The 72,089-nt window shown below is 42.4% G+C and overlaps 1 protein-coding gene and 1 pseudogene across 1 annotated transcript; one reads left to right on the top strand and one right to left on the bottom strand.

Annotated features, from left to right (window-relative positions):
* Nucleotides 1–3,651: 3,651 nt before the first annotated feature.
* Nucleotides 3,652–55,737, bottom strand: OCLN (occludin). The gene is made up of 8 exons (XM_032849015.1): nucleotides 55,633–55,737; nucleotides 49,805–50,480; nucleotides 47,398–47,559; nucleotides 17,886–18,031; nucleotides 10,285–10,500; nucleotides 7,878–8,049; nucleotides 6,502–6,543; nucleotides 3,652–4,319 (listed from the first exon to the last, which is right to left on the bottom strand). Exons 1-8 carry the CDS (start codon nucleotides 55,680–55,682, stop codon nucleotides 4,218–4,220), a joined length of 1,566 nt encoding a protein of 521 aa, XP_032704906.1. The 5' UTR covers nucleotides 55,683–55,737; the 3' UTR covers nucleotides 3,652–4,217.
* Nucleotides 23,183–23,297, top strand: LOC116863981 (annotated as a pseudogene).
* Nucleotides 55,738–72,089: the final 16,352 nt, after the last annotated feature.

Raw genomic sequence — 72,089 nt, forward strand, 5'->3', positions numbered from 1 at the left:
ATGTTCTACCAACTGAGCTAGCCAGCAACCCTAGGGAAGGCTTTTCTTTTAAATGGGAGGAAAAAAAAAAAAAAAAAAAAGAGTCCCCAGCAACGTGCATTTGTGGAGAGGAGGCTGGATCATTCAAATTCACAACTGTGAAGTTTACTCTCCTCTGTATATATTTTAGTCAAGGATCTTAACTAGAAGTTGTACCAAGACAAAACAAAGCGTGTATAAATCCATGGTAATCCCCTGACATAACTAGGGCTGACACAATATTCTAATTGTGTACAAATTGGGAGAAGAAATGGATCTAATCTAGCCTAATGTTTCAACTAGTAAAACTAAAGGATAGCTATGAAGAATGGAACAGTCTGTTCTTTGCCCATGGGTAGCTAGACAGAGCCACCAGGGTTAATAAATTTATGAAGAGCTCAGCCAGTGTTATTATGCCGAAATTCAGACTGGGAGAGGTAGACTTGCCTATTCCAATACCTTTAGATGAAACCTCACACACTGGAGAGACTCATTAAAAACCTCCACAACTTTTTTTTTTTTTTTTAAGATTTCATTTATTCATTTGACAGACAGAAATCACAAGTAGGCAGAGAGGCAGGCAGAGAGGCAGGCAGAGAGGGGAGAGGCAGACTCCCTGCTGAGCAGAGAGCCCGATGCAGGGCTCAATCCAGGATCCCAGGATCACAACCCGAACCGAAGGCAGAGGCTATAACCCACTGAGCCACCCAGGCGCCCCAACTGCTTTTAACAGTATAGACTAATCCTTATTTTGACACGTAAAGGATTTGTTCATCATCCCTGAAGTCACAGTGCCAAGCCTAATGCCGTTATCTATCTAAAAGTCAAAAGAATTGATACCCTAAGGCTGCACCCAGCACAGACCAATAAGGATTGGGATGATTATACACTCTTACACACGATTTGCTTTTTAAAAGCTTGTTTCGAGTCTCACCTTGCAGCTTTGGAAACTAGGTGTAACTGGCCATATTTATTATATTGTGATAAGGACTGTTGTTCTAAGTCCTACATTACCTTCATAACAACTATGGGAATAGGTACATATAGTTCTCACACAAATAAGCAAACTGAGGGACAGGAAAGCTAGGTAATTTGTCCAAGGTCACACAGCAAGTACTGCTGCAGGGCAAAGAAAGAATAGGACAACACAAGCAGGGAGGAGCGAGCAGGTCCTGTGGCAGCCACTAGACATCTTGGGGGGATGCCTATACTGGGTTGCAGTCCCCCCCATAAAATCACAGTTCTGTTTCCATGCTTTTCTCTAATTGCAAAGTGATATTATTTTAACTTAACAGTGCTTTCTAAAAACTGCCCAAGTTACTTGGGCATTTTTCTTTATGAAAACTGTTCCCATTAAAAGACATGTGAACAATATGAAACACAGGAGGAGGGATGACACAGCCCTCCACCTAAGTCATTTGTCCTTTCACAGAAGAGAAGTTACACCGTTAGTGGAGAACCACAGGCTGCCAGGAGACTGGATCTGAATCCTGACTCCTCCAGCTGAGCCTTCAGAAATGTGCAGATGAGGTATTTCCTGTCACAGTGATGAAGCAGGGAAGACAGTTCTGGGTGAGGAAGTCTTAAACAACCTCAACTCAAGAAGATCCCCAGAGCCATGACTGGAGAACTCCTTCTTCTTCTGCTCGTACAGAACGAGCAGACAGACAGACACACACACACACACACCACCATTCTGGTCATTATAGATACTTTCAGTATTTCAGATGAAGCATTCTGTATCAATTAAAAGTACTTAAAACGCTCTCAAAATATATTTTATTAACACCAGACAGAGCAATCCCATCTTACCCAACCCGTGAATTTAGTGACAGTCAGCCCAGAATGGGAGTACAGAACCCAATACGCCAACAGACCAAGATTCCAATCCTATTTAATCACTTGCCACTGTGTGACGGGGACCAGTCAACCTACCACATCATCAGTTTTCTTACATGTTAAATGAAGATGAGAAATGATTACATGTCAATGGAATGTTGTAAGGATTCAATGATAATTGTATATATGTGTGTGTATACAGTTTAACTTTTACTATAAATACCAGTAGCCTTCAATTTATTTCCAAAACTACAAGGCATATATGAAAAAACTAACACTCGTTCTTTCTGGAAGATGGATATACATATGTGTATAGTTTTCTATATTTCTTTAAATTTTTCAAAATACAGAGAAATTAAAATATTGATCTTATCTACTTTTAATACAGAATCACGTACATAAAGGAATCCGTGTGTGCAGCTATCAGCAGGATCACAGGCTTTCCCAACAGAACTTCTGGAACAACTGTTTATAGTAGAAGGCAGACTGCAGAAGTAAGCATCTCAGGTCAGAGCTGTACAAGACCTCCGACGTCTAATCTAAACCTTTAATTTTCCAAACTAGAATTTGGCCTAAGTGGTTCTTAAAGTTACATCCAGCTGGTTAATCCCAAGTGGTATTTAAGTACCACATTTGAGAAATGGTTTTCTTGTTATTTTATTTCTAAATCCAATTTTCTGACACAATTTTACAATGGAAATTCATGCTATTTGATTTTGTTCATTCAGCTGTACACTTTTGTTTTGTCAGAACCCCAGCAACCTTCCCATCTTCATAATCTAAGTACACTGACTTCCAAGAACAAAGAAATTTCAATTTTAGCATACATAAAACTGAGTTAAGTTGCTCAAGAGAGTCTTTACCATCTGGTGTAAAACCAAAAGGTATGAAAACTATAAACCATTACCTTTTGTAGTAAGTATGTAGGGCACATGGAAAATTAAGAATTTCTTCAATTTGAAGAAATGAATCAATGTTATAATAGAAAAATTATTTTAAGATGTATCTTCGGAAAATGATTCAGACTTGTATATAAAGAATTACATACTTAAATGTCTGAATTGTATACTAATGATTAAAGTTTATTCTTCAAAAATTTTCACAAAAACAGTTCTAAACTGAGGGGATAATCATAACCAAATGGGTTCGCTATATGCCCACTACTATCAGCTAATTTTACTTCACCAATAAAATTTTAAATTTAAAAAACAAGTGGTGAACCGAGGGTACCATCTGAAGTAATTTCATGTTTTGTGGGATTGCATTCTATTTCCAGAAAAATCATCCTTCTGATAGCCAAGACTGGGAAAGTGAGCAACCAGCACAGCACCCAAAATAGTTTAAAACATGAACAGATAAAACTGCGTATGATTTTCCGAAACTTAATAGCACTAATGATGTCAAACAAGTGTATGAAAGAGAGACAACACCAGGTTTAATACCTTAGAAAGTATGTACAGAACCTGAACATTGTTCAATTCAAGTCACAACTGAATCAGCAACGTCATCAGATACTCTGATATAATGAAAAAGCCTAGTTGGTTTAAAAAACAAAACAAAACAACAAACAACAATGCATGTAAACCATAAAAGATTACAAAGTATTTTAGAATACACAACAGAATTCTAACCAGGAGCTTTAAATTTTGATTCTTAAAAGGTGAATCTATATACAATCTTTAAGTTTCCATAATTTGTTATTTTTACATAATCTTTATTATCTGGATAACATAAAATAATAAAAGCTCTTTTAACACCATTGATACGCAGAAAAAAATCCATAGGGAGGTTGTAGTTAGCTAACATAGTTAGTTAACATACGAAAGGCCAGGGACTTTTATTCATGGACTCAAGTCACAAAACAGACTTAACCAACACTGCAAGCCAGGAAACCAGCACTTTTACTTCAGACACTTCTGCAGGGACAGAATTTCCTTACCTGAGAAGGAATGGTTATAAATAACAGTTCTGAAGGCAGAACTTCAGGAGGAATGGACGAGATAGCCTATGGGAACTAATGAGCGCACTTACGTATTAAGAGAAGACTGTGCAAGTTCGCAGCACAGGTCACCGTGGGACCTTCCTTCAAGGTTTAAAATCCTCAACCTGTAGTCAGTCAGTCCTTAATACAGCAGCCGAAGTTTAAAGCCTAGAATCCTTAAATGGAGTGTTCAGCCCAGTTGATTACCAAAAGCTAGTTATAAAATGCTTTAATACTGATGATATTAAAGCTACCCGAACTTTGTAATGATCAAAAAGACTTGGTCTCCTGGGTTAGAATCCAAAGTCATTTTGCCTTCTGACAACATTGCAGAGATGTCAAATACTTCTTAATCTCTCAATTGTATGCCATTTGTCTTCTATGTTTTCTGTCTGTCATAATCTCCCACCATCTTCTTGATGTGTGACAATTTGCTCTTCAGCTGCTTGCAATAATTCCTCTTATTTTTGTAATCTGCAGACTAAAAAAGAAAAAAATAAATAAACCAGGTAAATTTAACAGAATAAAAACAAGTTGTGTTAGCTGCTAGGAAGGCAGAGGTGAAGCAAAATAATCATGGAATATTAGTCAAAATTGTTGGGAGTGAGGAATGGAGTAAGACATACAGGCTTATGGCAGTTTCTCTGATCATACAGGAGGTTGATTCTTTTTGCTCAATTGTACCTTTTAACCTGAGTTTTACAAAGCATATGCTAATTTCTAGTGATTTGTAAAGTGACCCCAAAAATTAACTGGACTTTTTGCTAACACATCATCTAAAAAAATCATTAAACAAGGGTGCTTGGCTGGTTCAACTGGTAGAGCATGTGATTCTTGTTCTTGGGGTTGTGGGGTCAAGCACCACACTGAGTGTAGAGAGAACTTAAAAACAATTTTTTTAAAAGATTTTATTTATTTGAGAGAGAGCAAGTGTGTGCTCACACGCACACCAGGAGGGGGAGGAGCAGAGGGAGAAACAGGTTCCCAGCAGAGCAGGGAGCCCAATGTAGGGCTCGATCCCAGGACCTAGAGATCATAACCTAAGCCGAAGGCAGACGCTTAACCATCTGAGCCACCCAGGCACCCCAAAAATAAATTTTTTTTTTAAAGATTTATTTGACAGAGAGAGGGAGAAAGAAAGTGGGCACACAAATGGGGAGCTATAGGCAGAGGGAGAGGGAGAAGCAGGCTTCCTGCTGAGCAGGGAGCCCAATGTGGGGCTCCATCCCAGGACCCTGGGATCACCACCTGAGCTGAAGGCAGATGCTTTATCGGCTGAGCCACCCAGGGACTCCCAAAAAGATTTATCTGACACACAGAGAAAGAGAACGCAAGTGAGCATGAATGGGGGGAGGGGCAGAGGGAGAGGGAAAAGGAGACTCCCTGCTTAGCAGACAGCCCAATGCCAGACTCAATGCCAGGACTCTGGGAATATGACCTGAACTGAGGGCAGACAACTTAATCAACTGAGCCCCCAGGAGCCTCCCAAAAAACAGAACCTTTAAAAAACAATTGGTCAAACAAAAACTGGTGATATTGGTTGACTTGGGAAAGGAGAAATAGGTAAATGGGGAGTAAGACAGGGAATTTTACTAAATACTCTTTCCTTTCCTTTTTTTAAAATTAAAAAAAAATTTTTAAAGTAATCTCTACAACCAACATGGGGCTTGAACTCAAAACCCCAAGAACAAAGATGCCCCACTATATACTCTTTTAAATTCTTGCATTTAAATTAAAATGTTTTGTGATTTTTTTAAAAATTTAATATAATATCTATTAAAAACAAAGTTTTAAACCAAGACAGACCGATAAAGCCAAGTGTTGAAAAGGATATGGAGCAAAAGGAATCTACACAGCTCGCTGGGAATATACTGGCAAACCAGGAAAGCTGTTGACACCATTACCCAAGGTCAGACAGATACTTGCCCAATGACCCTGAAATTTCACTCCCAAGCGCACATCTAACAAATGTGTTCACATGTGCACAGACACTTACAAAAATGTTTCAAGCTGCATTAATTATAAAAGCCATAAGCTGGGAACAACCCAAGCCCAACCAAGGCCCATACCAGACTCCACGCTCAGCACAGAGCCTGCTTTTCCCTATGAACCTTCAGTGCTTGTGCTTTCACTCGCTCTCAAATAAATAAATAAATAAATAAAATCTTTTAAAAAAGAAATCACATCTAAAATATACATACTACATGATTCCATGTACATTAAGTCCAAAATAGGCTAAACTCCTCTATGTTGGTAGAAGATAGGATGGTAGTTATCTGTGGGGAGAAGAAAAACTGGAGGAGAGCACAAGAGGGGTTTGCCAGGGAAATGTATACACTGGGAAATGTATTTCTTCATCTGGGTGCCAGCTACAAAGGTATATGGTCGCTTGGTGAAAATTTACCACGTTGTACACTCATGATGTGTGGTTTCGGTATATATATATAGTTAAGTTTTTAAAAAAGCTTATCAGAATTGGTTGTAGCTGCAAACAACTGAAGTTAAGTTCTACCTTCTGTTACAGTTTTCAGCTTGTGGTTTTAGGGCCTTTTGTCATAATCAGTGCTTGTGTGGTAAGGTGTTCATAGTCATTTCAAAAGGTTAAATAAAAGACATAATAGAAAAATTCTTCCTCGAAGGATCTTACAATCTGGGATACTTACTCCCTTAACTTGCTTCAGTCTATTGTACTCATCAGCAGCAGCCTATTAATGAGAAACACAACAGAGGATGGTTAGCGGGGCATTTTCTCTTTCAAAAATAACATTCCTGATGTTCTATTTTAGAGCTAAAACTGACACCAATGCCAAAATGACAGGCAATTAAAATAATGAAGACTTTAGTTCTGACAACTATTATAGTCAGCAAGAGGGCCTTAAGGCAGCCAGTAAAGAGAAATGTATGACTTATTCCTCACGTTTCATTTTCATAGACAGGTTAACTATTTTGTTTAGCTGCCTCTCATCTTTCCCCATGTTGGTCCATGTGCCACAGTGACACCAGAGAGATCTTCACTAAAGCATAGCTTTCATCTGGTTATAGCCCATTATGAAACTGGTCTGAGCTCCCTAGTAACTAACTTAAATATATATGTTTTATGTATATATGTAAGTGTACAGACATATATCCACACTAATATATATATTTGTGATGTATATATTATAGATATAAGTTAATATATTATATACTATACATATATAAAATATTTTGAGCAATAAACTAGTATTGGATTATAACGCAAAGCATAAAACAGATATCCATTTAAACTAGTATTGGATTATAACGCAAAGCATAAAACATATCCATTTATGTCAGTACTAATATAAATGATTAAAATAAATAAATGCGAGGAAGTGACCAATTTCTTATGCACAAGAATTCCAAATAATTTGTGTAGGTGCACTGTCTTTAAAGAGCTAGCATAATTTCCCATTCCTGAAGGGTGATGTAGGCATAGTGACTTCCTTGTAAAGAGTACAGTATAGAAAGGGGGATTAAAAAGGAAAGAGTAACTTTCACAGACAAACATTATCTCAGCCAAGGGGGAAAAAACCACCACCACCATAAACTACTGCTGAGTAAAATAATTAAGAAGGATGTAATAAAACACAAGATAACTTCATATCAAAGATGGTGTGTGTCTAGGTGCACTTGTGCATGAAGGGGCTATTTTAACAACCAATATTTTGGTGACAATCAACTGACAGAACTTAAGGCAGTTTATTTTTCTGTACCCAATTCTGTTTGGTTAATATTTTATATAAAGAATGAACTGTGTTTATAAATAGAAAAATATAGCTTTTTTTTTTAATAGAAAGGGATACATGTACATAGCCTAATTTTTGTACTCTGTAACTACATTAGTATACTCTTCATGTTGGAAAGACTTTCATCCAAGACAGGATTTCAGTTGTTTTTCAAGGGAATCAATTTGAGAACTGCTAGCAAAATCTGAGTCTGCATTAGTAGAAAGGATACTCTATCTTCATAGTTTATAATAACATCATCTATAATATGTAATTATCAGGTCTGAATTTACCATGTACTCTTCACTTTCTTCTCTATAGTCATCCAATTCTTTATCCAGACGAGAGAGTTCTTTATTGACCTCATCAAGTTCTGCTTGTAAGCTCTTATATTCCTGCAGGCCAGCGTCAAAATTTCTCTTGTACTGTTGTCTTTGTTGATCTGAAGTAATAGGTGGATATTCCCTAAAAATTGAGAAAATGACTACGACTCTAGCAGACATAAACTCCAATATTTCTTCATCAAAGATAATGAAGCTGGTGGGATATGGAAAATTACAATCTCCTGCTTTCGGTTTTGTTGCTTATAGAAAGAGAAAGGTGGGATGCAAATTAGTTCTCTTAAGAAGATTATACTTCAGGGGCACCTGGGTGGCTCAGTAAAATGAGGATCAGACTCTTGATTTCAGCTTAGGTCATAAAACCAATCCTCTTCGGGCTCCATGCTCAGCATGGCGGCTGCTTAAGATTCTCGCCCACTCCCTCTGTCCCTTCCGCCTGCTTGCACTCTCTCCCTCTCTCAAAAAAGAAAAAATAGAATGATTATACTTTATATATCACTGCTTATGCTTTTAAAAATACTATGCTTGAAAAAATATATATACTATGCTTGGGGGGAGTGCAGTGCCTGGGTCTCCCAGTGAGTTGAGTGGCTGACTCTTGGTTTTTGCTCAGGTCATGACTTTAGGGTCCTGGGATCAAGCCTAGTGTTGGCTCCACTTCAGGGGGGAAGCCTGCTTGAGATTACTTCTCTCCCTCTCCCCCAGTTTGTGCATGGTCTCTAAAATAAATACATCTTTTAAAAATAAAATACTGTGCTTATATAATTTTTAGAAATAAAATTAAAGGGGCAACTGGGTGGCTCAGTGGGTTAAAGCCTCTGCCTTCGGCTCAGGTCATGATCCCCGGGTCCTGGGATCGAGCCCCGCATGGGGCTCTGCTCTGCGGGGAGCCTGCTTCCCCCTTTCTCTTTCTCTGCCTAATTGTGATCTCTGTCAAATAAATAAATAAAATCTTAAAAAAAAGTTTTCACTTAAATCTTCCATGGTTCTAGTTAAAAATATATTTTATAGCTAGATGGCTGAACTTGGCCAAGAACTTCTATTTTCGAAGATTTATTCATCTGACAGAGAGCGAGCGAGCATGCAGGGGAGGGGAAGAGAAAGAGAATCTCAAGTAAATTCCCCACTGGAATTGTGGCTCAATCTCATCACCTGAGCCAAAACCGAGGTTAACCTACTGAGCTACCCGGGCGTCCCTGGCCAAGAACTCTTGTGGAGAAAGGGGAATGAGGAATGAGAATCACCAGTGAGATTTCATACTCTACTATACCACTCATCCCTCCTTCCACACTGAGAAGCAATGTTTTGATGCACCACGATTCACACTGCAGATGTTTCTGATTTGTACCCCACTTCTCAGAATACCTGAGCATCAAAGGGCCACACACCACCCACAAGTGGAGTTGGTAATGATGCACTGTAACTCAACCACCAGCACACACAGGAACTTAACCACACCTCCTCCAGAACACGCACTGTTCACTGTTTACGTAACTGCCAAAGTCCTCCGGATTAAACTTTTTTTTTTTTTTTTTTGACAGAGATCACAAGTAGGCAGAGAGGCAGGCAGAAAGGGAGGGGAAAACAGGGTCCCCGCTGAGCAGAGAGCCCGATGTGGGGCTCGATCCCAGGACCCTGAGATCATGACCCGAGCCGAAGGCAGAGGCCCAACCCACTGAGCCACCCAGAGGATTAAACTTTTAAAAGAATCTCTTGTCTCATCATGAAATCTTAACTTTAAAGTGAATGCCAGGGGCACCTGGGTGGCTCAGTGGGTTAAGCCCTCTGCCTTCGGCTTTGGTCATGATCTCAGGGTCCTGGGATTGAGCCCCACATTGGGCTCTCTGCTCCAAGGGGAGCCTGCTTTCTCCTCTCTCTCCGCCTGCCTCTCTGCCTGCTTGTAATCTCTGTCAAATAAATAAATAAAATCTTTAAAAAAAAAAATCGATATACCTTAAAAAAAAAAAAAAAAAAAGAAAGTGAATGCCAAAACAAAGCCATAGCATTGGTCTGGGAATTTTATGATCAGTAACCGCAGTTCCTGTATACTAGTGTTTTCTTTGTTTGGAAGAACCTTCTTGGGTGATAACTGGTGCCCGAGCACTGGTGGGGTTCATCAGTCACCTCGTGAAAGATGCTCAACGTGTTTTTAGGACACAGTCACAGCCAAACAGACCCCTCCCCAACCACCTTTGTTATCAAAGAGTACTAGGGGGGAAAAAAGCCTCCAGTCCTGGCTGTTCAAGGATGAAATTGCACCACCCAAGCCCAGCTGAGCCCGCAAGCACTCCCCCAGCCAGCTGGCCCAGGCTAACATCAGAACTGGCATAGGCGGTTCCCGCATGAGGCCATCCACTACCTGATCCAGTCCTCCTCCAGCTCGTCGCAGGACTCTCCGCCAGTCGTGTAGTCTGTTTCATAGTGGTCCTGCTCCGGCCGCTTGGACCTGCCTGCTCTTCCTTTCGTGGGGGCCCTTCTGGAAGGCGTCTCGAAGTTGCTGCTGCTGCTGTAGCGAGGCTGCCTGAAGTCATCCACGGGCGAGGTCACCGGCAGCTCCTGCACCACTTCCGGCACCCTAACGAAACAGCACCAGTGTTCAGGGATGGCGGGGTCCACTACAGCCCGTGGCCAGCAAGAGCACCGTAACCACAGAGAGCCACAATAGTATGCACTAAGAGACATCCACACCTACGTGCGTTCGCGCAAGCAATTCACGTACTCCGCATGACGGAGATCCCCAGGCTCCTGCGTTCAGGTTAGCACCAGCTCAGACAGACCCTCTGGAACACACCAGAGGCTTTCAGGTTCCAATGTAAGGGGAGGCCCTCTGGAAATCCTTCTGAGTAAGATGGACCCAAGATTGCACTTTAGAAAGCCCAGGCTGCTGTGGGAGAGGTGTTTCCTGGACCTGTGCCAGGGACTTACTCCACAAAAGGTGGTCAAGAAAATAACACTCAGGATTCTTTTCCACAGGTTCTTCCAGGTTCATGGAATTCAGAGAGTTGAAGAGAAATGCACGTACCTGTCTACCTTTGGAAGATGACTCTCAGAGGTAAGCATTTTTTATTTAAAGATTTTATTTATTTATTTGACAGAGAGAGATAGGCAGAGAGGCAGACAGAGAGGGAAGCGGGCTCCCTGCTGATCAGAGCGCCCGATGAGGGGCTGGATCCCAGGACCCTGGGATCATGACCTGAGCCAAAGGCAGAGGCTTTAACCCACTGAGCAACCCAGGGACCCCAGAGGTAAGCATTTTTAATATTAATTCTAAACTCCTATACAGCAGTTTTCTTGTCAAGATACAATCTAGAAAAACTAAAGTACTAAAAATTTAAACTGCTATGTTCATCTTATAGCCATGTAGACTGAATGGCATGGAAGCATTACAATTATTAGACTTATTTTCCTAATGCAATTATTTAATATTGCATTAGATTTTTAATTGCAAATGTTTCTGTGCCAAGCATGAAAACGAGGCCAAACACAGAAGTAAGTAGCAAGAGCTATGGCAATGGTTAAGTACGTGTGAGTGACAGCGATGCCGAGTTTAACTCTCCCTGGCAGCAGAGCTGCAGAAGGGCAAGAGCGCTGAAAGGAAGACAAAAGACACGCCAGAGACTTTCCAGCCTCAGCCTTGATATTCAAACCAACTATTAAAAACGTCTTAAGATTTTTGTTTTCTCACTGCTTTCAATTTACAGAAGCTCTCATCTTGAGCTTTGTCTGTGAGGTGTAATCTATTTTCTAGGGGATCCAGAACTGCTTGCCACTAACTGTTGTCAAAGTTTTCAGATTTCTATCACACTTACTAATGTCTTGTAGAAGGCTAAAGCGTTGGAATGTGTATGCAGTTGCGGTGGTTAAGTGGGATTTATGCCTACTTTTTAATGTATTCAGGTTACAGTGGCTTTGTATGCTTTGTTATTGCTACATCTAAAGAAGGGAAAATGTGACTTTCTCCATGAGTCAATGAGTAACAAGTTCCTAGACACTCTGCCAAAATTGCCACTATTATGCTTCTTGCTCTGGGAACGCAGTAGGTGTATTTGAGGGAGTAGTGACTAGAGGAGGAGGAAGCCAAACAGCAAAAGAAATTAGAAAAGAACAAAACCCAAAACATTAAAACAGGCCTCCTCCCATAATTACATTAGATATTGATCTTATAAATCTTTGTTGGGCTCCTCTGCCCCTTCCCCTTGCTTGTACTCTCTCTCCCCCTCTCTCAAATAAATAAATACAATCTTTTAAAATAAATAAATAAATAAATAAATAGCTCTTTACTTTGAAGTTTTCCACCTACCACTCTCCTACATACTTTCAACACCAGAGGGTAACATACTTGATACAGCATAAAACCTAAATGCAAAATGCTTACAAGTATATATACATTTAAGAGCTAGGGAATATGGGGGCACCCGGGTGGCTCAGTGGGTTAAGTCTCTGCCTTCGGCTCAGGTCATGATCTCAGGGTCCTGGGATCAAGCCCCACATCGGGCTCTCTGCTCAGCTTCCCTCCCACCCCCGCCTGCCTCTCTGCCTACTTGTGATCTCTGTCTCTCAAATAAATAAATAAAATCTTTATTTTTAAAAAAAGAGGGAATATGTGTACTGTCAATAATCTCTGAACCTACCTTTAGATACAAATTCCATTAGGTCATAATCTGCACGACCCTGAAGAGGCAACCAGCTGTATGCTTTCCCTGCTCTCCAAACTCGGACTCCAGGACCAGAAGTTCACCCTTGTGTATTCTATCTCTTCTATGCATATGTTTTCTTTACACATCCTCCCTCACTTGCCTTTGGTTCTCCCACCTCGCCCTGATTCTCAGTGTAGCTACTGTGTGTGGTCTTCTGTCCCTAGTAGATCGCCACATCCATGAGAACAAGGACTTGGAACTCTCAAGGTACCTAGCCAACTACTGGGTACATAGCAGGTGTTCAAGAGAATTCCTGAACTTGGGGCGCCTGGGTGGCTCAGTGCGTTAAAGCCTCTGCCTTCAGCTCAGGTCATGATCCCAGGGTCCTGGGATGGAGCCCCGCATGAGGCTCTGCTCTGCGGGGAGCCTGCTTCCTCCAATCTCTCTACCTGCCTCTCTGCCTACTTGTGATCTCTGTCTGTCAATAAATAAATAAATAATCTTAAAAAAAAAAAAAAAAAGACAGAATTCCTGAACTGAAAACACATTCAGAAGAATCCTCTTTTCTGATGATACCCAGTACCCACGAGGGAAGAGAAACAAGACATGATCAACATCAGTCAGCATACTGTCCATTATGTACATGGTATTTTATTTGATTTTTAATCTTTTTTTTTCCAAAGAATTTATTTATTTATTTGAGAGACAGAGGGGACAGGGAGGAGAGGCAGAGGAAGAAGCAGGCTGCCTGCAGAGCAGAGAGCTGGAAGTGGGACTCGATCCCTGTCTCTGAGATCTTGACCTGAGCCAAAGTCAGATCCTTAAAGACTGAGCCACCCAAGTGCCTCTATGTATTTTAGAACTGTCACCATTACTGGGGGAAATATCTAAACCTTGTCAATCAGAGAACCCCATCTCCCTAGCCTTGGGAATGACAATGACTCAAAAAGGGCCAATCAGGAATCTTTCAATATATTTTGTATGTCAGCTTTGGGAAAAAACATTCTAATTTCTAAATCCTGTGCTGGAAGATCAACGTAGCCTGGAAAATGTGGATGACTGTGCTGTTTTAATAGAAGCTGTACCGACAATAAAGCCCACACAGCAACAGGAGTCCTCATATCTTCCTTCTGAGTTCCTGGCTCACACCCTTCCTGAACGGAGCCCATTCCTTGGTCTAATGTGGACCAGTGAATTCCTACAACTCATATACAGTCCTAACAGATTATCCTAATGGCTTCTTTACTGCACCATACAAGGGTTCATTGGCACTCTCGGGTGTCAGCCCACCTTGAAAGCTCTGGGACATGCCAACATTCAACTTCCTTGACTTACAAAGATGAATTCACCCTGGATTTGGACAGGATAGCAGGAGAGGTACCTAGTGGGGGGGGTGGGTAGCTCCTAAATCTAACTAGAAAAGGTAGAGAAGCAACCATTTTCAGTTAAATTCTGCTATCTCCTAACCCAGTGTGAATTCTAATTGCCTTGAAATTCTAAGATATAGGACATGATGAGTACAAGGCACCAGACACAACCATATTTACCGTATGATTCCACTTTATAAGAACTTCAATAATAAACTCAACTAAGAGGTAGTTACAGGCATCAAAATTGTGGTGGGGGGATGGAGATATCAATGAAGAATGGGCACACGAGGACCTTTTGGAGTGCTTGGTATGTCTCTCTGTTGGTGTGGTGGTGGTTACTTCAGCATTCACACATGCAAAAAATCATCAAACTGTATGTGTTCAAGATTAGTACTCTTTACTGAATGTGTGTTATGCCCTGGGGAAAAAAATTCTAACTGTGGAGGTACCTCATCCTTACCATGGAGCTCAGACACAATGTTCTTGCTCTAATTCCTCGTCTATGGACTACAAAAGCAAGGAGAGGCCCTCGTGGGCTACTAAGCACCTTTATGAAAGCCTGAGGACAGACAAACCCATGACATAATGTGCATCCCCTATCCCATACAAGTGGATGTGCTCTGAATCTTCCAGAGCATGCAGAAATCTGCCATGGGCAACACCCGGCCATTTCTATTATTCCCCAGAGGCTGCAAGTTCCTTCCAACATTAGCGGATACAAAACAGGACATAATGTCCCATCACATTCCTTAGCACCATCCCCATCCTCCCCTTCTTCTAGATTTTGAAACTAAGCATCACATTTGCATTTCCCAGACCTTCAAAAAAGTTCTACGGTGTAGGCTGGGAATATAAATTAGTACACCCCCTGAGAACTACAATTCGAGTGTACCTATCAAAATGAAATAGGAAATTTCTTCCAGCTCAGCACTTCTGCTTTTAGTTATTTCTCTTCCAGATGCATTCGCATATGTGAAAAGTGATTCATGTACAAGTTTATATCCTGCAGCGATTTGTAATAAAACGCTGGGGGAAAAGTGTGCATCAATATAGGATTAACAAATTATAGTATATCCATCTGGTAGAATATTATGCCGCTATAAAGCAGATCAGTAGACTCTTTGTACGCTGATATGCACAATCTCCAAGACATATTGCTAATAATGTATTTAATATGTTAGTATTTTTAAAAAACATTTTATTTTTATTTATTTGAGATGGAGGGAGAAGAGCAAGGGACCACAAATGGGGGGCAGAGGGAGCAGAAGCAGGCTCCCCACTGAGCAGGGAGCCTGACATGGGGCTTGATTCCAGGACCTCGAGACCATGACCTGAGCCAAAGGTATACACTTAACCGACTAGGCCACCCAGGTACCCCCCCCCCCCCAATATGCCAGGTATTTTCTAAAGAAAGGTCTAACTAATGTACATTTTAGCCAACATATTTATTTAAAAATAATTTCTGGAATTATAAGATAAATTAAGAGAAATCAAGAGTTACATAAGAGGGGCGCCTGGGTGGCTCAGTGGGTTAAAGCCTCTGTCTTCAGCTCAGTTCGTGATTCCAGGGTCCTGGCTAGGATCGAGCCCTACATCGGGCTCTCTGCTCGGCGGGGAGTCTGCTTCCTCCTCTCTCTCTGCCTGCCTCTCTGACTACTTGTGATCTCTGTCTGTCAAATAAATAAATAAAATCTTAAAAAAAAAAAAAGAGTTATATAAGAAAAATTGGTGGGGTGCCTGGGTGGCTCAGTTGGTTAAGCATGTGACTCTTGATCTCAGCTCAGGTTTTGATCTCAGGGTTGTGAGCTCAAGCTCTGCACCTGAGTTCAAGCCCAGTGTGGAGCCTACTTAAAAAAAAGGAAAGTGGTAACACTAGCTGCCTCTGGGAACAGGAACTAGGTAGTGGGGGACAAAAGCTAAACCTATGTCCCTTTTCCATTTTATATTTATAAATGTACTGGCTTATTCAAGAATAAGTTTTGGTTTTTTTTTTAAGATTTTATTTATGTATTTAACAGACAGAGATCACAAATAGGCAGAGAGGCAGGCAGAGAGAGAGGAAGAAGCAGGCTCCCTGTTGAGCAGGGAGCCCAATGTGGGGCTCGATCCCAGGACCCTGGGATCATGACCTGAACCGAAGTCAGAGGCTTTAACCCACTGAGCCAACCAGGTGCCCCAAGAATAAGTAAGATTTTTAAATTGTTGCAAATGAATTTGTGAAAATATCTTGGTTTTCATGAAAAGAGACAGCATGTGGAATACTATGTAACCATTCAGGCTTTATAATTAATTTAGAGGCCCAGCTGGTCACAAGATGCATTATAAATATTTATTATCTATGCACAGAAGTCATACAAATCATAGTTTTAAACTTTTACAAGGATTGTGTCTCTACTTTGTACACCTTTGCCCCTGACTGCCTCAAGCACTATGGCTTTTTCTCAAAATCCGAACAGAAGGAGAACAAAGAAAATGCTCTTCCTCCAAATCATTCACAACTGAAACCAATGGCATAGTCAATTCTAAAGACCCAAACAAAATATGTATTGAGGGTAAGGCAAACTCCTGTTTCCAAGTTCCATTCCAGAGTAATAATAAACCCTATTGTCTCAAACTGACTCCACAATTAACTTAGCTGCAGGTGCCCAAAGTACTGTGGATTCGGGGGGATTTCTACCTAAAGTGGACCACTAGATGGGAGGGATGGGGGTAGGCGCGGGAGGTGGAGATACAACTTTGAAGCAACACCAAGTTTTCCAGCAGATACACCTTTAACTTAAAACAATCCAAATAGTTAAAGGGAAGGTTTATTTTTTAGTCTACAAAGGAATCTGAAGTTCTAGAATTGTATATAGAAAAGGGGGTGGCTGCCTGAATCAGTCACTGGAATACGTGACTCTTAATCTCAAGGCTATGAGTTTCAGCCCCACTGTGGGTGGAGGTGACCTAAAAATAAAATATTCAGGGGCACCTGGGTGGCTCGGTGGGTTGGGCCTCTGCCTTCCGCTTGGATCGTGATCTCAGGGTCCTGGGATTGAGCCCCGAGTCAGGCTCTCTGCTCAGCAGGGAGCCTGCTTCCCCATCTCTCTCCCCCTCTGCCTGCCTCTCTGCTTACTTATGATCTCTCTGTCAAATAAATAAATAAAACCTTAAAAAAATAATAAAATAAAATCTTCCCCAAAAAAAGATGAATAATTTTTCATCCTCAAGCAAAAATTATATCCAGTCTACAACAGTATTTCAAAATACCCTTACCTCTCTAGTCATTAGGTTGAATTAGAATTAGGCTTTAGGGTAAATTAAAACCACAATAGGGATACCATTTCAGCAACCATAATGGCACCTACTCTAAGCCAGAAGCTCAGTGTGAGATTATTTACACTACTTGTAAAACTACACCTACAGGCTTTATCAGTTTCACATCCCCCCAGCAACATGAAGGATCTAGCACAGCCAGTGAGATCTCAGAATTCCTGAATTCAAACAAAGTCTGCTCGTTAAATAAAGATGGACGTGCCTGGGGTGGATCAACCTGCAACCTTCCCCTTCCATTCATGAGACCTCTCAGGCAAGGAGAGACAGAACCGCACACAGCTCTGCTTTCTATCAGTACCATCTTCCACTTTAACCTCAACTTCAAAACCAGCAACAGGGAAGAAACCACTTTTTTCGAGCAAAAAAACCCCAATTTATCCTTTCACTCTTAAACCAGAAAGAGAAAAGAAGCTTAGAAGGAGGAGAAGATCCCATCAGCTGACAGTCCCACCCTTCTCATCTGCCAACCCTCCATCAACAGTGCAAAAGATCAGTCTCCAGCCTTTGGGAAACTGTTAAATTTATTTATTTATTTTAAAGCATTTATTTTAAATGGTACAATAGGGACTGATTTATCAACGTATCCAATTACTCATTTTTAAGACTCATTCTGTCTGAGGGAGGAAGATGCTACTTACGGTGTTGATTTGTAGGAAGACTCTGGATAGGGCCTCTTGTCATTCACTTTACCATTAGAAGAGTAGGCCATGGGACTGTCCACTCTCTCCACATAGTCAGAAGGGGGAGGAGGCATGTCCTGTGTGCCTACAGAAACGTTTTTAACCTAAAGAAAAAGCCCCAGGAGACACAGTTATTACTGACCCTGTAATTTAAAGGGGAAAGAAATGAAGAAAAATATCACATATAAAATTACCTAATACTTACTGGGCTCATTAAATACTGTTAACCCACCTTGTTATTGTTAGTGTTAACAATCAAATCCGTATTCCTACCAATACATAAATGATGCCATTGTTAATTTAACAAGTCCAGAATTACAAAGAAGAAAAAAAAAATCCCAATTACCTGACCCTCATCCTGATGTGACCAGGCAGAAAGATTATCCATTGCTCCACCCCATATACAAGAACTAATCTCATTTTACATAGGCTGGGTCTGGGTTAGGGCAAGAATTTTCATTTCATTTCTTTTCCTTTCCTTTCTTTTTTTTTTTTTTTTTTAAGATCTAATTTATTTGATAGAGAGCACAGAGAACACAAGCGGGGGAGTGGCAGAGGGAAAGGGAGAAGAAGACTCCCCACTGAGAGGGAGGCCGACACCGGGCTCAATCCCAGGACCCCGGGATCATGACATGAGCCGAAGGCAGACGCTTAACCAACTGAGCCACCCAGGCGCCCCAAGAATTTTCATCTCTAAGAAGTTCTAAGGTAATGCTTATGCTGCTGCCTGGGCACCACAGTTAGAAAACAACTAATTAGGACAAAAGACACTGGTTCTTCTTAACCTATCCACACTAAATATGGAATGTTGAAGCCACAGAAGAAATTAAGAAGCGCAAACTGATTTCTGCTATAGTTCTTTAATGAGAGATTTATCTTTTTTTTTAAGATTTTATTTATTTATTTGACAGAGATCACAAGATCACAAGTAGGCAGAAAGAGGGGGAAACGGGCTCCCTGCTGAGCAGAGAGCCCGATGTGGGGCTCGATCTCAGGACTCTGAGACCACGACATGACCTGAAGGCAGAGGCTTAACCCACTGAGCCACCCAGGCGCACCTATTCTCCTTTAACATACATTTTCAATGGCTGTTCTTAATACACGACCTCAGTATTAGGAAAAACAAACAATCTGATTAAAAATGGGCAGAGGACCTGATAGACATTTCCCCAAAGAAGACGAACAGATGGCCAACAGACACATGAAACCATAAAAAAACTGACGGAAAAAAATTGAAGATGACACACACAAATGGAAAGATACTCCATGCTCTCGGATTGTAAGAACCAGTATTGTTCTTAAGTCCATACTACCCAAAGCAATCTACAGATGTAATGCAGTCCCTATTAAAATACCAACAGCATTGTTCACAGAACTAGAATAATATCTGAAATTTGTATGAAGGCACAAAGACTCCAAAAAGCCAAAGCAATCTTGGGAAAGAACAACAAAACTGAAGGTATCACAACCCTGGACTGCAAGATATACTAAAAAGCTGAAGTATTCAAGACAGCATGGTACTGGGACAAAAATTAGACACACAGATCAACAGAACAGAATGGAGAGCGCAGAAACAGACCACACTCATATGGTCAAACTAGACAAAGGAGTCAAGAACACAGAACCTGGAGAAAACAGTCTCTCCAACAGATGGGGCTGCACAACTGGACGGCAGTATGCCAAGGCTGAAACTGGATCACTGTCCTACACCAAATACACAAACTCAAAACGGCCTAAAGACCTAACTGGGAGGCCTGAAAACCATACAACAATTAGAAGAAAACACAGGCAGTAATCTTTTTGGCATCAGCTATAAGAAACATTTTTCTAGGTCTCCTGAGACAAGGCAAACAAAAGCAAAAATAAACTACCGGGACTACCCCAAAATAAAACTTTCCCACAGCAAAGTTAACAATCAACAAAACAAAGAGGCAACACACTGAATGAGAGAAGGTATTTGCGAATGATACATCCAATAAGGGATTAATATCTAAAATACATGAACTCAGCATCCAGAAAAACCAAATAATCTGATTAAAAATGGGCAGAGGACCTGACACATTTCTCCCAAGACGACACACAAATGGCCAAGACACACATGAAAAGATGCTCAACATCACCAATCATCAGGGAAATGCAAATCAAAACCATTATGAGGTATCACCTTACACCCGCCAGAAAGGCGAAAATCAAAAAGAAATAATAATAAGACAAAATAATGATGATAACAACAATAACAACAACAACAACAAAAAGACAAGACTCTGGTAAAGATGTGGAGAAAAAGGAACCCTCAGGCACTACTGGACGGAATGCAAACTGGTGCAGCCACTGTGGAAAACAGTATGGAGGCTCCTCAAAAAATTAAAAATAGGCCATAAGATCCAGTCATTCCACTACTGGCCATTTGCCCAAAGAAAACAAAAACACTAATTCAAAAAGATATATGCATCCCTCCCTGTGTTTACTGCAGCATTATTTACAATAGCCAAGATGTGGAAACAACCAAAGTGTCCAATGACAGCTGACTGGGCAAAGACGATGTGATGTATATGGAATAATGTTACTCAGCCACAAAAAAGAACGAGATCTGGTCATATGCAACAACATGAATGGACCTAGAAGCTATGTTAGTCATATAAGTCAAGCTAAGTCAAGTAAGTCAGATAAAGAAAAACAAATACCACATGATTTCACTCATATATGGAATTTAAGAAATAAAACAAATGAATAAATACAGAAAAAAGGAGACAAAAACCAGATCTTTTTTTTTTTTTTTTTTTTTAAGATTTTTATTTATTTAACACAGACAGCGATCACAAGTAGGCAGAGAGGCAGGTGAATAGAGAGGGGGAAGCAGGTTCCCTGCTAAGCAGAGAGCCCAATACGGGGCTCGATCTCAGGACCCTGAGATCATGACCTGAGCCGAAGGCAGAGGCTTAACCCTCTGAGCCACCCAGGCGCCCCAAAAAACAGATCTTTAATACAAGGAACAAACCTGTGGTTGCTGGAGGGGACGTGGGTGGGGGGGATAGGTAAAATAAAGGGGATTAAAAGGTGCAAACTTGGGGTGCCTGAGTGGCTCAGTGAGTTAAGCCTCTGCCTTCGGCTCAGGTAGTGATCTCAGGGTCCTGGAATCGAGCCCCATGTCAGGCTCTCTGCTCAGCAGGGAGTCTGCTTCCGCCTCTCTCTCTCTGCCTCCCTCTCTGCCTACTTGTGATCTCTATCAAATAAATAAATAAACTCTTAAAAAAAAAGGTGCAAACTTCCAGTTACAAAACAAGTCACAAAGATGAAAAGTTCAGCATAGAAAATACAGTCAGTAAGATTGTAATAAGGTTGTCTGGTGACAAGTGGTGACTATACTTATCATATGAGCAATGAGGAATATAGACAGTTGTGGAATCATTACGTCGTACACCTGAAACTGATATAACATTGTATGTTAATTTTACTACAACTAAAAAAAATTAGTGGCATGGTCAATGGGGAAACGACCTACATCATAAAGTTCTGTTTACAGTCCAATGAGATGAGAAGACACCATATTTAGCACAGTACTTTGATGAGCATAGTAAAAACTCAGAAGATGCTGGGTTCTGAAATTAAAGCCAGCTGATGTAAACAAAGAACTTCTGTAAGTATTTAAATGTGAAAGCAGACTATTTTGCTATTAAGTCCTTACAATTAGGTTCAGCACCAATACAGCGTATTTCCCTACAACACACACAGTTTACGCCTTGTTTCCCATTAAGCATAGCATTGAAACAGGACCTGCTCCTTTAAATCATTGCAGTAACACATACCAAGATACCTCTTTACCCACCACTTGAAGTACATAAGGTATCCTTTTTTTTTTTTTTTAAGATCTTATTTATTTATTTGACAGAGAGAGATCACAAGTAGGCAGAGAGGCAGGCAGAGAGAGAGGGAAGCAGGCTCCCCGCAGAGCAGAGAGCCCAATGCGGGGCTCGATCCCAGGACCCTGAGATCATGACCTGAGCCTAAGGCAGAGGCTTAAACCCACTGAGCCACCCAGGCGCCCCCATAAGGTATTCTTGATTAGAGTCCCTCAAGCCAGAAATAGGATCACTTCCTTCTGAAAGTGGGAGTTTGGGAGCAACTGGGAAACCAGTGGGTGGCTTGCAAGGGAGTGTGCTTAGATGTCACCGCATGGGGACACAGACAGGTGGGAACCATTCTCCGCTCCCAATGGATTCCCTAGAACTTGACACCACTGCCAAGCTTCACAGGCAAGCACTCCCCAAGTCAAAGGTCTATTCTTATCTTGGACACTTCATCAGAATTTCCAAAGACTTCCTTTACTTAAAGACCCATTTAACACTTTTCCATGTTTTTCCTCTTCACAACTTGAGCAAGGCTGCAAAGCTCTACTGTTCTGGCAAACCTGAAATCGAAACCTTACCAAAAAGGCACCTGGGTGTCCTTGCAAACTTCTTAGTGCCTGGAACGGTAAGCCCTTCCCCTGTCTTTGCCAGATAATCCTTAATTGGGCTTCAAGTCTTGGCTCACTACCAAGTAGTGGCCATGCCCATAAGCCCCAGAGGCCTTCCACACATGTCTTTGCTGAGAGATGAGGCACCCACCTGCACTTGGTCTCGCTCAGCACCTGTGCACACAAGCCTCCCACAGGAGAGCACTTAGGCATGGCCTTACAGTCGTTCCCAACCAGAATAATGGCTTGCTCCCATCATTGTTCTAACTTCAGGGGGCAGCGGACTATTCTTAAGACCACGACTTTCTGCCCGCTTACAATATGCCAAACAATGAAACACAGATCATTCAGTAGGCACAAGCGTACAGGTAAATACTAACATTCCCTTTTCAGAAATGAGGAAGCTATGACTCAGGGAGCTAGACACCTTTTCCAAGCACCTACACCAAGGAAAAGGTTAATGTGGGATTGAACTATACGGCTCCCTCAAAAGCCTCTGCTACAATCCGCCACCCCTCCCTAGGCTGCCTCCTACCTTTCCCTGGGTCTCCAGAGCCCAGCATGGTACCAGGCACAAATCAAGAGCCCAGAACTGGCTGCAGAAAGGTGATCTCATTTATTACTGCTGAACTTCTATGCTGTACATATCCAAACATCTTATCAAATGAGCTGCTCTGAGCTGACCTTCAGCTCTTCGAGTCAGCAGAACCAGACCAGCTTGGCCCCTCACTTCACCCTCCAGCACAGGGCTCCAGTTTTTAAACCTTTTTTATGCATATACACAGAAAATCCCAAGGCAGTGCTTTGCTTTGGCAGAACGTATACTAAAGTTAGAACAATGCAGGGAAGATTAATTATTAACATGGTCCCGGTGCAAGTATGATATGCAAATTTATAATGCATTGCAGATTTAAAAAAAAAAATTCTCCAGCTAGACTCAAAGATAAATAAGTAGCAGGCTTTGTCCTGAAAAGGAGCTTAACAATCTCTAGGCAAAGGCAAAATATGTTTGTAAAACAAGGAGTAAGGTATTTTTTTTTCTTCCTACCCTTCATTTTTCCAGAAAGCTGAATTATTCCTTTTCTCATAGTACCAATGCAAACTTGCTGCATTCAAAGAATAGCAGCCCCAGTGGGCACTTACACAGGAGTCCTCAGCCTGTGTTTCCTGGTGTGAGCAGAGGCATTTCTTTTTTTTTTTTTTAAGATTTCATTTATTTATTTGACAGAGAGAGACACAGCAATAGAGGGAACACAAACAGGGAGAGGAGAGGGAGAAGCAGGCTTCCTGCTGAGCAGGGAGCCCCATGCGGGGCTCCACCCCAGGACTCATGACTTGAGCCAAAGGCAGACACCTAACGCACCCCACAAAGGGATTTCTGAGCGGCACTGGTATTACTGATTGGGTCCTCAGCCAGTCCACAAAACTTGATGACGAAGCTTAAATTCTTGACAATAAGCAAATAAAACCCACCATTCTAATAACTGTTGTAAATTTTTAAAGCTTTAGAACCTGAGAAAAACGAGGCTTAATACTCAATAAAAAAAAGTGAATGACTTTCCTAAAGTATCCTGAGAAAAGCTCTAAGGGATTAGGTTCAGAAGAAAGCAGACTGAAAATATGAAGTAAAAAAAGATAGGTCTTTTAAGCATAAGTACTGAGGGGAAAGGAAAGTTTGAGAGCCGGTGGGTACTGCTCTGAAGCCCGGTGGAGCCTCGGGGCCAGCCTGGAGGCCTGATTCCATACTTCCACCCCAGAGCCTTTCAGCGGGGAGGAGACCCAAGTAAAGCAGGGGGAGTAGGGGTGGACAGATGCTGCAGAAATCCACACAGCAGGCCCAACTGGCTTCCCTTAAATGGCTTCTGTTTGAGGAGGTGCTGGTCCTAGTAGCAGCCCATCCCACATTCAGACATCGTGAAAGGGAAAAACAAGACAGCAGAAGGAAGCAGACGCCTGGGTGGCAAGTTGGTTAAGTATCTGCCTTTAGTTCAGGTCATGGTCCCACATTCTGGAACCAAGCCCCATGTGGAGCCCCACACAGGAGCCTGCTTCTCCCTCTCCCTGCTGCTCCTCCTGCTTGTGCTCTCTCTCTGACGAATAAGTAAATGAAATCTTTGAAAAAGAGAAGAAAAAGGAGGGACAGACATACACAGTGGCTGTGGAGAAAACATACATCTAACCAACTAAAGAGTGACTCAGACTCACTCTTGAGACTAACTTCAAAAAGGACAAGTACTCACATAGACCACGTTTAAAGAATACAAATAGGGACACCTGGGTGGCTCAGTTGGTTAAGCGGCTGCCTTCGGCTCAGGTCGTGATCCCAGCGTCCTGGGATGAGTCCCACATCGGGCTCCCTGCTCAGCAGGGAGCCTGCTTCTCCCTCTGCCTCTGCCTGCTACTCTGTCTGCCTGTGCTCACTCTCTCTGACAAATAAATAAATAAAATCTTAAAAAAAATACAAATAATTAATTTAGGGTGATACATAGGAAAGTTCCACTAAGATTCCTACTCCCATTAAGAAAGAACTAAAGTGCTTCTGAAATGTCAAAATAAAATACATTCAAATAAAGTAATTTCAAAAGATTTTCACAAGAGGTAATTACAACGAGGACAAATTTTTATTCAAAATTTAATTATACCTGGGGCGCCTGGGTAGCTTAATCAGTTAAGTGCCTGCCTTGGGCTCAGGTCATGATCCTGGGTTCCTGGGCTAGAGCCCCACGTTGGACTCCATACTCAGCGGAGAGCCTGCTTCTCCCTCTGCCTCTTTGCCCCTCCCCCTGCTCGTACTCTCTCAAATAAATAAATAAAATCCTTTTTAAAAAAATCCTCCATTTTAATTATACTTATTAGAAGTGTTCTGATTACGCACTTGTGAAAAAAATCCTGGTAACAAATAAAATCTAACGCTCCTTGGAGAGTTAATAAAAACATCCTAAGTCCCTGTGGGGTGCCAAAAGGCAAACAAAAGGGGGGGCTCCAGCGCAGCTGTCCCCCCAGCAACTATCATCACGGCCCCTCCTCCCCTGGATCCGAGCATCTCCACCATCATGGGTGCCTGCGCTCTGGGCTTCGGTGCAGCCGCCCCACCCCGACTTTCTTCAAGTCAGAGATGGCACAAAAAGGTCAAGAAAGGTTTAGGTCACTTTGAAAGGAAACCCTCCCTCTCCCAAAACCAAATGTGGGAAAACACTGCTCTCCACACAAATCAAGGTCATCTGCAATTAGCATAACTCAAAAAGAACAATGACAGCCAACCCCCACTCTCCTCTTGGCCCCGTCTTCATTCCCAGTCCACACAACACAAGCTCCACCCTAATCCAAGTGGTGGGGGCAATGTGACACAAGTCACTGACCTCTAAGAACGGAAGGGAAAGTTCACCTGTTTGAGTATCGGTCACATGCCTACAAAACCGGCGTTGTTTGTTCCTCACCATTGCCAGGAGAGATAGGACTATCTCTATTTTCAGATGAGGAAATTGAGTCTTTGTGAATAAATTAATCAGCCCAAGGTCACTTGGTAGAGGGAGGATTGGAACCCTGGTCTGCCTGACTCCAAAAACAAACTCTTTCTGGCACAACTAACAGCCACCTCAGTCACTTAAGGATGGGTGCTGACTATTCCCAAAACAACAGGAACCATTCTCAGCGCCTTACTTCCTCACCACACCCTAACCGGTATGACGTGAATCCACTCTGAAGAATTTTACTTGCTTATCAGACGAATGTTGTTAGAGATGATTTTGAAACAAAATTACTGTGGATTAAACGGACTTGAAAATTAAAATGAATACGTGCTTCGTCACCAGGGGTCTCTGTTGAGATCAGAGTGTAGGAACACCACCCTCCAAAGGGAAACAGAAAGGCTTTTCCTGCTTGGTAAGTTAAGTGGAGAAACATAGCAGACATCAGAGGGAAGAGCACCATAATCTCAAAGTACCATCTCCAGTGTTTACCACCTGAGGTCCACCTTCTCTGGCACTACAGCAAGTGGCCCAACTCGTTTTTCCTGTTTTTGGTTGTTTTACACTCATAGATGCTCGGTCAACAAAGCCTCAAAATTGCCTCTAGAAAGCACCCTCAAGAAGTTCCTCTGCCCTCAGCGGGTTGAACAGAGATGCTCTCCAAGGAACTAATCCGACAAATGACGAGATGGTGGACGAGGCTTGAGCAAATCTGATTAATTTATCTTAATCAGATGCCACTGAGGATTTAGCTATCACAAGGTCCCCTGCCCAAACTGACGTTGCCCACAGGGAATTATTAATGTATACCAGCAAAGGTGAATTCTGCCGCTCCCTAAGTTTCAATGAGGTATTTGAACTTGGGGGCTGGGGAGCAGTGTAGAAACCTCATACTCAGTCTGTGATCTCATTCAAGGTCCCCTTGTCCTGCAAACGGAAATCGTGCTGCAGACTCATGTACCCTGTGTCAGCACACCCCAACAGGTGTGCCATGAGGCAGAGAACACCTCAGTCCTCAGAGCTAGAGCCCATGGTCAGTCACCATCTAGGGATCCACATCCCCTTTAAGTTTACTGCTCTGTACAACAATACCATTTTCTAAGTATGCCATGGCATGGAAAAGGCCTCAGCTTCTCTCAAAAGCTCTCTGGGGTTGCGGTGTTAGAGCTGCAGCTTGCTTTTACAGAACAGCGGTTCTCAAAGCGTGGTTCCCATTCCCGGAACATCTACAGTACCTGAGAACTTGCTAGAACCACACACTCTCATGTGCCATTCCTGAGGATGAGAAACCACGGGGGTGGGCCAGCAAGCCCTTTTAACTCCGCCCTCCACATGATCCTGATGTTTGTTATGATTTGAAAACCGCTGAGGGACCAGAGACTTTTCCTACACATCACAGACAAGTGACCCACTTAGACCATGACAACTACAGTTAACATTCATTGCAGTGCCAGAAACGTAGGAATCTTTGCTTTCAGAGAGCCACAGAGACACCCACTAGCTCAAGCATTTTCGACCTCCCACCTCACCATTCATCACAACTCCCTCAACTGGCTCTCCATGATGTTCTGGCCTCCCCAAGATGGAGCCCTAAGTCTGCAGACGAATAGGGCGCTCCTACTTTTGTTCTATTCTGTCCCCTCTGAGGCCACAGATAACATCAAAATCTTTCCTGGGGTGAGAACCTAGGATCCCGAGAGTCAGCACCCCTTCTTGGCCCTGGTTGAAAATTAAAATGCTGTTCCAGTTTCTGCAGATGTCTAATGTTGATCACCAGTGCCCCCCCCCCCCCCATCCCTATCACCTGCCCAAACACACCAGCCTCCCCACTCCCATGTGCGGGGATAGAACAGGCAGAGCCTGCCTACAACCGTCAAGAGAGCATTTGGTATTTTCTCTCTCGTGGCAAGCTTACAAATCAGGGGAAGATTAAGTTAAAATGAACCAACATTACAGTTCCATACAAATTTTAGGATTATTTGTTCCAGCACTTTGAAGAATGCTGGTGGAATTTTGATAGGGATGGCACTGATAGTATAGATTGCTCTGGGCCATATAGACATTTTAACAATGTTTATTCTTCCGCTCCATGACACCATACACAAAGATAAACTGGAAATGGATGAAAGACCTCAAGGTGAGGCAAGAATCTATCAAAATCCTAGAGGAGACCATAGGCAGTAACTTCTTCAACATCGGCCACAGCAACTTCTTTCAAGCCATGTCTCCAAAGGCAAAGGAAACAAAAGTGAAAATGAATTTTAGGACTTCATCAAGATAAAAAGCTTCTGTACAGCAAAGGAAACAGTCAACAAAACAAAGAGGCAACCCACAGAATGGGAGATGTTCACAAATGACATTACAGACAAAGGGCTGATATCCAAGATCTAGAAAGAACTCCTCAAACTCAACACCCAAAAAACAGATGATCGTGTCAAAAAATGGGCAGAAGACATGAACAGACACTTCTCAAAAGAAAACATACAGAAAGCCAAAGGTGATGGCATCACAATTCCAGACTTCAAGCTCTATTACAAAGCTATCATCATCAAGACAGTATGATACTGGCACAAAAACAGACACACAGATCAATGGAATAGAAGAGAGCCCAGAAATAGACCCTCAACTCTATGGTCAACTAATCTTCGACAAAGCAGAAAGAATGTCCAATGGAAAAAAGACAGTCTCTTCAACAAATGGTGTTGGGAAAATTGGATAGCCACAAGCAGAAAAATGAAATTGGATCATTTCCTTACACGACACATGAAAATAGACTCCAAATGGATGAAGGACCTCAATGTGAGAAAGGAATCCATCAAAATTCTTGAGGAGAACACAGGCAGCAACCTCTTCGACCTCAGCCACAGCAACTTCTTCCAAGGAACATCGCCAAAGGCAAGGACACAAGGGCAAAAATGAACTATTGGGACATCATCAAGATCAAAAGCTTTTGCACAGCAAAGGAAACAGTTAACAAAATCAAAAGACAGCAGACAAAATGGGAGAAGATATTTGGAAACAACATATCAGATAAAGGGTTAGTATCCAAAATCTATAAAGAACTTATCAAACTCAACACCCAAAGAACAAATAATCCAATCAAGAAATGGGCAGAGGACATGAACAGACATTTCTACAAAGAAGACATCCAGATGGCCAACAGACACATGAAAAAGTGCTCCACATCACTCGGCATCAGGGAAATACAAATCAAAACCACAATGAGAGGGGCGCCTGGGTGGCTCAGTGGGTTAAGCCGCTGCCTTCGGCTCGGGTCATGATCTCAGGGTCCTGGGATCGAGCCCCGCATCGGGCTCTCTGCTCAGCGGGGAGCCTGCTTCCTCCTCTCTCTCTGCCTGCCTCTCTGCCTACTTGTGATCTGTCTGTCAAATAAATAAATAAAATCTTTAAAAAAAAAAAAAAAAAAAACCACAATGAGATACCACCTCACACCAGTCAGAATGGCTAAAATTTAACAAGTCAGGAAATGACAGATGCTGGTGAGGATGCGGAGAAGGGGGAACCCTCCTACACTGTTGGTGGGAATGTAAGCTGGTACAACCACTCTGGAAAACAGCATGGAAGTTCCTCAAAAAGTTGAAAACAGAGCTACCCCACGACCCAGCAATCGCACTACTGGGTATTTACCCTAAAGATACAAATGTAGTGAACCGAAGGGCCACGTGCACCCAAATGTTTATAGCAGCAATGTCCACAATATCCAAACTATGGAAAGAACCTAGATGTCCATCAACAGATGAATGGATGAAGAAGATGTGGTGTGTATACACACACACACACACACACACACACACACACACATAATGAAATACTATGCATCCATCAAAAGAAATGAAATCTTGCCATTTGTGATGACGTGGATGGAACTAGAGGGTATTATGCTAGCGAAATAAGTCAATCAGAGAAAGACAATTATCATATGATCTTCCTGATATGAGGGAGTTGAGAGGCAACGTGGGGGGGGGTTAGGAAAAGAATAAATGAAACAAGATGGGATCAGGAGGGAGACAAACCATAAGAGACTCTTAATCTCAAAAAACAAACTGAAGGTTGTGGTGGGGGCGGGGCAGGGAGAAGGAGGTGAGGTTATGGACACTGGGGAAGATATGTGCTATGGTGAGTGCTGTGAAGTGTGTAAACCTGGCGATTCACAGACCTGTACCCCTGGGGTTAATAATACATTATATGTTAATAAAAAAAATAAACAATTTAAATTTAAAAAATAAAATTAAAACATACAAAAGGCTAACAGACACATGAGAAAATGTTCATCATCACTAACCATCAGGGGAATTCAAATCAAAACCACATTGAGATACCACCTTACACCAGGTAGAATGGTCAAAATCAACAGGACAGTAAACAACATATGTTGGAGAGGATGTGGAGAAAGGGGAACCCTCTTACACTGGTGGCAATGCAAGTTGGTGCAGCCACTTCGGAAAACTGTAGAGATTCCCCCAAAAATTAAAAACAGAGCTACCCTATGACCCTGCAATTGCACTACTGGGTATTTATCCCAAAGATAAAGACGTAGTGAAACGAAGGGCCACATGTACCCCAGTGTCCATAGCAGCAACGTCCACAATCGCCAAACTGTGCAAAGAGCCAAGATGCCCTTCAACAGAGGAATGGTTAAAGAAGATGCGGTCCATATATACAATGGAGTATTACTCAGCCATCAGGAAGGATGTATACCCAACTTTTGCATCAACATAGATGGGACTGGAGGAGATTGTGCTGAGTGAAATAAGTCAAGCAGAGAAAGTCAATTATCATATGGTTTCACTTACTTGTGGAGCATAAAGAATAACATGGAGGACATTAGGAGAAGGAAAGGAAAAGTGAATTGGGGGAAATCGGAGTGGGAGACAAACCATGAGAGAATGGACTCTGAGAAACAAACTGAGGGTTTTGGAAGGGAGGGGGATGGGGGATGGGTGAGCCTGGTGGTGGGTATTAAGCAGGGCACATATTGCATGGAGCACTGGTGTGATGTATAAACAATGAATCTTTGAACACTAAAAAAATAAAATAAAATAAAACAAAGATGTTAAAAAAAATGAACCAACATTAAACGTATTTATATTTTGGGTACTCTTACCCAAGCTTCCTTATTCAAGCTCATCATTACAACATGGGCAATTACCATTCTAGCTAGAATTTACTGTGTGTTAATAAGTTATGTGCTGGTCCTACCTAAACCCTTTAATCACTACAGCATCAGTTTATCTGAAGATAAAACCTTTATTTTCACTGACATATAAAGATTCTATCAAATGAAAAGACAAAGACACCTGGGGCAAGGTGATTACCTTCATCAGAGTCCAAGGAAGCCAAAAGTCACCCAATACTGATCACAAAGAATAGGGTCCAAGAGCCACATCATGGACCCTGTCTCTTTCTCTCCCCTTCTCTAGGTCCAGCCAGATCATTCTCACTAGCTCCTATCATGAGAGGTAAATGCTAGGAATAAGGCTACATAAATGTTTCATCACCATGTCAAAACCTTACAAACTTCTAGAAATGAGACTAGGTAGATATCAAAGTTAGTCTTTAGATTTAAAGTATGTCTTACTTAAAATCAGGATCTTATTTAATAAATTTCACTTACTACTTGGTAACAATGGAGAAATTAGTTGATGGCATGTTCTTTCCAAACTTAGTCTATTCTTGCTTCTGATATAAATCAAGTAGCATAACCAGAAAAAGTGCAAATTAGGAGACATGCAGAAAATACTAGCTGGGAAGTGATATCCTGGTCTGTAGTAGACAAGCATTTCGCATGCATATAAATCTCATTTTAGTCTGTGAGTTTTATTATCTAAGTACTGTTTTCCCCAATTCTACTAGCAAAGACAACTGAGGCTTAGAGATTTTCAGAGGAAGAACAACAGAACAAAATCTATATGTTACAAGGCAAATACAACACTTGTCCTGCTGGTCATGAGGACAGGTTTGAGACAAGCTGCCAAAGCCCTCTGCAAACCTCAGTTTCTCCTTCTACAAGAAGGGTGCCCATCCTGTTAGGGCTGCAGTTAGGATAATAATAATGTATAAAGTGGCTAGCCCAAAATGTATACTTAGGAAGTTCTGGTTCCTTTATTTCTTTTACTTTGATTTTTTACTTTGGCTTTGTTGCCAAAATTCAGATGTGAAACTCAAACCCGGGTCATCTTGATATCGTACGCCGGCAAGAGCACTGAGAAAGCAGTCTCAGCTAGAGCAGCCTCCGCCTGACTCCAGGTCACTGCCAAGCTGCCATCTTGGTAATGAGGTAGTGTGGTCGTGTAACCCCACCCTAAGGTCCCGGACCTCACTCAGATTGTTTCACTTTACCAAAGCCAGATCAAAATTTATTCACAGAGCACTTGAAACCGAGGTGCTGAACTCTTAGTTACTATAGCACCCCGAACACAGTTGGTAGCAATAAAAACTAACCTCCAGAGCATGTGTCTTACAATCAATGCCTCGATATTTACCATAGGCGTGTGCTTTTCCAAGGCCAGGCCCCACTGATAAGTATTAACTCCAGAGAAAATGAATATGTATGTCTTGATACTTATGTTTATGACCTTCTGAAAGTGCAGGTAGAGGGAAGAGAGATTTGAACACAAAGATAAACATGAAATACTCATCTTCGTGGGCCACTGAATATTTTCCCAACTCTGCTCTGACATCCAGGGCTAAAGAGTGCCCCCACTTGCATTCTCGGTGTTCTGGTAAGACTTGGCTCCTTAGAACACAGTTCTCTGCCCTGTGAGTCCAACTCAAGCAGGGGCTGGAAGGGATCTGAGCAGCATGACACCCTCCTGGGAGAAGCTGGCAGAGTTCAGAGGGGCAATGAGTGAAGCAGGCACGTTCAAAGCTGCCCAGAGGGGTACCTGGGTGGCTCAGTGGGTTAAAGCCTCTGCCTTCGGCTCAGGTCATGATCCCAGGGTCCTGGGATGGAGCTCTGCTTTGGGCTCTCTGCTCAGCGGGGAGTCTGCTTCCTCCCTACCGCCCCCCCCCACACCGCCTCTCGGCCTACTTGTGATCTCTGTCAAATAAATAAATAAAATCTTAAAAAAAAAAATAAAGCTGCTCAGAAACCCATCCTAAGCTATTCAAAAGACATTCTGAATTTAAACCAGCCCACACGGCCAGAGTCATCATGAATCAGAGGGCAATTACAATTAATTCATGTACTACATATTGTCTACAGGGCAGTTTCCCTAGAAACCACCTCCCTATTCCACACAGTAACTGTGGGAAGTGCCAACCGCCATGTTATGTGATGAGGGTCCTCCCATGAGCACCACGGGTTAGTGTACAGATGGTCCCCTGACCTTAGCCTCATCAGGGCCCCTTCCCCAGGCCAGTCCTAGATGAAGCACTAACATGAAAAATTCAAGAGCTCTAAGTGGCTGCTTTCTGCCCCTCGCCTCCGATAGAAAAATGAAGCCTATCCAGACAGAAGGAAAACAAGGAAATAAATCTTAACGGTGTTTAAATCCCTGATTTTAATTGTTCCTGATATCCAGCCATATCCCGTCCTCTGTGGCTAAGTTGTTGAAGTTCTAAGTACCATGAGTCAACACCCAAAATCTTGCAAATAAATTCCTCTTTTTACCTATACTAAGTTGTATTATCTGTCACCTGTAACTAAGAAATTGCTAATTCATTCAACATCAAAATTATTTCTTTTTTGTATATTCAGTTGTTTTCAATATCCCTGGAAGGCACACAACTATACTTATACTGCATTTTCTCAGATACAACCCACATCGGTCTTGAGAAGCAGACAAGATAATAAATATGGCCAGATTTTATGAATAAGGAACCAAGGGTCCAGAAGACTTAATCTGTTTGCCAAAGAGCGCTGGAATCAGCACTCAAACCCAGACCTTCAAAATCCTTTGCTGCTGCCTTATACCAGGCATCCATTTCCAAACCAGACTTCCTTGACATACATATTGGTTAAAAACAATAGAAACAATCTGCCTTAAGTCACAACAGAAGCAGTGAAGCTAGACTCCAAACCCTGTTATTTCAAGTCCCTAGCATGCTGCTGCTGCTTTAGGGTAGGTCATATAATTTATTAATTCTTCTGTTTGGAACACATCAAAGCATAAATAGAATCTATGCAATAATAAAAAATTATTCGAGTGGAATTGAGCTAATACGCTGCTTCTACCAGACAAAGGTAGAAAAGCCACCATCATACATGAAGAGTAGAAGAAAGGGGTGGTCCTGACAACCCTGTGAGGCTGTTTATCCACAACACACTACGAAAGAAGGAAGGGTCTCCTCCGCGTATGGCAATGCACAAACCTAGCAGTGCCTGGTTTTCCAGGCTGTACACATTGCTCAGAGCATCAAGGAGGAGGTCTGCTCCATATGAGAACATCTGAGGGGACCTACTCTGATTCCACTGGGACTATGAGTTGATTCCCAGCACTGAGAAGCACCTCAGTCCTAAGGTCAAGACGATGGAAAGGGAAAGATCACCATCTTATCTAATTGAAGCAGGGAAGGTAGCTTGGAGCTAGTTCACCTCTGGGGGCAGGTGAATGGAAGAGTAAAATCCACAAAGCATAATGTAACGTAGACTTAATAATTCTTGGGTGAGCTGGTGGATATGTAGGTGTCCATTATGAAACAAATAATAAACAGGGAGGCTATGCATGGGTCAGAAGTGACAATGTCATAAACCAAGATTTAAGATTAATTTGTTTCTGTGAACCTGAAGTCCAATTAAAAAAGAGAGAGAGAAGTAATAATTAAAGTTTCCCTAAGAGCATGCTGGTATGGAAATACTCAGTTAGGGTTCTAGACCTGGCTTTATCACCTACTGTATGACCCTACATATGTAAATTAAAAAATGCTCTCCACTTATGTAACAGCAAAGTTAACTTCAACACTGATTTCCTCCTTTTTCAAAAAAAATTACCATATACTTGAAGAAAATGATATAACAACTTAAAAAAAAAAAAAAGATTTATTTATTTGAGAGAGAGAGAGAAGCAGACTCCCCACCGAGCAGATAGCTCGATATGGAGCTCCATCCTGGGACTCTGAGATCAGGACCTGAGCTGAAGGCAGACACTTAACCAACTGAGTCACCCAGATGCCCCAATCTAGTAACTTTTTACATAATTATTCTTGTCAAAATGAGTTCACAAAAAGAAGAATAACCTAGAGCATTGACTTTCACCAAAAATGTAAAATTTCAGAAGATAAAAATTCAGGATGACTGGCCATTTGGGAACAAAATTAAATTAGATCTTCTCTCATATCACACTAAGAAATAACTTGGTCAATCTGAATGAATTGTTTTAGTCAGTAATTAGGAATCAGTATTTATTAAAGACTTTACAGTGAAAACTGAATGCAGTGTATAGGGAACTCTTTCTATCATCTTTCCAACTTTTCAATAAATCTAAAACTATTCTAACATAAAAAATTTATTTTAAAAATTGGATTGGGGGTAGGGACGCCTGGGTGGCTCAGTTGGTTAAGCGGCTGCCTTCAGCTCAGGTCATGATCCCAGCGTCCTGGAATTGAGTCCCACATCCGGCTCCTTACTCAGCAGGGAGCCTGCTTCTCCCTCTGCCTCTGCCTGCCTCTCTGTCTGCCTGTGCTCACTCTGAGAAATAAATAAATAAAATCTTAAAAAAAAAAAAATTGGATTGGGGGTAATGGGTGCACAATGCTACAAGTTTACTAAAAATCAGTTAATTATATACTTATAATGTGTGAATTTTATGGTACACAAATTATACTTCACTAAACCTATTTTTAAAAGTCCCTGGGTCTAGGGGGGCCTGAGTGGCTCAGCGGGATAAAGCCTCAGGTGGTAATCCCAAGGGTCCTGGGATTAAGCCCCATAGCAGGCTCTCTGCTCAGTAGGGAGCCTGCTTCCTCCTCTCTCTTTGCCTGCCTCTCCACCTACTTGTGATCTCTGTCAAATAAATAAATAAAATCTTTAAATAAAATAAAAGTTCCTGGGTCTAAAGGTTTAAAATGAAAAAATTATAAAATCAAGAAACACAAGAGAGGAACTTTGCACCAATCAAGGATGAACTGACAGGTATGTTTAACTTAATCCTCTGCACACATTTAGTCCACAACAGGGTAAAAAAATCAAACTTTAAAAACTGAAGAAGCTATAGAAGACTATTCTTTTTTTTAAGATTTTATTTATTTATTTTAGAGAATACACACAGGGCCAGGGGCAGAGGGAGTCTCAAGCAGATTCCCTGCTGAGCACAGAGCCTGATGCAGGGCTCATCTCATGACCCTGAAATCATAATTTGAGCTGAAACCAAGATTTGGACACAACCAACTACCTATACAGGTGCCCCGAAACTACAGAAGACTATTAACACACCTCAAAGATGTCTGGAAAACTCTCTAGGAACAGCACAAAAATAATATGGAAGCCATAAACAAACAAATGGAAAAATGTAAGCACTTAAAAAATAAAAACATTGTATAAAAAAAAAAAGTGAAAGACTAAAAACAATCTGGGAAGAAATATTAGCAACATATAAGACAAAATGCTAATATTCACAATATGAAAAACTCCATAAAGAGTGAACAAACCAAAAGAAAACTAAGCCAAGGTATGAATCAATTAATTTAAGAATACAAATTAGCAGATGGAAATATGCTGAGTCACACACAAAAAAATTTTTTTTAAGATTTTATTTGTTTTTTTGACAGAGAGAGCACAAGCAGGGAGCAGCGGCAGGCAGAGGGAGAGGGAGAGAGAGAAGCAGTCTCCCCGCTGAGCAGGGAGCCTGATGATGCAGGGAGATCATGACCTGAGCCAAAGGGAAATGCTTACCCAACTGAGCCATCGAGGCACCCCTGATCACAGTAATTTTTAAGTTAAAATAAAACTCAATCTTCACTTATCAGATTAATAAAAATCAGACTAGTGATGTCCAGAGCAGGGCAAAGATGTGGAGAAAAAAGCACTCTCCTATATTGTCAGTAGAACTAAACAGCCTTTAAAAACAAGGCAATGTGGCAGCACCTGACAATTTAAAATCTGACACTCGATGAACCCCTTTAAAAATCTATCTCATATATACCAGTAAGAGTGCATAAAAACATGTAGGAATGTTCACTGCACCATTATCTCTAACTGCAAACAAGTAGAAGCAATCAAAACATCCATAAATAGGAGAATGAATCATAGTATCGTCATACTATGTAATACCATACAGCTGCTAAAAGCAACTAGGTAAAGGGTTATGTACTGACAGCCTTAATTATTCTAAGTATTTTACAAAGTTCACTTATTGTAACAAACCCATGCAGTAGGTACAATGATCATCCTCATTTTAGAGATGGGGAAGCTCAAGTAGAAAGATCTTGCCAGGTCTCACAAAAGCCAACTGGCAGGGCTGCATTATGACCCGGGGAATTTAGCCCAAGTCTACACTTTATACCCACTCTGCTATACTGTACTGATTTTGTGTCTGTGACTACACACATGGATGGAGTCTAAGTTGGGGAGCTGGGGGAGGAGAAACATCCACACGACAATAAGAAGTACCTAATTTCAAAACATTAAATTGTGAGTGAGCAAATGAGTGTCTGAGAATGTATGAAATCAAGGGCGTCTGGGTGGCTCCGTCATTTAAAAGTCCAACTCTTAATTTTAGCTCAGATCTCAATCTCAGGGTCGTAAGATCGAGAGCCTGCGTAAGATTCTCTTTCTCCCTCTGCTCCTTCACCACTCCCCACCCTCGCTCTTTCTCTCCCTTTCTTAAAAAAAAATAAAATAAAAGAAAGAAAAAAGCATGAAATCAATAATTAAGGAGAAGGATTAGGAAGACATTGACCTTTTTGATATGGAACAACTGAACAGTTCATTTGAGAAAATTCTTCAAAGAGCATTAAAAAATTTAAGAATAAAATTTGTCTGAATTTTTTTTTTTTTAAGTATATGTGCTGCCAAAACGAGCACTGAATTTTCATAAAAAGGGGGGAAAAAAGGATTGGGCACCTAGGTGGCTCAATTGGTTAAGCTTCCGACTCTTGATCTCACCTCAGGTCTTGATTTCTGGGTCATGAGTTTAAGCCCTGTGCTGGGCTCCACACTGGGCAGAGAACCTACTTAAAAAAAAAAAAAAAAAAAAAAAAAAAAAAGAAAGAAGATATAAACCTCTTAGAAGTCATTAAGCAGGCCCAGTGGAAATGGTGAGAGGGAAGATGGAACTTTCACTTTTTTTTTTCCTATATTTGTGTTTTGTTAGAATAAATTTGTATTATTTTCATACTAAGACCTTCTCACAAACCACCACAAACAAAAGCCATTATTTTAAAAAGTTAAAAACTGAAAAAAAAAAATTTAATACTTAGCAATAGGGATTGGCCAAATATATCTATACCATGGAATGTTACTAGAAAAGGTGTGTGGAACCACAGATTCAAACATCACTGCTGGTTGTATAAATTGGTACAGCTATTTTAAAAGGCAATTTCTGTATTCAGTTTCTCAATATTTATCAAATATATATATCTTCTCTGACTCAGTAATACTACTCTGAAAAATCTGTCCTAGAGAAGTATGTAACCAGATACACAAGGTATACAAAGTTTTTTGTGTTTTTTTTATTTTTATTTATTTATTTATTTTTTAAAAGATTTTATTTATTTATTTGACAGAGAGAGATTACAAGTAGACAGGCAGGCAGAGAGAGGGAAGCAGGCTCCCTGCTGAGCAGAGAGCCCCATGCGGGACTCAATCCCAGGACCCTGAGATCATGACCTGAGCCAAAGGCAGTGGCTTAACCCACTGAGCCACCCAGGCGCCCATGTTTTTTTGTTTTTTTTTTTAAGATTTTATTTATTTATTTGACAGACAGAGATCACAAGTAGGCAGAGAGGCTGGCGGAGAGAGAGGAGGAAGCAGGCTCCCCGCCGAGCAGAGAGACCTATGTGGAGCTCACTCCCAGAACTCCAAGATCATGACCTGAGCCAAAGCAGAGGCCTCAACCCACTGAGCCACCCAGGCGCCCCAGTATACAAAGTTTTTAAAATCCTATCACTGATTGTAATATTAAATAGCAAATGTATGGGGTGCCTGGGTGGCTCAGTCAGTTAAGCGTCTGCCTTCAGCACAGGTTGTGATCATGGGGTCCTGGGATTAAGCCCTGCATTGGGCTCCTTGCTCAGTGGGGAGCCTGCTTCTCCCTCTGCCTGTCACTCCCCCTGCTTGTGCTCTCTTTCTCACTGTCAAATAAATAAATAAATCTTAAAAAAAAATAAAGAGCAAATGTAATCATCAATGAGACTGGTTACATCAAACATGTTATATCCATATGAAACGTGAATATGAAGTGGTAAGTTCATCACAATAGGTTGTAAAGCAAAAAGGGCAAGGTACAGGTAGAATGGTGTGATCAGTACACTTTCGTGTAATTAAGCAGGGGGTCTATTTTTCTTTGATTTTATTTTCACGAAATGAAACAGTGAAAGGAAGCGTCTGGTTGGCTCAGTTGGTTGAGTGTCTGACCCTTGGTTTTGGCTTGGACATGGTCTCAGGGTCCTGGGGTTGAGCCCACACTTTGGGAACCCCACTCAGTGGGGAGTGCGCTTGAATCCCTCTTCCTCTGCCCCTCCCCCCCACTTGTGCTCTCTTCAAAATAAGTAAGTCAGTCCTTTAAAAAAATACCACAATAGGGACGCCTGGGTGGCTCAGTTGGTTGGGCGGCTGCCTTCGGCTGGGGTCATGATCCCAGTGTCCTGGGATCGAGTCCCACATCAGGCTCCTTGCTCAGCAGGGAGCCTGCTTCTCCCTCTGCCTCTGCCTACCACTCTGTCTGCCTGTGCTCACTCACTCTCTTCTGACAAATAAATAAATAAAATCTTTAAAAAACAACAACAACAACAAAAAACCACAATAAAAGGAATCATAAAAAACTAAGAAGAGTACTTCCAAGAATAGGAAACGGTAGAGAAAGATACCTAGAAATGAGCAAATGGGAATGAATAATACAAGGATGCAAGGAGAGACTTCCCTTAAAACCTGCTTTCTGTTTTTTACTATTTTTAAGTCTTTATTTTATTTTATTTTTAAGATTTTATTCACTTGACAGAGAGAGAGAGATCACAAGTAGGCAGAGAGGCAGGCAGAGAGGGGAGGAAGCAGACTCCCTGTGGAGCAGAAAGCCCGACGTGGGGCTCGATCCCAGGACCCTGGGATCATGACCTGAGCCAAAGGCAGAGGCTTTAACCCACTGAGCCACTCAGGCGCCCCAAGTCTTTATTTTAATTTGTTAGTTAACATACAGTATTATGTTAGTTTCAAAGGTACAACATAATGACTTAAACTTCCATACGACAACGGTAAACGTAAGTTTTATAATATAACTTGAAGTCTGGAATTGTAATGCCTCAAGCTTTTTCTTCTTTAAGATTGTTTTGGCTAGGGGCGCCTGGGTGGCTCAGTGGGTTGGGCCGCTGCCTTCGGCTCCGGTCATGGTCTCGGGGTCCTGGGATCAAGTCTCACATCGGGCTTTCTGCTCGGCAGGGAGCCTGCTTCCTCCTCTCTCTCTGCCTGCCTGTCTGCCTACTTGTGATCTCTCTGTCTTCAAATAAATAAATAAAATCTTTAAAAAAAAAAAAAAAGATTATTTTGGCTATGGGATGCCTGGGTGGCTCAGTTGGTTGAGTCACTGCCTTTGGCTCGGGTCATGATCCCAGGATCCTGGGATCGAGTCCCCCATCGGGCTCCTTGCTCAGTGGGGAGCCTGCTTCTCTCTCTGACTCTGCCTGCTGCTCTACCTGTTTGTGCGCTCTCTTTCTCTCTCTCTGACAAATAAATAAATAAATAAAATCTTAAAAAAAAAAAATTTGTTTTGGCTATTTGGGGTCTTTTGTGGTTCCATACAAATTTTAGGACTATTTGTTCTACTTCTGTGAAAAGTGCTGTTGGTATTTTGATAAGGAATGCATTAAATATACAGACTGCCTTGGGTCATATGGACATCTGAACAATATTTGTTCTTCCAATCCACGGGCATGGAATGTCTTTATTTCCCTTTCTTTGTATCAGCTTTAATTTCTTTCATCAGTGTTTTGTATTTCAGAGTACAGGTCTTTCACCTCTTTGAGCAAACCTGTTTTTTGTTTTGTTTTGTTTTTAATTATAATTCTGACCACAGGTTTTTTTGTTTTGTTTTTTTAAGTAGGCTCCACGCTGGGCTCACAGTCCTGAGACCAACACCTAAACCAAGACCAAGACTTGGCCACTTAACACACTGAGCCACCAAGGTGCCCCATCCATAGGCTTTTTAAAAGATGATAATTGATTGGGGAAGTTGCTACTTTGCTAAAAAGTACAAAAATTAAAACAGCACACTGACAGTTGCAACAACATAAATGAATCTCACAGACACTATGTTAAGTGGACGCAAAAACACACATTTTGTAATTTCATTCATATGAATTTTAAGAACAGGCAAAACCAACTGACAGAAAAACCAAGTGACAGGAATGAGAGGGGTTATCATCCTCTAGGGGATGCTGAGAAAGGGCATGAGGAAACCATGGACACTGGAACAAACTATATCTTGACCTGGGTGAGTTATGTATACGTATAAAAACTCACCAAGCTAAGCAACTGGTGGACCTACTGTACTTTACTCTGTACACACAGATATACAATGCACTTCAATAAAAAGTATCAAAAATGTTTGAGGAGTATTTAATGATGTGATAAAAAGCCTGTAATATAATGTTAAATCAAAAAGCAGAATTTCGGGGCACCTGGGTGGCTCAGTGGGTTAAAGCCTCTGCCTTCAGCTCAGGTCATGATCCTGGGGTCCTGGGATCGAGCCCCTCATCGGGCTCTCTGCTTGGCGGGGAGCCTGCTTCCCTTCCTCTCTCTCTCTGCCTGTCTCTCTGCCTATTTGTGATCTCTGACAAATAATAAAAAAAAAACAGTCTTAAAAAAAAAAGTAGAATTTCACACTGACAAGGAACATAATCATACTTCCTCTGATTTAGAATAAGAAGGGGGTGAGGGATTAAAGAAAATACATCAGGGGACACCTGGGTGGCTCAGTGGGTTAAGCCTCTGCCTTCGGCTCAGGTCATGATCTCAGGGTCCTGGGATCGAGCCCCACACAGGGCTCTCTGCTAAACATGGAGCCTGCTTCCCTTCCTCTCTCTCTGCCTGCCTCTCTGCCTACTTGTGATCTCTGCCTGTCAAATAAATAAATAAAATCTTTAAAAAAAAAAAAAAGAAAGAAAATACATCAGAAATTCAATTAGCTAACATATAGTACATCATCAATTTTTTTATGTAGTGTTCAGTGATTCTTTTTTTAAAAAAAATACTTTATTTATTCGACAGAGATCAAAAGTGGGCAGAGAGGCAGACAGAGAGAAAGAGGGGGAAGCAGGCTCCTCGCTGAGCAGAGAGCCCGATGTGGGGCTTGATCCCAGGACCCTGAGATTATGACCTGAGCTGAAGGTAGAGGCTTAACCCCCTGAGCCACCCTGGCACCCCTCAATGATTCTTTAGTTGCGTATAACACCCAGTGCTCATAACATCATGGGCCCTCCTTAATGCCCATCACCCAGTTACTATATACATATATCTTTTTAAAGATTTTATTTATCTGAGAGAAAGAGTATGAGAGAGTACATGAGTCGGTGCAGAGGGATAAGAGGGAGAAGCAGGTTCTCCACTAAGCAGGGAGCCCAATGTCAGGACCTCAGGACCATGACCTGAGCCAAAAGCAGATGCTGAACAAACTGACCCACCCAGGCACCCAAATATATACATTTTTTTTTAAAGATTTTATTTATTTATGAGAGAGAGAGAGAGAGAGCGAGCACAGGCAGACAGAATGGCAGGCAGAGGCAGAGGGAGAAGCAGGCTCCCTGCAGAGCAAGGAGCCCGATGTGGGACTCGATCCCAGGACGCTGGGATCATGACCTGAGCCGAAGGCAGCTGCTTAACCAACTGAGCCACCCAGGCGTCCCTATATACATTTTTTAATTTAGAAAAAGTACCAATGGGGCACCAGTGGGTTAAGCCTCTGCTTCCGTCGGCTCAGGTCATGATCTCGGGGTCCTGGGATGAACTCAGGGTCCTGGGGTCAAGTCCCGCATTGGGCTCTCTGCTCAGCAGGGAGCCTGCTTTCCCCTCCCTCTCTGCCTGCCTCTCTGCCTTCTTGTGATCTCTCTCTCTGTCAAATAAATAAATAAAATCTTTAAAAAAAAAAAAGAAAGAAAGAAAGAAAAAGTACCAACCAGCTCTGGAGTTTGAGGACATAACAGAAGAAAACAATCACCCTCAAATTTATTAAAAGAACCTTCTCTGTCAAATAAATAAATTAAATCTTATTAAAAAAAAACAAAACCTTCAAACATCTAACATACAACAATGTTGGTACGAACTTAAGGGACTGACTACAAAGGACCAGGTTAACACCCACAATATGGCCTGCTTGTTTTATAAAGTATAAGATATGCAGAAAGGGGAAGGGGGAAAAAAAAAACCAACCAACCCTAAGAATCCCTAGGAAGGCAAAGAAACCATTGTGCTGGAGATTTGGAGACAGGAAATTACAGAGTTGTACATTCTCCCACACATAATACCTAAGGGCTGAAACCTGCTTAAAACTCTTAAGACACAACTTTTGAAGTGCTTCTCTCTGGGGATTCTGATCCTAAAGATTTCAAAAATCCAGGAAAAAAGAGTAAGACCTAATAAAATAATAACTATCTAGACCTACCCTAATACATAGGGAAGAAGGAAACTAATTTTCAGTAGCTAATTAATTGTTCCTTTAATAAGGTTTTCTTCCCCCCCAAAAAACCCCGCTGTATTAGCTATATGGAGAATATCTGATCTCAGTTCCCTACAATTAAATTCAAATTTTACATATTTATTTATTTATTTATTTATTTTTTGAAAGAGTGAGGGAGGGGCAGAGGGAGAGGGAGAGAATCTTAAGCAGGCTCCATGCTCAGTACAGAGCCCCCCCCCCTTTGTGGGGCTCAATCTCACAACCCTGAGATCATGACCTAAGCGGAAAAAAATCAAGAGTCAGAACCTTAACCAGCTGAGCCACCCAGGAGCTCCTAGAAGTCAAATTTTAATCCCCATTTAGTACAACTAATCAATGGTACGTTTTCCTTCCATTATTTTAAGTGAAGATTACTTTTACGGTATTAATTTCTAAAAACCAAAAGGTAGAATAATCATGAGTCCACTGTCAGGCACTTTAAACGCAGCATCAAAATTTTCACCTGGGCCGCTATTGTTAGGAGTTAGTTGGACAGTTAGGTGGTCAGGGTCCCCAGAAAGAAGATAGAGAGTCAGGACGGCTAAGATCAAGTAGCACTGACATCCTGGTTCTGCAGCTTAGACAGGACAGCACTGACATCCCATTTTGCAGCCTCTGCAAAACGACCCAAAATAAGATAATTAACCACAAAGCACTGGTCAGTATCACGGGCAAGGGACCGTGAAGACATAAGCCTCCAGATTCAGTAAGAGAAAAAGACCATCAACACAAAAACATTAACCTAATAGATAGACAAATACGTGGCCCAAGCCCTGACTGGCACCACTCAGCACACCCTGATTACTTAAGAAGGTTCCGTAAAAGAGGTCATAAAAACCCCTAAATTTAGGACTTCCAGAGGCAACCCACCTGGGCCCCCCCACCCTCTCTGGGAACTTTACACTCTTGCTCAATAACCTTTGCTTTGCCGCCCACCAGTATTTGTCTGGTCTACCTCTTCATTCTTGAAAGCAGCATGGCCAAGAACCATGGGCATTAAGGGGACACAAATCCTCTAACACATGTTATCAGAGGGACAGAGGTGCTGGCTGAGCAGAATGGAGCAAAAGAACACAGAAAGAAGAGTTCTGGAAGTAAATGGAAGAAACAAGGAAGAGGGTCAGCAAAGCAAACTTGGGCAGGGTGAGGGGAGAACGGATGGAAAAGCAAACTACCTGTGGCTAAAATCACCTCCAAATAACTTATTTCAAATAGCATTTCTTAGCCACGTCAACTGGGGAAACTAAGGGAAGAGGAGAAGAGATGAGAAAGCAGCTGGTGGCACATGCAACTCTTGATCTCACCATTTGTGGGTCTGAGCCCACACTGGGTGTAGAGAATACTTAAAAATAAAATCCTTAAAAAATAAAATGATTAAATTAAAAAAAAAAAGTAAAGTCCTTTCTGCTTTATGGAAGTATCACTTCCATAAATTGTTATGGCTATCTTTTGCCCAATTATCAAAAGCACCTAGAACTGATTAAAACCTTAGGACAGTAAAATCAGATGAGAGACCAAAGTTCACTAGAACACTATTACTACCAGCATTAGTCAGTCTCTCTCGAGTTAGTTGTTTTTTTTCCCCCCAGGCTCTCTAAACCTTGAGTAAACAAATCCAACAGCCAGTGAAAACTGACACACCCAAAAACTCCCAGCGAAACATTTACTTCATAGTTCACAATAGACGGCCCTATTCCATCTACAGGTGGCCTTGCCTAGAGCTAAAGGTCGAAAGAAAACACTCCCCTACACCTTCACACTTTATGGGGGAAAAAGGGGGGAGGAAAAAGAAACCACGCAGGCCTCAAGGCAAGGCCAGGAACACAGGAACTCTCCTCTCAGTGGCGTATACATGCCACACCTTCTGATGTTCCTAAAACTGTTTCCTTTTGGCTCCTTAATTAACTAGAGGAAAATCTCATCTACAGTTCTAGATTTCTTAAAATCAGACATACATAGGGATGCCTGGATGGCTCAGTCAGTTGGGCGTCTGCCTTCAGCTCAGGTTATGATCCCAGGATTGAGCCCCGCATCAGGATCCCCGCTCAGCGGGACGTCTGCTTCTCCCTCTGCCTGCCACTCCCCCTGATGGTTCTCTCTCTCTCTCTCACACACAAATACAGAAATAAAATCTTAAAAAAAAAAAAAAAATCAGACATACAGAATGCCAGAGCTAAAGAAGTCTTCAAGATAAGCAATGTCTTTATCCCTGACCTGACCAGCAGTCCCCGCCCTTAGCGCTTTTCCCTTCACTCCCACTGGCCAGAACAAACCTCCCCTGGAGGCCCTGTCCAGGCTTCTCAGCTAACCCTCATGGCAGGAAGTCAGTCTGCTCAAAAAAACCTATGATTGCAGTTTCTGAGGATGCCTCCAACTGCTTCATAACGGGGTTTCTGAGAAATAAAGTCTCACTCCAGACATCTCTGAGGACATGTTAGGTATCAGTAATATATACTTCCAAGGTATTTTCGGAAAGAGGAAATTGCTGAGCTTTCAGCAAATCACATCTACACATACTGGTAGAAATAACAATACGGCATATATAAAAAAGGGAATTGCTCTGATCTCTCTCTGCCTCATTGACATATTTCGTAAGTATCCATGCAGAATTAGTCACTATAGGGGCACCTGGGTGGCTCAGTGGGTTAAAGCCTCTGCCTTCGGCTCAGCTCATGATCCCAGGGTTGTGGGATCGAGCCCCACATCGGGCTCTCTGCCTGGCAGGGAGCCTGCTTCCTCCTCTCTCTCTGCCTGCCTCTCTGCCTACTTGTGATCTCTGTCAAATAAATAAATAAAATCTTTAAAAAAAAAAAAAAAGAATTAGTCACTGTAATTTGCTAGGCTGTTACGTAAACACTTTGTACATAGCACCTGCCACAACTCCAAAACACCCCTCTTGACCCAAGACAGCAAGCACCCTAAGTAGCAGTGCCCCCCTCCAAAATGATAACCAGGAATATAGAGGAGGAGGAATGGTTCTGTTTTGCAAAGACCAAGTTCTTTCTGCATGATTCCTTTAGAAGCCATTTCTTTTCAATGCCTAGATACACTTCTTGCAAATGGAAATCTGAGGGGTGCCTGGATGGCTCAGTTAGCTAAATGCCTCTTTTTTTTTTTTTTTTTTTTAAGATTTTACTTATTTATTTGAGAGACAGAGAGAGAAAGCGCAAGTGAAAGGAGGAGCAGAGGAGGAGGGAAAAGCAGACTCCAGGCTGCTTGGAGCCTGATGCAGAGCTGAATCCCACAATCCTGAGATTGGACCTGAGCAAGAAACAAGAGTCAGACACTTAACGGACTGAGCCACCCAGGTGCCCCAGTGTCTGACTCTTGATTTGACTCAGGTCATGATCTCAGAGTCATGAGATCAAGCCCCATGTCGGGCTTGGTGCAGAGTCTGCTTGAGATTCTCCCTCTCCCTCTGCCCCTCTCCCTGCTTGTGAATGCACCCCCCACAAAATGAATGTATGAATGAATCAATCAATCAATCTAAAAAAGATCTGGTTTTCATTTTGCAGTAAAACAATTTCCACTTAACATAGCACCTTTTTTTTTTTTTTAAATCATAGCACCTTCTTAAATTCTGAGTAAAACATGATGGCACAACTCTTGCCACATATACAAACAGTAATTCTAAGAATACAGTTTCACAAAGCACTAAAGGTCAGGTTGAGACAGAAACCTGTTTAAAAAAAAAAAAAGCAAATGTCCGATATTTTAGCACTTACCCACTCTTCGACATTGGGGGGTTGTTCATCATAAATATGTTCCTTGTCCCACAAAATATTCGACTTGTCATACCGATCCATCTTTCCTCGGGTTTTCACAGCAAAGAAAATTATTAAAGCAAAAGCCACAATAACCATGAACCCCAGTACAATGGCAATTGCCTAAAAAGAGATTAAAGATATTGACAGTTAGATTTTAATTGTTTACTTTATCTGAATCCAGTAAAAACCCAAGGCCCCACACTACATATCTGTGCTTTAACAGATATAAAACTGAAACACTCACATTTCAGAAATATAAAATGTTGGCCCAGGCTAGGTGGGCTGAGGCTAACAACACACGCAGCTTGATTCAATACTCAGAAAAGGCTTCAAGTTAGGTACTATTATCATTCCATTTTAAGTGACAGAAATCTAGTTCCAAAGCTTGAGTGCCAAGTGACCTTATTTTTATTAACAGATGAAAATGGCCAGCAAATTAACTCAATCATCAGTATCCTTCTAAAGGGCTTGAAAATTGTGACTCTCAGAAATAGCTTTAGATACGTAAGCATGTTTATAATCTCGTTCATAACACATACTGAGCAAATGTTTTTACACTGAATGTAAATTCCAGTCCATAGAGGATCTACCTTACCATAAATTATGCAGACATGATTTAACCAAGCTATAAATTAGAGAAAATGGATGAGTGATTCATGTAGTCTAGCAGGTGGTTTCTGCTGGAAGTCTTTTGTGTACTTGCAAGAAAGGGGCCTGTGACAAGGAAACCCCCACCCCGACAGTTCTCCCAGTGTCTGATAAGTCTGTGAAGTGGTCCACTGGCCTGGAGACATTTGAAACTGAGGCAGGTACCAGGCCCCTGGCCTGGATTCTGCTCACTGTAACAGGGGGGTCTCTGTGCAGCTGTGATACCCTTTTTCAGTGAATACAGGTTTTGGGCACTCAAAGGACTAAGAGAGATGGGGTGTGGTAAGGCAGGAGTACCAACCCTCAGCCCTGTTTACCACAGGTAACATCTGAATGCCAACAACAAATCTGCTGAAATTCAGAGGGAAAACATTTCAGTCTTCAAAATAATGGCAGTTACTGGAGATAATCTAACCCCAAAGAAGTGACTCATTCAGGTAGAAGAGTAAGAATTCCTGATTCAGTTTAAGGAGGGGGGCAGGAAAAAAAAAAAACAGGGGAAAAAAAGATTAGAAATCCATCAAGAGAAAGATCAGCAACCTCATACCTATTAGCATGGATAGAATCAAAGAGACAAAACAATGCTGGTGAGAATGTGTAGAAAATAGAATCCTCACACATTTCTGGTAAATCTAAAACAGTCCAACCCGTGTGGAAGACAGTCTGGCAGCTCCTCAAAAGCTTAAGCACAGACACGCCGTAAGACCCAGCAATTCTATCCCTAGGCATACACCCAAGAGAAACTGAAACATGGGTTCACGCAAGGACTTGTCCACAAATGGTCAGAGCATTATTCATAACGGCCAAAACAGACATAGCCCAAATGCCCATCAACTGCTGAATGGATAAGTAAGATATGCTATGGCCATACAATGGAATATTATTCCACAATAAAAAAGAATTGATAGGACATGCATGAATCTTGAAAACATTAATGTGAAATGAAAGAAGCCAATCATGGGGGCACCTGGATGGCTTGGTTGGGGGGGAGCATGTGACTCTTGATCTTGGGGTTGTAAACTCGAGGACCACAATGGGAGCACAGATTACTTAAATAAAGCTTCAAAAAAGAAAGAAAGAAAGAAAGAAGCCAATCATAAAATACCACATATTGTGTGATTTTGTATTTATGAAATATCCAGAATAGGCAAATGTATAGAATAAGATTAGCGGTTGCCTAGATCTGGGAAGGGTTAGAGAAAAAGTTACCGCTAATACATATGGGGCTTTTGTTGGGGCTACTGAAAATGTTCTAAAACTGATGACGGTGATGGCTGCACAACTCTGAATATACTTAGATTACTGAACCAAACTTTAGGTGAATGAATTATATGGTATGTTAATAGTATCTTTTTTTTTTTTTTTAAGATCTTATTTATTTATTTGACAGAGAGATCACAAGTAGGCAGAGAGGCAGGCACAGAAGCGAGGGGGAAGGAAGCTCCCTACTGAGCAGAGAGCCTGATGCGGGGCTTGATCCCAGGACCCTGAGATCATGGCCTGAGCCGAAGGCAGAGGCTTAACCCACTGAGCCACCCAGGCGCCCCTGTTAATAGTATCTTAATAATGACACCAGCCCCTCTCCAGATTCTGATCTAAATACAAGTGACACCTTGTCAGCAATACTTTTTCAAAGTTCCCCCAAGTGATTCTATTAAGCATCCAAGAGCCTCTACCCAAAGCCTCTACCCAAAGCCAGGACAAAAACCACCCATACCTCTTGGGGATCCACCACACAGTAGTGATACAAATACTGATCCATGTACATCCCAGTAGTTGTAGACGCATAATACTGGTTGCAGAGAGCATATATCTGTGAACTGTATATAGAACCAGAAGCCTGGGCAGTTGGGTTGACTCCCATTATGTAGACAATGGTGGCGATAAACATCATGACACCCAGGATAGCACTCAGTATTATGACAGTCAAGTAGTATCTTCTTGTCCTAGATATGTCAGATCGTATAACGCTGGTAACAAATACCACCAATGCGGCAATGAAACAAAAGGCCGCCATGGCCAGGAGGAAGCCCTTTGCTGCTCTTGGATCGGTGTAGCCTCCATAGCCATAACCATAGCTATAACCATATGCATAGCCACCTCCGTAGCTACCAAAGCCACTGCTGTAAGGGTAGCCTAGACCACCACCCAGTAAGCCAGTTCCATAGCCTCGATCCCAGGCAAGTGTGGAGGCAACACAGGCAAATATGGCAATGCACATCACAATAATGAGCATAGACAGAATCCGAATGACTCCTGGAGGAGAGGTCCATTTGTAGAAGTGAAGAATTTCATCTTCTGGGTAGAAAGAGTACGCCGGCTGAGAGAGCATGGGTCGGACGTGCATGTCTCCACCATAGACATCATTGCTTGGTGCATAGTGATTGGGTTTGCTGAAATGCACATGAAAACACTTTCAAGTTAATACCATTTGGAGGGAGCAGAAAGAACACAGAATGTACATGGAATAATTTAAACCAGCCACTGGCAAAAAAAAAAAAAAAAAAAAAAAATTTAACCTGTTAGTACCACCCCACTACAGTGGGACACTTTATGTTCCCCAAATTCAAATGTCAACATCTTAAGCCCCAGTGTAATGGTATTAGAAGTGTGGCCTAACTAGACTCTGAGCTGGAGTGCTCATGAATGGGAACAGTGCCTTCACAAAGGAGATCCCAGGAATGGTCTTGCCCCTTCTACCATGTGAGGATACAAGAAGTCAGCAGTCTGGGGTGCCTGGGTGGGGGTCTAAAGAAGTCCACAGTCTGCAACCCAGAAGAGAACGTTCCCTAGAACCTGACCAAACTGGTACCTTAACTTGGACTTCCAGTCTCTAGAACTGTGAGTGAGTGAGTGAGTAAGAAGGAGGAAGGAAGGATGGAAGGAAGGAAGGAAGGAAGGAAAAGAAAAGGAAAGGAAGGAAAGGAAGAAAGACAGAAATAAATAAATAAATGGAGGGAGGGAGGGAGGGAGGAAGGAAGGAGAAAAGAAAGAGAAGAGAAGAAAGGAGGGAAGGAAGGAAGGAAAGAAAGAAATGAAGGGAGGGAGAGAGGGAGGGAGGAAGGAAGGAAAAGAAAAGGAAAGGAAAGGAAAGAAAAGAAAGAGAAGAAAAGAAAGAAACAAAGAGGAGAGAGAGAAAAGGAAGGAAGGAAAATAAATAAATAAATAAATAAATAAATAAATGGAGGGAGGGAGGGAGAAAATGGAAGGAAGGAAGGAAGGAAGGAATTCATGTTGTTTACATGCTACCCAGTGTGTGGTACTTTTTATAGCACCCTGAAGCTACTGAGACACCCACTGAACAGTGAAGGTTTCTGTGTATCAGAATCACCTGGAAGGCTTGTTCAAACATAGATCGATGGTCTCCAACCTCAAGTTGCTGATTCTGCAAATCTGGGGCAGGACAAGTTTCCAGATGCTGCTGCTGCTGCCAGTCTGGGAGCCATACATTAAGAACGACTGCTCTAAGTTCTATGGAGTAGAGGTTCTCGAATTTTCTACCTATGAGAATCACCTGGGGAATCTGTAGAATGCCCAGATGGAGCACTCCATCTCCAGTAAAACTGTAACCCCTGGGGAGGGGACCCAGGCAGTTCAGAACAATGATGTTAACCCTTTGGCTTGTGTGATGTGAGACCAGTGCATTCAGATACAACACCTACAGTGGCCCATGCAGTGTCACATCCAATTTCTGGCACCTCACTCTCTTACCTGAGAAAGCACATTCATTCATTTATTCACGTGACAGCTATTTACTGGAGCTGCTGGGCTGGTGTGGGGGGGGGCACCGTGCTAAGTACTGACGATACAACAATCAACACAAGTGTCTCAACCTAGCCCCCCCACCCAGGTTAGTCTCTTTGAAGGCAGTAAGACATTAAACAAATCACCACATGATCTCTAGTTAGTTATGGTAAGAGCTACAAGGTATATTGGATATTCACTGAGGGCTTATCAGGGTGATGCCTATTAACTTGCCAACTCTAGTGACATAATCATAAACTCGCTGGAGACAGACACGTTGGTGTGTGGCATGCAGAATCTAAGAAATGTGGGTCCGGGCAGAGCAGAATTCAATCCCCAAACTGACCTCACCCTCTTTGGTTTTTGCCATTATTTCCTTGGTCTGCTTCTCTCTTTCCAAAGCAAGACATCCTGCAACTGGGTGCTGTCAACCACAAGAATTCAAGGAAAAGGAGAAACTGGAAAGAACCCTGACATGCTGGTCTTTGAAAATATCACATGAAAATTCCATAACTCATTCTACTTGGTTATTTGGGATGTCTCTATCTGGAGTTGTCACGAACAGTGTAGCTCTGGGCATCCTGAACATGTGTCCTCACACACACAAATACTTCTTTTTCTAAGGTATATATCCAGAAGAATTTTTGAGTCAATTTTTTTTTTTTTTTTTTACCTTCCACTCTGAGACAACGTCGAGGTGTTTTCCAAAATGATTACAGCACTTTTAAAAATGATTCTATCATTTAAAATCCCACTGACACTGTAACATTCAGAGAAGCATTGTTTATGAGAACCTGAAACTGGAAACAGTCCAAGTATCTACCTAGAGAGGAACAGGTACCTGTAACATAGCCACAGACAGAATGCTACTGAGATAATGAGCTAATACAGCAGCCACGAGCCACATGATTTACTGAACACCTGACATATATCTTGTCCAAACTGAGATGTGCTAGTAAGTATAAAATACTTAGTAATCCTAGTATAAAAAAAGAAATGCAGGGGTTCCCGGGTGGCTCAGTCAGTTAAGCATCAGACTCTTGGTTTCAACTCAGATCATGATCTCAGGGTCATGAGATCAAGCCCCATGTTGGGCTCTGCACTGAGCAGGGAGCCTGCTTAAGATTCTCTATCCTCGGGGCGCCTGGATGGCTCAGCTGGTTAAGCCACTGCTTTTGGCTCGGGTCATGGTCCCAGAGTCCCGGGATCGAGTCCCACATGGGGCTTCCTCTGCTCTTCGGGGAGCCTGCTTCTCCCTCTCCCTCAGCCTTTCCCCCTGCTTGTGCTCTCTCTCTCTCTGTCAAATAAATAAAATCTTTTTTTTTTTTTAATTAAAAAAAAAAAAAGATTCTCTATCCTTCGTCCTCTGCCCCACCCCCCACCACTCATGTTCCCTCTCTCTTTCTCTCTCTCAAAGGAAGAAAGAAAAAAGAAATTTAACACCACCTAGAGAGAACCCTAATATTAACTATGTATTTTGGGTGACAATGATTTGTCAGTTAAGGTTCATCAATTTTAACACATGTACCACCCTGGTAGGGGATATTGATAATGAGATAGGCAACACATGTATAAGGGAGGGGGCATATAGGAAATCTTTGTACTTCCCTCTCAGAGTTTTGCTGTGAATACAAAACTGCTCTTAAAAAAAAAAAAAAAACGATTATTTTAAAAAAGGAATATAAAGTACTTCATGAGTCAGTGTTTACATACTGAAATGATACTTTAAATACATTAGGTTAAGTGAAAAATTAAATATTATATAAAATCAGTATAATTATTAAAATAAATTTGTTTTTAATTGGTTAGAAGAAAACAAAATTACACATATGGTTCACTTTTTTTTTTTTAAAGAGAGAGAGTATGGGGGGGCGGGCAGGGAGCAGGCAGAGAGGGAGAAGCAGACTCCCCACTGAGCAGGGAGCCCAATGCAAGGCTCAATCCCAGGACCCCAAGATCATGACCTTAACCAACTGAGCCACCCAGGCACCCCTCACATTTTATTTCTATGGTAGTCCTTTGAAGCAAAGAAAGTTTAATAACGAAGTAAAACTGAAATGTATTTAGGATAAAACAGTAAAAAAAAAAAAAAAAAAAAAAAAGAAAAGAAAAGAAAATGAAAAAGAAGGACCAAGTGATAACCATATGTAAGAACAACGGTTTCCAGGGAAAGGTGGGGACACATAGAAGGGCTTGGAGGTGTTCTATTCTTGGCCTATATGATGATTTTGCTTTGAATTTATTCATCGTTTCATACACATGTCCTGTGCTGTTTTCTATGTGTGCATTATATTTCACCAATGTTTACAAAAGCAACACAAAATAAGTCTCGGGTTCATGGAGCACTACTCAATTACTGTATTTTCTAGCATAATATAAGGACCACATCTTCACGAACAACTGTGTCCCTACAATGCTCAGGTATTAATCAAGAGGCAATGTAACAGGAGCACAATTCCCACCACAGCTATCGAAGAGCTGAGGCTACAAACTACTTAAAGGAAAAAAATCTCTGCAACAAATTTTAAAATTTTCACTATTAAATTTCCAAATGACTAGGGGTGCCAAGAACCCTCAACTTCGCTTCTTGTTTTATATAATGGCAGGAATCACTCTTAAAACTGACAATGTGGGGGCGCCTGGGTGGCTGAGTGGGTTAAAGCCTCTACCTTTGGCTCAGCTCATGATCCCAGGGTCCTGGGATCGAGCCCTATATCAGGCTCTCTGCTCAGTGGGGAGCCTGCTTCCCCTTCTCTCCCTCTGCCTGCCTCTCTGCCTACTTGTGATCTCTGTCTGTCAAATAAATAAATAAAATCTTTAAAAACAAACAAACAAACAAACAAACAAAAACTGACAATGTGGAGGGCGTCTGGGTAGCACAGTTAGGCAACTGCCTTCAGCTCAGGTCATGATCCCAGAGTCCGGGATCAAGTCCCACATTGGGCTCCCAGCTCCACCGGGAGTCTGCTTCTCTCTCTGACCTTCTCCCCTTTTGTGCTCTTTCAAATAAATAAATAAAATCTTTAAAAAAAAATAAGTAAAAAAAAAAAAAAAAAAAACTGACAACGTGGAAAACATTATGTCAAGTCAAAGAATCAGCCACAGAGGACCACATACTGCATGATTACATGCACAGGAAAGGTGCAAAATGGGCAAATCCAGAAACACAGAGTAGGTTCCTGACGGCCTAGAACCGGGTCTGTGGAGGGTGGGGGATGGGGTGAGAAGTGAGTGGTAATTGGCAGTGGTTTCTTTGGGAAGGGAGTGATGAAAATGTTCTTAAAATTGACGTAGTGATGGCCGCACAGCTCTGTGACTATACTAAAACCCCTGAAGGGTCCATTCTAAATGGGTGAATTGCACGGTGTGTGACCGCTATCTCAAAAAAGTATGACTTAAAGAATCGACAGTGAGTCAGTACGGAGCATTAATACAGAACAACAAAGCATTAATACAGAAGCTTCATACCATTTGTGAAAAAACAAAAAGGAATAAAGAGACACACAAGTATCAGCCTAGACTATACAGAAGCAAACAACAGCAACAGGTGACAGCAGTTGCCTCTGCAGAGAAACACCGGCATCCTGGAAGTTAAGCTTCAGGGAGAAACTCACCGCTTTACACCCTTTGTTTCCATCTAAATTTACAAACACACGTTATTTTGTTATTCTTAACAGCAAACACTTAACAGATCAAAGTTTCACCTATATTTTTTACACATTTTTTTTACACATATTTCACACATATTTTTTACACATGACAGGCTTAACAAAAAGAAAAAAAAAGGGAAGCATTACTCACAATTCATCAGGTCTATACGGAGGTGGACTTTCAAAAGGCCGCGACGACATGGCTGACGTCACTGATCACCTGCTCTTCAGGATGCGCACTGCCCCGCAGTTCCCCAGAATAAGCAGATCTGAGCAACGTAAGGAGGGTAATGGCATTACTGCTGAGCTCAGAGTTTCCTTGATTGCTAAGAAAACCAATGATACCAATCTCAAGTAACTCCACACACCATGATTATTCCTCTTGTCCTTCTCACGGCCATCCTTACATACCATTAATTCCTTGAGTACAGGGAATCACTGAGCATAGAACTACTCAGCCTGGTGGTCCTCACAGTACCAAGCACCATGCTCTGCACATCACTGGCATATAAATTCTAACTTTAGGGGTGCCTGGGTGGCTCAGTGGGTTAAAGCCTCTGCCTTCGGCTGGGATCATGATACCAGAGTGCTGAGATCGAGCCCCAAATGGGGCTCTCTGCTCGGCAGGGAGCCTGCTTCCTCCTCTCTGTCTGCCTCTCTGCCCACTTGGGATCTCTGTCTGCCAAATAAATAAATTGATAAATAAATAAATAAATAAATAAAATCTTTTAAAAAATAATAAATCCTAACTTTTTAAAAAAATATTTTATTTATTTGACAGAGATCACAAGGAGGCAGAGAGGCAGGCAGAGAGAAAGGGGGAAGTAGGCTCCCCGCAGAGCAGAGAGCCTGATGTGGGGCTCTATCCCAGGACCCTGGGACCATGACCCGAGCCAAAGGCAGAGGCTTTAACCCACTGAGCCACCCACAAGCCCCATAAATCCTAACTTTAATTACTAAGTTGTAGTCATAAAAACTTTACAAAGTTTTTACAGCATAGGTTAAAAAAAAGGTATTTTTCCAAACCGTTCCTTCAAAGAACAAGAAATGTAAAAAATAAGAAAATTTCTTAAGATGTATTTATTGTTGTTGTTTTTTTAAGTTTGAGTAACACCATTTTTTTTTAAATTTTTATGTTTTGAGAGAGAGCAAGCAACTACAGGCATAAGAGTGGAAGGTGCAGAGGGAGCGGAAAAGGGAGAATCTCAAGGAAACTCCGTACTGAATGCAGAACCTGACATGGGGCTCAATCTCACCACCCTGAAAGCATGACCCTGAGATTATGACCTGAGCAGAAATCAAGAGTCTGATTCTTAACAAACTGACTGAGCCACCCAGGCACCCCAACCAACAAGTACTTATTAAGTGCCTACACTATACCATGGGAGTCTGTAGAAGTACTAGAGAAGGTCATACACAAAGAAAAAAAGCAACTACAACAGACAGTTATTTAGTTATCAGGGCTGACTACGTGATCAAGTGCAGGATAGGGATAAGCAGAGCAGAAAGACCAAGACTTAAATAAGAGGGGGAAAAAGGTGGGGGTAGGGGAGTGGGTAAGGAAGATCACTTGAGCAAGAGCTATAATCCAAGTATATTAAACTATGTATTTTTTCCTTTTAAAATAAAGTATGCAGAAAAAAGGTATTATGTTAGGTAAAGTAAATAAATTCAAACTCTCTAAATTCTGTTTCTTAGAATCAATGGCAACTATCCTCCACATCCTTATGGACAGTCAATTCCAAATTTTCAGAATAAGATGTCACCCAAATGTATATAAAACCTCAAAGATGGAAATATGTTGACTTGTTAGGAACACCAAGACAATTAGTGTGATTTTTCAAACACAGTGAGGGAAGACAACTTCTTTAGTTTATTAAAAACAAAACAAAAAACTGTTTTACTGAAGTATTAACATACCCCAAAAAATGCACAAATCTTTAAGTGTACAGAGCCCTGGAACTAGCACCTAAATGCACATATAAATGGGCAACTTAAGCCATTAGCACGTTATAGTGTTGTGGAAGAGTAACAGAAGTCCAGACTGGCTTCCTAACTGATGTTCAAAAAAAGAACATTAAAAAAAAAAACTGAATTTAAACACTATTAGGGGCAACCTGAGTGGCTCAGACTGTTAAGCAACCCACTCTTTATTTCCATGGCTCAGGCTGGGACAGCAGGGTCCTGAGATGGAGCCCCTAGGGAGCCTCCGCTCTCAGCACACGGTCTGCTTGAGATTCTCCCTCTGCACCCACTCCCCCGCCTTGAGCGCAAGGGCATGCACTCACTCTCTGATTAATAAATCAATTTGGGGGTGCCTGGGTGGCTCAGCCGTTAGGTGTCTGCCTTCTGCTCGGGTCATGGTCCTGGGATCAAGCCCCATATCTGGCTCCCTGCTCAGTGTCAGGGAGCCTGCTTCTCCCTCTCCCATTCCCATTGCTTATGTTCCCTCTCTTCCTGTGTCTCCCTCTGTCAAATAAATAAATAAAATCTTATTTTTTTTTTAAGATTTTATTTATTTGACAGAGAGAAAGGGCACAAGTAGACAAAGCGATAGACGGAGGGAGAAAGAGGCTTCCCGCCAGCAGGAAGCCTGATGCAGAACTCGATCCCAAGACCTCGGAATCATGACCTGAGCCGAAGGCAGACGCTTAACCCACTGCCTTCTGCTCAGCTCATGATCCCAGGGTCCTGGGATTGAGCCCCACATTGGGCTCTCTGCTCAGCAGGGAGCCTGCTTCCATCTCTCTCTCTCTGCTTGCCTCTCTGCCTACTTGCGATCTCTGCCTGTCAAATAAATAAATAAATAAATAATCTTAAAAAGAAAAAAGATCATCTGAATTTAAACACTATTAAATGTAGGACTCCAATTCTGAAGTGAATGTCAAATACTGACAAACGTTATCTTAGCCCTTTTATAGCTATGGCTCACACATTCAAGACTATGCCAAAAAATTCCAGGCTCCATGGTATTTTTTTTTTTAAGATTTTATCTATTTATTTGAGAGAGAAAGAACAAGAGAGAGCATGAGAAGGGGGAGGGTGAGAGGGAGAGGCAGCCTCCCCGCTGAGCAGGGAGCCTGATATGGGACTCGATCCCGGGATTCCAGGATCATGACCTGAGCTGAAGACAGTGGCTTAACCAACTGAGCCACCCAGGAGCCCTTAATGGTAGTTTTTTAGGTCATCTCTACACCCAACATGGGGCTTGGACTCAACTCCCAAGATCAAGAGTCGCATGCTCTACTGATTGAGCCAGCCAGGGGCCCCTCCATGGTAGTTTTCAAGAATTCTAAATTAATCCAGACTCAGGCTAAAGTTTAAATTTTGTCAAAATCCAGATACCAAAACCTCTTTCCACAGTGCTATTTCAGGGATTCAGAGTTTAGTTATCATGTCTCCTCTATTACCAAAGATTTTATATTGTGTAGCAAGTAATTTTAGAAAGTTTATCAAGAACAAGCCATGCTATATCGACTTCATTTCATTTTTTGAGGTTACCAAACTGGCAGATGAAGCCCAAGAATCTTGAGCACATCCCCATGCACAGACACTCCTCTGGAACTGAAAAATGGAATGTAAATAGGATAAAAGAACGGACCATTCATGATCCCAGCCTCCTGGGACTGACTCCTACTCGTGGGGCTCTTTGCTCAGCAGGGAGCCTGCTTCTCCCTCTGTCTGCCATTCCCCCTGCTTGCGCTCCTGTTTCCTAGCTCTGTCACTCTGACAAATGAAATCCTAAAAACAAAAACACAACAAAAAAACCTGGACCATTTATGTCCACCTAAAGGGAAGTCGCTTTGGTGATCACAGATGAGGTGGGCAAGCTTATCCAGATTTGCAGCTGACAAAACACTGGAAAGGATAACCAAGCCACTGGCTTCAAGTATATCAAATTCTCCACAAGGCCAGACTGACGGGTTAAAACAAACCTAGCGGTTTTAAAGGCTCACTGTGAGAGGACAAATTCTACTTCTCTTCCTTGAACATCACTACCCTACTATGCCAAAGGGCAGGAGATAAGCCTGACCTCTAGGCTGGAATAATTAAGATAATATATTAAAGAAGATGAGCAAAAGCATTCACAGCAAGGTGGTTATCTTGAAAGTGAGACATTCCAGTGTTCAGGCACTTGGGTACATTGTATTCATTTTCAAATACTGGTGGCACAAATAAATCATGTTATGAAAGGAGGCTCAATTTTTTAAAAGGCATTTCCTTGGTGAGAATTTCAACAAAGTTAACAAGTCATCCCAAACTCTGGCAGTATTCACAGACAGTGCTTCCATCTAGGAATGCTACACTTTATTTTTTTTTTTTAAGATTTTTATTTATTTGACAGAAAGACAGATCACAAGTAGGCAAGAGAAGCAGGCAGAGAGAGAGAGAGAGGGAAGCAGGCTCCCTGCTGAGCAGAGAGCCCGATGCGGGACTTGATCCCAGCACCCCGGGACCATGACCTGAGCCCAAGGCAGAGGCTTTAACCCACTGAGCCACCCAGGCGCCCCAAGGAATGCAACACTTTTTTTTTTTTTTTTAAGATTTTATTTATTTGACAGAGATTACAACTAGGCAGAGAGGCAGGCAGAGAGAGAGGAGGAAGCAGGCTCCCCACTGAGCAGAGCGCCCGAAGCGGGGCTCAATCGCAGGACTCTGGGCTCATGACCTGAGCAGAAGGCAGAGGTTTAACCCACTGAGCCACCCAGGCGCCCGAGAATGCTACTTTAAAAATAAACCCGCATAACCATGAAATTTGTGCATCATGTGTCCCAACTAGGTGCCTCCCTGGAGGTGACTGACTGTTTAAGAACTAGAAAAACCCGGCTCCTGGGTGGCTTAGTTGGTTATTAAGTGACTGCCTTTGGTTCAGGTCATGATCCTGGAGTCCCCAGATCGAGTCCCGCACTGGACTCCCGACTGAGCACGAAGTCTGCTTCTCCCTTTGACACTCCCCCCTCTCATGGTCTCCACCGCAAATAAATAAATAAAATCTTAAAAAGAAAAAAAAAAAAGAACTAGAAAAACCGCGTCTTAAGACAACTGATTGAAAAAACAGGAAATGTCTGGCCTGGTCAAATCAACATCAGAAGGACCACTACAGCAGCCTTCACGTATCTGCAGAGCTGTCTTTGTAGTCCTAGAAACCATTCTTTGAAGAAAAGATACCACAGGATCAGATTTCAGGTCAATGTTAGGAAGCCTCTCCCTCACCCTGACTTCACACACCCTTCAAAAATAACAAATAACAATTTTTATCTCAAGCCATGTATGCAAACCTTAAACTGTTTGATATCTGGGGAGACTGAACTGAAGGAACTCTAATGTCTCCTTCGAGGCAGTCTGGGACATGCTTTCAGGATACAGCCACAGGGAAAAAAAATAAGAAAGAAAGAAAGAAAAGAAAAAAATCAACAAGAGTCTGTTACCCAAACCCCAACAGGACAATGTTAACATTATCTGCTAAATAAATGTATGTTGAGTGAAGGATAAAATAAAAGAAATGAAGAGGATACAGGATCCAGTCTAAGGGGCTCAGTGGCCAAGGTCACAGTGCCCGTACCAAGTGGATGATAGGGACATAAGTCAAACAGACTAATTAGAGTCAGGAGCAAAAAGGAAACAGCAGACTCTTACTAAATATGTAAGGTTGACTGAAGTTAAAATATTAATAAGTTCTTCCCTTGAAAATGTTTTTTTTTTTTCTGAAGATTTTATTTATTTATTTGACAGGCAGAGAATACAGTAGGCAGAGAGGCAGGCAGAAAGAAAGGGGGAAGCAGGCTCCCCGCTGAGCAGAGAGCCCGATGGTGGGCTTGATCTCAGGACCCTGAGATCAAGACCCAAGCCGAAGGCAGAGGTTTAACCCACTGAGCCACCCAGGTGCCCCTCCCCTTGAAAATATTTACTGGCTAAAGCTGCCCTAATAGAAGTCTAAGCTAAGACAAAGAATTTTCTTCTGCCTGAAAACGCTATGTCCCTGAATAATTCTTTAAAGCAATGGTCAGAAAAAGATAAATTTTATCATATCTAAGGAGAGCCTATTCCTTTTCAATCACATGCAGCAACAGTTAATTTGTCTTTATGAAGTTTTTTAAAAGTTGTGGCTGGTACAAAATTTTCTATTTATATTTTGGCACATAATTAGTAAGTTGTCTAAAATTTTAAAATTAGGCAGATTTGGGGGCGCCTGGGTGGCTCAGTGGGTTAAAGCCTCTGCCTTTGGCTCAGGTCATGGGCTCAGGTCATGATCTCAGGGTCCTGGGATGGAGCCCCATATTGGGCTCTCTGCTCAGCGGGGAGCCTGCTTCCCCTCTCTCTCTCTGCCTGCCTCCCTGCCTACCTATGATCTCTGTCTGTCAAATAAAGAAAATCTTAAAAAAAAAAAATAGGCAGATTCAGATTTTGCAATAGACAAGCTCTGTATCAGTTAACTGTGTTTCAGATAAACTCTCCAGAGGATTCTTAAGCACACCATGTGTTTCCAGCCTCACTGCCTAGATTAAAGGGGTCAATCCCAGGAGGGCCTTCATCTTGGCATTTCCTGTCTATAATGGGCAGGAACCAGCTGTTCAGATCTCACATCAAATATCCCCTCCTCAGAGGTGCCCTCCTGGAAGTCACCCGCTTCATCCACCAAATCTTGTATTTTCAGAACAACCCCCCCCTACTAATTATTATTTTTTCCTTCTTTCTTTCTTTTTAATTTCTTAAACCGCCACCATCTCCGCCCCAACTGGAATACCAGCTTTTCTGTCTTGACCATCAATCACTCTTCTTCCTGATCTCTGATACAAAGTGTTGTGTGATCAATCAACATACAATTTATAAAACCCAACAGCTCATATTACAGTTGGGATTTCAATACAGCTGTGAATGCCTGTAAGTTCCTCACAATGCTAGCACTCAGTAAATATAATCCTTTAGTTTCAACCAAATTAGTTAAGTGCTTACAATCTGAAGGAGAGAAAAGAGTCAAACACACAACCATGAGGACATCATTTGGTAGTCTGTTGAAAAGCGGAATTCCAGGCCCATCCGCCCAATGAATCTGAATCTATCTTAATAAGATCCCCAGGTAATTCATACCACAATCAAGGTTAGGAACCATGGGATTAGGGGACAGGTGCAAGCCAAGAGGCTAAAACAAAAGCATTAACAAAAATCCTCAGGGTCTTTTCACCCCAGTATTTCCATAAATAATAACCTGGATGAAAAAAAAAACCCGCTAAGGACTCTAATCAAGGAAGCCTTTAAATGTAACTGCCTTCTGGCAGTCTCCTGTGCAGGTGAAAGATTTTCTATCAATTAATTTGTGTGGTCAAAAGTAATCTTTGTTATTTTGAAAGGACAATAATTCCAATTATCTTTAAAAGAAAACAGGAAGTTTACCTTCACAGCAAACAAGAGGTGGAAATATTCTATGAGACCAGAGCGGCTAGTCAAAAGTAGAGTGCTCCAGAAAAAACCCAAATCCTTCTGGTGCGGGAGTATCAAGGGCTGCTGCTTTTCTAGTGTACCCTCCCCGATTAGCCAAAGCAGTTTTCAAGCCACACCATTTGTAATGTTTCCCCTACCTCCGTTTTCCCTTTGAAATGAAGTTCTAATAAGATCTACCTTTTAGAGTTGTCAGTATCACCAAATGATAACAAAGAACAAAACTCTTGGCAGTGCCGGGCTCTCAGTCAGGAGGCACTGCCCATCATTTCCTTGAAATCTCGCCCTCCTCCTATCACTGAACCACGGTGGCACTAATAACTGAATAAACGCAAAAAACTACACAGAAGTGTTGCTTTGAGGAGACAACTATTACTGTGGCTCCACCATTTACTATTCTAAAACACCAGAAAGAGAAAACAAAGATTCATTTGTACCGAGCAAAAGCAACACGGCTATACTGGGAATGGGCAGCTTGAGAAATGTACCTGCGCCTAGAAAGGACTGGTTTGCTGTTCCACCAAGCATCACCAGAAGTGCCTTCATGGGAAGGTTTCTCTTTTCCAGGGATCCCAATAATACACCTATTGTGCGTGAGGGCCACACACTAACCTGGCAGGCTGCCTCTGCCCCGCCCCGAGTCGTCTCCCAGGTGGGCAGTTTGCCCAGCCAGCCCCAGGGCCGGCCTGAGGATGCCGTGGCTTCTCGAGGTTATCGCTTCGCCTGGGACACAGGGGCTCGGAACTGCTCTTGCAGCCCCAAGGAGCAGAGGCCATTTTGGCCCCTCAACCCCGCTCTCCCCGCACACTTCCTCCGACGCAGGCAACATGTCGGCTGGCCGCGCGCAGGCCGGCCCTGCCCGGTAGGTGTCTGAGCCCCGCGGCAGGTCCGCGTCGGTGCGCCCCGCGGGTGAGCGCCCGCGCGCGCCCAGCTGCGACCGCCTGGAGGCAGGTCCGCCCACCCGGCCGCGGCCTCTGGGTCACGGGTGAGAATCCGAAGCGTGAGCAGCTTCCCTCGAAGGACTGCCTCACTCGAAAATAAATCCCCGCCCCCAGGCTTGAATCGACGCGGGCTCGCACAGCTCCCCACGAACGGGACGCCACACAGCCGGCCGGCCCACCCCGGGCGCTAGCAGTGCTTCACGAAGGCAGCCGGCCCCCGCGCCCCCCTGCGACACCCGAGGGGTGGGTGGGGCGGAATCGATGAGGTCCTCCCCCAGCCCCGGGATCCCAGCCGCCCGGCCAGCGAGCGGGCCCCCCGGTTGCAGCCGTCAGGCTCAGGACCCCGGAGAAGCCGGGCGTGCGCCCCGTTCCCGAGCACCTCCCAGCATCACAGTCCGGAGGGCTGAAAGCGGGGCTCGGGAATCGCGCGCCCGCCCCCACCAAGGCGAAAAGGTGGGCGCGCCGCCGGGACGCAGGGAGAGCACTAAGCGTTTCCGCCGAAAAGAGCTGACCGGCCGCTCCAAGTGGCCCTTCGCCGAGGCAGCCTCCAAGTTAGACCAGCGCGGCTCCCCCGCCAGACCCCCTCCCTTGCGACTCCCGCCGGTCCCAGCCCAGAGCGAAACCGCCACCGAAACCAGCGCCAGGCGTCCTCCCCCGCGCCTCCCCTACGGGACCCGAGCCACGATCCCGCGCGGGGACTCGGAGGCTACCGTGCGCCCCCGGCGCCGCGCCCAACTCTCTCCTACTCACCGCAGCCCCGCCCGACCCTCCAAGGACCGCGGGAGCCCAAGGACGCGCTTCCCTCGCGAGCGCACCTGCCGGAGACTCGGTTAGGAATTCAGTCAGTCCTCTTCCACTCCGCCTTCTCCTCCTCTTCCCCCTCGCCCCCACCCTCCACCCGCGCCGTCCTGCCCCCGGACATGCGCACCAACGCCAAGCCGGTGCTGGAGGTCCGCGGGCCTGTGCACCGCCAGCTCACCTGTTGCGCCCTGCGCGGGCCCCTGGGTGCTCTGGCTGGAGTCCCGCCGCCTCCTGCAGGGGAAGGAGAAAGGGGGAGGCGGACGCCGGCGAGGAAGCGTGTTGTGATTGTCCCCTCCCTCAGTGACCCATTCACCTGAAACTCGGATGGGAGGGGGAAGGGAGCGGTGGAGAAGGAGGCGGGAGGAACCAGCCCTTCTCCGCACACCCTTGCCGCGATCCCAGTTAAAGGAACAGCGCGGCTTTGGGGACCGAGCGTAGACGAGGGTGGTGTGGCTCCGGGATGGTGCGGGTGGCCCTGGCCCGCGCTGTCGCTCCGAACTCCGGAGGCTTCGGGTAGAACAGAGGAGTAGTTAGCGATCCCAGGCCAAGGGAGGTCTGGAGGGGACTGTTTGAAGAGGGTCCAAGGGTGCTCAGCCCTCCGACGCGAAATGCCCTTCCTTACTCACCACTTTTCTGCTCCGAAAATTTGGAAAGATTTTGTTGGAAAGAAGCAGCCAGAAGTGGGGAGATCTCAAAATTAAATTAAGTAACTGTTTCTGAATCTCTGGAGCCAGACAAGAAGACCATTACTCAGAGAGGTTAAATGAAGGTGAGAGATGATAGATGTTCTTGTTGGTAAATTTGCCATGAAAATAAAGTTCACACTGTATATCCATTATTTCTAACTCAACGTCCTTTGGCGCGCCCCGAGATTTAAACTATTTAATATTCTCTTGGATGGGGGGGGAGACTAGTTCTGTGTGCTGTATTCTATTTTGTGATCTGGAGGTTGATTCCAAAGGAGTGTTCACTTAGGAAAATTCATAGTCTAACACATAGCATTGTGTATCTTTTTATATAGTATATTAATATATTTTTAAATTGTACTCTAAATTCCTCAAAATGTTAAAAATAGAACTACCTATTATCCAGCAATTATACTGCTAGGTATTTGCCCACGGGATATAAAAATAGAGATTCAAAGGGATACATGCCCTCCCCATGTTATAGAAGCATTATCAATAATAGCCAAACTATGGAAAGGTCCAAATGTCCATAGGTCCATACACTGATGAATGGATGAAATAGATGTGGTAAATATATATAGAGATACAGATATAGATACGTAGATATATGGATATAGATAGTATGAACTATTACTCAGCCATCAGAAAGAATGAAATCTTGCCATTTGCAATGGCATGGATAGAGCTAGAGTGTATTATGCTAAGTGAGGTAAGTCATTCAGAGAAAGACAAATACCATAAATCTCACTAATCTGTGGAATTTAAGAAAGAAAACAGATGAGATGTTAAAGAAAATGTATGGGAAGGGGGAAAGGAAAAAAGAGAGAGAGAGAGGGTAACAAGCCATAAGAGACTCTTATGGACGGAGAACAAACTGAGGGTTGATGGAGGGAAGTGGGTGGTGGATGGGCTAGACGGGGGATGGGCATTCAGGAGGGCACTTGTGATGAGCACTGGGTATTGCATGTAAGTGATGAATCACTAAATCCTACTCCAAAACCAATATTGTACTGTATGTTAACTGCCTAAAATTTAAATTAAAAAAATAAAAAATAATTTTACTCCATAATGTTACTATTTCAGTTATTGGCAATTTAACTATCTGCATTGAAGCCTAGAATTTCGGTTTCTTAAATTCCTGCTCTACTTTGTGCTTCAGTTTGGAATGTCAGCATTGCTAATTAATTTTTGTCCAATCCCACCCATTTCCTTGCCTTTAATTGCATGGTTAGAGATGTGACTCTCCCATACATTAGATCTTTAGGTACAATTCAGTGCTTAAGGAAGTAAAAGCATTATATAAATATAAGGGATTTGAAATGATGACAGCCTTAATGGGTAGTTAATCTAATTGTGTGTGTGTGTGTGTGTGTGTGTGTGTAAATCATTGCTACAATTATTTTAGCATGACCATGTAGTTTTCGAATGATGCGGTTTAAATTAGTGTTCTTAACACTGGGGAAGTCAGGTTAATCCTCTTAATGTTCCGCTGTCAGATTACTGAAATCTCCAAACATTCCATTCAGTTTATAATTAAACAAGGGAACATTTCCTAATAGTCTCAGACTTATAAACACACATCTATTATTTTACAGTGTACTTTGAGATGTTCTGAAGAGAACTGAAAGTTTTCTTCCACTTTTTAAAAATTGAAATATTTTTCACAGACCATAAACTTCACCCTGAATTTTAAAGCATGCATACAAGTCAGTGGCTTTTCCTGTATTCTCAAGGTTGTATAATTACTACAACAGTCTAACTCCAGAAATCTCGGGTCCATCAGCAGTCACTCCCCATTCCCTCTTGTCTCCAGACCCTGGCAACCACTACCCTACTTTCTGTCTCTACTGATTTGCCCATTCTGGACATTTTATGTGAATGGGTAATACAATATGTGGCCTTCTGTGTCTAAGAATAGCACAATGTTTTCAAGATTCATTCATGTTGTGGTACCTGCCAGTACTCCATTCCTTCTTTTTTTTAAAGATTTTATATATTTCAGGCAGCTGGATGACTTAGTTGTTTAGGCTCTGCCTTCAGCTCAGGTCATGATCCCTGGGTCCCTGGGATTTTCACTCTCTCTGTGTCAACTAAATAAAATCTTTTTAAAAATTTTTTAAAAAGATTTTATTTATTTACTTGACAGAGAGAGAGAGCAAGTGAGTACAAGCAGGGGGAACAGCAGAGGGAGAGGGAGAAGCAGGCCCTCCACTGAGCAGGACCCTGAGCCCCACCCTGGGCTCTATCCCAGGACTCTGAGATCATGACCTGAGCCAAAGGCACACACTTAACTGACTGAGCCACCCAGGTGCTCCACTCCATTCCTTTTTATGGCTGAATAATATTCCATCACATGGACATACCACATTTTGTTTAAACTTTCATCAGTTGATGGACATCTGGGTTATTTCTATTTTTTGGCTATTATCAATAATGCCACTATGAACACACATGTTCAAGTGTTTGTGTAGATGTATGTTTTCAATTTCCTTGGGTGAATTAAGTTTTTAAATTAAACTTTTTATCATTTTAAGTGACCAACTTATGCATAGAATGTTATTTTTCTTATTCCCACACTAAACCTATACACAAAGGCATCTGTTAGGATGGAAGGTGTGTTCCCATATTTTATTTGCTTCCTTGGCAAATTCATTCATTCAACCACCATTTTCTGAGGGCCCACCACATGAACAGTAGTGAACCAAATCCAGAAATCCCTGTCTTTGGGAAGCTTACATTCTAGTTACTGCCTAATTTATGAAGATGAAATAATCAGATTTTTAAGTTGAACTATGTGAATTAGTAAGTTTTATTCACATATTTAACTACAAAATGGCAATTTCATATGGTTCAATTTAATAGTGAGCTAAATTTCTATTGGAATATTATGTAGTATTTTTATTCCATTCAGGTTAATTTCCTAGACAATGCTGACAACATTGAAAAAAAATTTTTTTTAATTTTATTTATTTATTTGACAGATCACAAGTAGGCAGAGAGGCAGGCAGAGAGAGAGGAGGAAGCAGGCTCCCTGCTGAGCAGAGAGTCGGATGCGGGGCTTGATCCCAGGACCCTGAGATCATGAGCTGAGCCAAAGGCAGAGGCTTTAACCCACTGAGCCACCCAGGCGCCCCAACATTGAAAATTTTTTAAAATATTTTTCTCTTAACTATTTTCTAATGGTGTGCATTTTAGGTAGTAGTTGAAAATGTTCAGAAAAAAAAGCCAGACTGAAAACCTAAGACATCATCTGTCAATAGTGAGATAAAGTTTGTTGAATGCTATATGAGGCCATGCTCAATGTAATCATGTTCTATAATCACAAATTGTAGCAAAGTTTGTTTTTAATCAAATATTCCTTCCCAGCAACTCAGTAATGTTTTCAACTATCATACACTTTTGAACATTATTTGAGGAAAATTCTCATGACTCAGAAACAAAGTAAATATTATTCCCAAAAGACCTACGATTAGAAACTTGTTGATGTAACATGCAGCCAAATGAATGATATGATTTTAAAAGCCAGTTTTTCTTCCCTTTTTTTTTTTTTTTTAAATCTAAAGGAGAAAGTTCAGAGCTCAGAATATGGTCAGAAATTTGGGCTCAGGGCACCTGGGCGGCTCAGTTGGTTAAGTGACAGCCTTCGACTCCCCTCATGATCTTGGTAGTCCTGGGATCGAGTCCTGCATCGGGGTCTCCGGCCTCGCCGCTCATCAGGGAGTCTGCTTCTCCCTCTGACCCTCCCCCTTTTCATGTTGTCTTTCTCCCTCATTCTCTCTCTCAAATAAAAAATAAATAAAAATTAAATTTAAAAAAGGAAAAAAAAGAAATTTGGGTTCAGATCTCAGTGTTGCCCCTTAGTAGCTGGATAAAATTAATCCTTCAGGGAAATTAAACTGCATAGGCCTCTTTTTTCTCCACTGTAAACATGGGATGACGGCAAACAGTAGTCTTTTCCTACGGTTGTTGAGCAGCACATGGGCTGTTCACCAAGGGAGACCATATGCTGGGCCACATGACAAGTGTCAATAAATTTAACAAGTCTCTGTCCCGTCTGCCCGAAACTGTCCCCGTCACATGGTTATTCCATAAATATTGGTCAGATAAGCAAATGAATACAACCCTGATTCCCCATTCCAGCACACCTATGGAGTCGTGCCCGTCTCTCAGATAACATCCTGTCGCTGTGAACACAGTACGTTTCTTCACAGTGTTTCTGGCTTACATCCCTCAGACTAGGTTTCAAAGGAGAGAAGCTTGGAGATTAGAATATTTCCCTTCTGCTCTACCTGCTCAGTGAATGAATTCACTGACGGGCATCTGTTCAAGGGCAACTCAGTCTGGAGTTGATGAGGGCCTGGCATAAAGTGCATCTGGGCTCCCCACCCAGTCACGAGTGGGGAGGCTCCCAGTCCCCAGAGGGCAATTTCCTTGTACAGATTTATGGAGGAATTCTTGGGGAAGTCACCGGGAAGGCAAATTCGGAGAGGACAGTGACACAAGATGAGTAAAGCTTTATTGCTCCAATTGCTATGTGTTGAGCAAGATCTTCCGGAGGGATCCAAAGTTCAGCAGAGTGAGCACCTGGATGGGAACTTCAACAACTGGAATGATAGTAACTGCAAATGCCGTCGTCGTCCTGTGCCAGGCTCCGCACTGTTTTATGGACTTTTTTTTTTTTTTTTTTTGGTCCTCACAACAATCTTATGAGGTACTATTAATTCCCCCATGTGGGGATAACTAAAGCTCAGAAGGTTTTTTTTTGGTTTGCTCAAAACACCTGCTAAGTTGTAGAGACGGGATTCGACTCAAGGAATCTAGTTCCAGAACCAATGTCTTAACACTGTTACTATACCCTAAGACTGCTTTTTTTCCTCTCTTAAAAATACCCAAACTCCTTTAAACTACATACCCAGAGAAAGATTTCAGAATGCGGCTATAGAAAAAAAAAATACCTTAAAAAATGGCTATCATGGAATGTTACGGATGAGTATGAGCCAATTAGAGAGTCCCCCAACTTTCAAACATATTGGACAAAATAAACAGGGCCATCCCCCACTCAAAAAATACAGTATGATTCCATTTATATAAGGTTTAAGAACAGGCAAAACTAAGTTATATCATTTGGGGATTCTATATGTAAGTGGTAAAACTACAAAGGAAAAGCAAAGAAATGATTATCTTTCTTTTTTTTTTTTTTAATATTTTATTTATTTATTAGAGAGAGACAGTGAGAGAAAGCATGAGCAAGGAGAAGGTCAGAGAGAGAAGCAGACTCCCCGTGGAGCTGGGAGCCCGATGCGGGACTCGATCCCGGGACTCCAGGATCATGACCTGAGCCGAAGGCAGTCGTCCAACCAACTGAGCCACCCAGGCGTCCCGAAATGATTATCTTTCTTAAGAAAATAAGATCACAGTGGAGAGAAGAGCCAGCTGTACTTGGAGGGATGACAATGTTCTATTTTCTTCACTTAGGTACAGGTTACATGGCTATTAGCTTTATAACAATTTATTAAACTGTACATGAATGTTTTATGTACTTTCTGTGGGGATTTTGTCTTTTATAATAAACATTTTAAAGAACAGCGTTGGGGACATTCTTAAAAGTTGGTTGGAGACCTACCTTCAGTTTGTTTTGTTTTGTGAATAACATTCCCCAAATGCAAGCAGAAAAGAACTTTCTAGGGTCAGAGTAAGTTGAGACCATCATCTGAAGAGGGAACGGGAGGGTTTCAGTGTGGAACAGGATATAATTATAATTATGTGGATGATGCAGAGAAAGAGATTTGGGGCTGATTTTTGTTTTAATTGTATCACTGATCCTTGCAGGGGAAAATTGGCCTTGCAGGTTTTTTCAGGAACTGACCTTCCTGGATCTTTTTTTTTTTTTTTAAAGATTTTATTTATTTATTTGACAGATGGAGATCACAAGTAGGCAGAGAGGCAGGCAGAGAGAGAGGAGGAAGCAGGCTCCCTGCTGAGCAGAGAGCCCAATGCGGGGCTCAATCCCAGGACACTGGGATCATGACCTGAGCCGAAGGCAGAGGCTTTAACCCACTGAGCCACCCAGAAGCCCTTCCTGCATCTTTTAAGCTTAAAAAAAAGAGAGAGGAAAAAGTAAACATTAACCAACTACTGCAAATACAGAGTTCTTATATCTAATTTTAACTTCATTGAGGTTCTTTACCTCCTGTGTCCCCAAACTTTAAAAAGTACTAAAACCAGGGGCGCTTGGGTGTCCGACTCTTGATTTTGACTCTGGTTATGATCTTGGGGTACTGGGAGTGAGCTCCACGTTGTTTCTGTGGCCAGTGGGGAATCTGCTTGAGGATTCTTCTTCCCTCTCCCTCTGCCCCTCCACCCACTCACGCTCTCTCTCTCTCTAGGATAAATAAATAAATCTTTTTAAAAAGTACTAATAATAATCCTTAACTTATCACAAGGAATCCTGACCCTAGAAACACCACTTGAACTGGGATGGTATGAAACTCACACTCCTAGCAGACCACAACCTTCTCTTGACATTTTGTTGGTTGCGAATTACAATTCTCCTGTTATTCGTTACTGGGGTGTCTGTTTGGCAGCTCTTCTGACTTCATTTGGAGATTATTCAGGAGAAACTTCAGGAGCCTGCAAAGGGAAACTCACTACGGCTCCTGAAATGTTGATGCTAACCCACACAGGGTGCGGTCTGAGCGGCACATTTGTGAGCTGTACATGAAAGGGACTAGTTAGTCACTCAA

This window comes from Lontra canadensis, unplaced genomic scaffold, assembly GCF_010015895.1.
Source record: "Lontra canadensis isolate GAN:19392208 unplaced genomic scaffold, GSC_riverotter_1.0 scaffold4, whole genome shotgun sequence".
NCBI lineage: Eukaryota > Metazoa > Chordata > Mammalia > Carnivora > Mustelidae > Lontra > Lontra canadensis.

Coding starts and splice junctions, on each gene's coding strand:
- OCLN (XM_032849015.1), bottom strand. CDS start 55,682: ATGTCGTCGCGGCCTTTTGAAAGTCCACCTCCGTATAGACCTGATGAA. Junction 8,050..10,284: donor CTGGAGGAGGACTGGATCAG/GTAGTGGATGGC, acceptor CTCAATTTTTAG/GGAATATCCACCTATTACTT. Junction 6,544..7,877: donor AAGAAAGTGAAGAGTACATG/GTAAATTCAGAC, acceptor TCTCATTAATAG/GCTGCTGCTGATGAGTACAA.